The 72089-nt window shown below is 33.2% G+C and overlaps 6 protein-coding genes across 7 annotated transcripts in view; 3 read left to right on the forward strand and 3 right to left on the reverse strand.

Annotated features, from left to right (window-relative positions):
- LOC148275824 (nuclear exosome regulator NRDE2) overlaps positions 1-4273 on the reverse strand; it is an 18273-nt gene extending 14000 nt beyond the window's left edge. The window contains exons 1-4 of the mRNA XM_088235131.1: positions 4047-4273; positions 3420-3750; positions 2029-2338; positions 355-571 (exon numbers count right to left, since the gene is read on the reverse strand). Coding sequence (XP_088091257.1) covers positions 355-571; positions 2029-2338; positions 3420-3750; positions 4047-4107 — 919 coding nt within the window. The 5' untranslated portion in view covers positions 4108-4273. The remainder of the gene's footprint in view (positions 1-354; positions 572-2028; positions 2339-3419; positions 3751-4046) is intronic.
- Positions 4274-12384: 8111 nt separating this feature from the next.
- Positions 12385-26526, forward strand: Mocs1 (Molybdenum cofactor synthesis 1). Of its 2 annotated transcripts, XM_088235129.1 has the most exons (11): positions 12385-12629; positions 12705-12798; positions 15509-15676; positions 17780-17943; positions 20349-20433; positions 20903-20966; positions 21041-21179; positions 21394-21504; positions 22171-22291; positions 24218-24283; positions 25072-26526. In XM_088235129.1, the coding sequence occupies exons 1-10, from the start codon at positions 12525-12527 to the stop codon at positions 24271-24273; spliced, it is 1107 nt and encodes a 368-aa protein (XP_088091255.1). In that variant the 5' UTR covers positions 12385-12524; the 3' UTR covers positions 24274-24283; positions 25072-26526. The 2 variants fall into 2 exon arrangements, with proteins under 2 accessions (XP_088091255.1, XP_088091254.1); XM_088235128.1 differs by lacking the exon at positions 24218-24283.
- A 1778-nt stretch (positions 26527-28304) lies between these two features.
- Pfdn2 (prefoldin 2) lies at positions 28305-30446 on the reverse strand. Its single transcript, XM_088235130.1, has 2 exons — positions 30255-30446; positions 28305-30085 (listed from the first exon to the last, which is right to left on the reverse strand). Exons 1-2 carry the CDS (start codon positions 30383-30385, stop codon positions 29791-29793), a joined length of 426 nt encoding a protein of 141 aa, XP_088091256.1. The 5' UTR covers positions 30386-30446; the 3' UTR covers positions 28305-29790.
- Positions 30447-31600: 1154 nt separating this feature from the next.
- On the forward strand, positions 31601-53360 carry Sec3 (exocyst complex component Sec3). The gene is made up of 15 exons (XM_088235133.1): positions 31601-32138; positions 33069-33264; positions 34250-34413; positions 35398-35504; positions 37244-37364; positions 38355-38485; positions 39864-40116; positions 40875-41048; positions 41149-41226; positions 42080-42303; positions 43343-43559; positions 44617-44764; positions 48397-48542; positions 50331-50525; positions 51489-53360. The coding sequence occupies exons 1-15, from the start codon at positions 31887-31889 to the stop codon at positions 51639-51641; spliced, it is 2559 nt and encodes an 852-aa protein (XP_088091259.1). The 5' UTR covers positions 31601-31886; the 3' UTR covers positions 51642-53360.
- Positions 53361-58242: 4882 nt separating this feature from the next.
- Positions 58243-63140, reverse strand: COX7B (Cytochrome c oxidase subunit 7B). The gene is made up of 3 exons (XM_088235134.1): positions 62983-63140; positions 60044-60207; positions 58243-58458 (listed from the first exon to the last, which is right to left on the reverse strand). The coding sequence occupies exons 1-3, from the start codon at positions 63023-63025 to the stop codon at positions 58402-58404; spliced, it is 264 nt and encodes an 87-aa protein (XP_088091260.1). The 5' UTR covers positions 63026-63140; the 3' UTR covers positions 58243-58401.
- A 140-nt stretch (positions 63141-63280) lies between these two features.
- On the forward strand, positions 63281-68683 carry Mms19 (MMS19 nucleotide excision repair protein). Its single transcript, XM_088235140.1, has 7 exons — positions 63281-63488; positions 63565-63948; positions 65720-66069; positions 66149-67609; positions 67691-67951; positions 68038-68205; positions 68296-68683. The coding sequence occupies exons 1-7, from the start codon at positions 63398-63400 to the stop codon at positions 68500-68502; spliced, it is 2922 nt and encodes a 973-aa protein (XP_088091266.1). The 5' UTR covers positions 63281-63397; the 3' UTR covers positions 68503-68683.
- The last annotated feature ends 3406 nt before the right edge of the window (positions 68684-72089 follow it).

The raw sequence follows: 72089 nt of genomic DNA on the forward strand, positions 1-72089 counted from the left end.
TTGGGGCACAGGTGCATGTATTTTGAGGGCAGCATTTACTAAAGGAGCTAGTTATTTGGTTTGTCTTATAGGAGAGCATCCTCTTTCTCGCTTACCTTTAAAAAAAATTTATGCATGTCGTGGAGAGTTTTTTGCTTATGAAAAAAATGGGACCCAAATTTTTCGGCATAAAAAGCGGGAAAGCGTAAAATTGAGGAACGTAAAAATGAGGTTTTACCGTAGGTTGCAATTCCGTCGGAATATATGTAATAGACTATGAATCAGGGGTTCGAGGTTCTCTCCCTGCTTTACTTGAATAAACCATAAGATAAAACTATGCACATGCACAAATAATATGAATAAACGATACTTTACCAGGCATTAAAACGAGCCCCTTCAGCATTGCTAAATACTGATCATTCGGCAAACTCTGTTCTGAGAGTTTAACTTTTTTAGCCAATAAGTCCATGCTATTGTAATTCTTTTCCAGCGCTTTGTCGAGTATGGATATCTGCTTGGCGAGACATATATTCCTGGCTGCTGCCTCACTCGATACTCGGCCATTACAAATATCAAATGCCATTCTGTCTTCCTAAAAACTCAACATAGATATTAATTGCACCGGAACCTCTATTAACATAGAACCATGTTTAAAAAATTAAAATGGTGGATAGATTTACTTGTATAAAAATATTTTCGGGATTTAAAAAAAAAAAAAAAGTTATTTATTGTACTTTAATATTACAAAAAAAATATTAGATGACAACAAAACTTCGCAGTACAATAAAATGCTCCAATTTTTACCGCATTTAAGAAAACATTTTTTATATCCAATGTCTAATAGCACTGAACTAAATATGAACATTTTCATTTAGACCATTATTGCAACCTTAAGCATTACCCAAAACACTTAATTAGATTGAATTGACCAAACCGTATTAATTTTATTCCCAAATTTGCCACTCTCTAGGGGGTAGAGAAGATTCAAAATACCACCCCATAACACTTCCTAGGGATCAGGTTTTTCCAATGGTCGACAAGTAGTGCTTTCTGGGGTTGGATATATATTTTTTAATTTTATTTATTAACTTGGGATTTTTACAGGTATTTACATAAAAAAATAAGTAGAAATATACTAACAATACTAGAGCCAATTAAAAATATCCACTGTTAATCTAATAATACATTATATATAAGAAAGAGTTTATAAAATTGTATGTGTGGACGTTTGTATTTGTGTATGTGTATATGAAAGTGTGTGAATGCATGTGTGAGGATGTGTTTGTGTCGGTGCGTAAATGAAAAAAGTCATTTAAAAAGTGTATAGGAGAGAACTAGGTAAGAGGTTTGACTATAAAGAAAATAATAATAAAAATAAATAGTTTATACCTACTTTTGAAACCTTTTAAAAAATATTTTTCTTAAGTAATGTTATGTTCTGATTGTATTTTTTAAAGATTATAGTAAGTGTCAAAACCTTATTCTGAATAAAGCATTTTAATTTAAAATTTATTTAGTACATATTGAATGAATAATGTGCAACGAATCCCATATAACACGGTGGGTAAACAACCACAAAATGCATACGATGTATTGTCAACAATAAAGAATGTAGGTATGACAGTGCACGTGCGTTAGTGCAGAATGAACATGCATATTATGTGCACCTACATTGTAAATATATATATAGATAGATACAAAATATAAGATTGATAGAATTTGAATGATAAAAATCAGGTGTCACAAACAGTTGGCCCGCAGTACGGGGATTCATAATTATATTAAAATATTTTTTCACTATAAAACTTATACTTATGTAGGGATAGAGAGGAACGGGTAGGAAGAAACAGGCAATGATAATTCAGTACCTATGGCTTTTTTGATAATTTTTTAAAAACATTTTTTGCAAATATATCTATGTCGTTAAATTTCCTGTTATAAGTATCCATAATACGGTTAATTATAGAGGAGGCTGTGCTCAACTTTAATGAGTGGCCTAGCAGATACTTATTTCTTTTCGTAGTGAATTTTAGTCTCAATTTGTCTTACCTGCAGTTTAGCGTATTTGAGCCACATATCCACATCGTAGGGATTTGTGTTTAAATACTTGTTGAAGCGCGCAGTTTGTTCCACCAGATCCTCCTCCAACCGAGAGTCATTCCACGTGATGCCACTGTCCGTAATGTCGATATAGTCCTCCATTTCCTTCTTGGGTCGGCCCGGCTTCTTCGTCTTCTTGACGTCGACTTGCTTATCGGAAGATATTTCTAACTTGGTATTGTAATACCGCTTGGGTTTACTACTTTTCTTTGCAGGTCGCCTTTTTAAGAAACCGAGAATCGTACTGAGATGATCATAACTGCAATTCAAACATTGTAAATTCTTACATACGTCGCCATTCTGTTAGAAACGTCAGAAAGAAGTGGTAAAAACATAATCATCATCATTCCCTTTCCGCACCTAATGGTACATAGGGCACTGCATTGGCACACCAATCGAAGCGTATCTTGATCATTTTTGTTACATGAAGGTTAGATGATCAGTCTTACGCTTCAGGTACCAGCCCAGGGACTATGAAATATTCTAGTGTGAAAACACCTTATAAAATCAATATTTCATATCAACCATGCCAGGAATCGAACTCGAGACCTCTTGCATGGTAAGCATACGTGCTGACCATTAGACCACGAGGCCAACAAATACTACATGAATACTTGCTTCTAATACCCTCATGTAATATAACGGTTTTTAAAAAAATTGGTTTAAAAATTTAGGATTCTAGGAAAAGATGCATTCTTATTATTTGTGCTTGCAATACCAACACGAAACAAATGTCGCAGCCGAGTTGTACGTTGAGAGATACGAATTCAAACTTTATCAGGCATTTGTGGGCAATTTAAGTTGTTATTGACTATTTTGTAAGGCGGTTTCCAGTGATGGTTCTTCTTGATTGCAAGGTATTGATTTTGTGATGTACTGCAGCTTCGTCATAGTTAATAAAATGTACATTTCGTCGATGGTTGAGGTGCTTCTTCTTTTTCGTTTTTTAATGGCCTTTTCACCTCTCAACGTGGGTGTTTTGGCCAGTGTCAATTTTTTTGTTTTTTTACATATTTTCACTAATATAACATATTTACAGCTTAGCATCATTTATAACTAGATATTTATATATTTAGACATTCGCATATGGCAGGGTCCCGGACATGGATTCTGAACAGGCGAGAACCATTACAACAGTGTCCAATACGCATTCTGCATATGGAAGATGTCTCAAATTTGTTCAGAATCACTAAAAGTTTTGTTTTAATTTTTCTGATTATTAAAATATATTTGGAATATTGAGGAAACCAGGCGTGGAGCAATATTCAAGGATACCTACAGGATACATTGCCGGGAGAGGGGTAAACATTTGTAAACAAATAGATGAATATTAAACTTACTGGGGCCGTGCCGGGTTATAGAGTGTAGAAACTCTTAAATTTCCATAGTCTATTTTACTATCCACATAGTAATCCGCACCATAATCTACCACAGAGTGATAAGTATATTTTTCACAAATTTTCGGTCTCTTCTTGTCTTTCTTCCTCTTGGACCTGTGTTTCCTTTTTTTAGAACTCTTTTCATCTTTGGCACATTCCGAATCATTAGAGGAATCGTTGGATTTCACGATTGCCACCTCCTCGACAGAATCTAAGAGTTTTTCTTCCCTTTCTGGAGATATTGAACAACCATCTTCAATATCGGAGTCAATTGAAATTGGCCTTTCGAAATCTGAACAGAAATAAATGTTCTTAAAGTGAAATTTATTGACATAATACAATAAGTTAATTAACAAATATATTGCTACTACTATCGTCATTGTATCACCAAAGTGGCGAAGGGATTGCACCCAACACACACCTATATTTGCATACTATCCTGTCGTCTTCCATTCCGTTGGTTATGTAGACTTTTTACCCAATTTTTGGCCATTCCAAACACATCCATTCACTCACTTTATTTCACCACCCTCTCAAATATATTGCATTAATTTTCAATCGAAAAGAACAAATAATAATGTATGTAACCTTCTTCGGGAGATTTGCCGCCTTTCTCAGCGGTCTTTCCGTACGCCGGGAAAAGTGCCATGGTAGAGTAAATATAAGTTCACAAAACAAAATGCTTATTTCATAAAAACGACAGAACTAAACTTATTTATTTACGAAATCCAGCATTGAGGGAAAACCGAAAATGAGATAATAATTGTTTTTTGGTTATTTATTTTTCACTGACAACTATCAATAATCATCACCATAAACAAAAACAGTTCTTAATTTTGACATTTAGTGTTGTAAGTATAAGTAAATAAATAAAAAACTAGGTAAATAAAAATAATTTTGCTAGCAATACCGTTCTTCTTCTTTTTTAAAGTGCCTTTATCCTCTCTACCGGGCTGTTTTAGCCAGTGCCGAGTTTAAACTTCATATTTTTATTTTTACATTTGCACATTTGTTTGTAATATATATAAGTCAATGTGTTATTTCACATGTAATAAAACAGTTCAGTTCAGTTTAGTGCCGAAAAAATTGGCGTTTTTTATGAGTAAAGCATATAATATATAGTCATTTTATTATCTGTTTGCAAAAGAGTGAAGAAGGTAAAAAATATACAAATAAGCTTACTTAAAATATAAGCAAACATATGAGGCACTATCTATTCTCACTAGGTATAGTTTTTACCTGTTCTGAGGTAGACAGCCAATTCTTTTTTTAATATTCTTCTTCTTCTTCTTCGTTTTTTCATGGCCTTTTCACATCTCAACTTGGGTGTTCTGGCCAGTGTCGAGTAGTTTTGTTTTTTTTTTTACATATATACACATGTGTTAGTAAAATAATATGTAAAAGTTAGTATGTTAGTATTTAATATAATATATACATATAATAATAAAACATATTTACAGCTTTACACCATTTACAACTAGATATTTACATAGGATTTTAAATACACGTTTATTGGGTGGGGACAGGAGAGTTAGAATATGAATAGGGAATGGGATATTAATATCAGAGAGGTCGGATAGGAAATCAGGATAACAATCATTTATGGGGCATCCAAAAAAAATATGGTTTAAATCTTCCTCATCTAGCTGACATTCGCAAATGGCAGAGTCCCGGACATGGATTCTGAACAGGTGAGAACCATTGCAGCAGTGCCCAATGCGCATTCTGCATATGGAGGATGTCTCAAACTTGTTCAGAATCACTTTGGAAAACCAAGGCTTTTCTGTAACATTTGGTTTCAGTTGGAAAAGATGTTTACCCTTGGCTTGGGAAGAGGCTACCCAATATTCTTGCCATGCGCGAAGTTGCTTCTCCTTCGTCATAACAAGGAGATCACCTAGTGGTAGTAAATTACTATAGGCAGGATCCCTGGAGTGGACCGCCTCCTTTGCTAACGCGTCCACTTTTTCGTTACCGGGAATACCACAATGGCTAGGGATCCAGGACATAACAATACTCTTATTGGATGCCTCTGATATAGAAAGAAGAAATCGAGTTTCCACGCAGAGCTCATCCTCGGGATAAAAGGATGGAGGGGATTTGATTTTTTGTAAGGCACTCAAGGAATCCGACAGGATTAGGAACTTGCTATATTGTGAGCTTAAGGCGTATTTGACAGCTTCTCGGATTGCGATACATTCTGCGGTAAATACAGATGCATTCTTGTGCAATTTGTACAATCTTTGAAAGTTGTTGTCTTCACAATATATAGCCGCACCCGTATGGGTTGCCGAATCTGACCGAGATCCATCAGTGTAGATAATTTTCCAACCTATCCATCTTGACGACCGAATACGGTTGAATGTACACCGGGGCTGTAGGTGGCTTTCGACTCCGAATGTGAGTTCAATACTTGGGGCATAAATAGAAGTTTTAAATGGGAAACGATAAAGGGGAAGAAGGTCTTTAGGATAAATGTTAGATTTGAAAGATTTGTAAAAATGAAAACTGTTGACTAGTAAAGGGGGTGGTTTATGAAACCAAAAAGATGAGGATGTCACGCAGTCAGAGAGAAATTGTACCTTTTTGAGGAGCAGGTTGTTTTTTTGGATAGAGCATTTTAGAAGAAATCTATCCGCCAAGTATTGTCTTCTCATACCAAGTGGGGGATCACAAGCTTCTACTTGTAAAGCGTTAATTGGAGATGACTTCATGGCTCCGACGACTAGTCTCAGACTTTGGGATTGGATCCGGTCAAGTCTTTGGAGATTCTTTTTTGAACAAGGTTCTAAAAGGAACGAGGCATAATCTAGATGGCTCCGGATATACGCAGTATAAAAAAGTCTCTGTATAAAAGGGTGGCTCCCCCACCATACTCGCGAGACTGCTCTTAACGTATTCAATCCGGCTTGACACTTGTTTACTATATGATTTATGTATGAGTTCCATGTAAGATGAGTGTCCAGAATTACTCCCAGGAACTTAATCTGGGACGTAAAAGGTACTATCTCATCTCCGTGTTGAATTTTTATGGTTGGGATTTTTCGCTGTCTACAAAAGGTTATGGCATTACTTTTACCAGTCGATAGATCCAAGCCATGTTCCACTAACCAATTCCTGATGTTTCTCATACCTAAATTTAGAGTATTTTCTAGATTATTTGGGTCCTTCCCATATGTATACATGAAGAAGTCGTCCGCGTATTGAAGCAAACTTGTCTCTGAGGGAACAATTCCGCTTATGTCATGCGTATAGATATTGAAGAGAATCGGGCTCAGGACAGAACCCTGAGGTAGTCCCTTGCTCAACTCTCTCTCCACCACAGCATGACCGCGAACACTGATTTCTACCTTTCTGGAGAGAATCAAATTTGCTATAAAGGAAGTGAGTTTTCGCGGGATTCCAATTCGTAGCATTTTAGCTTCTAGAATATGGATAATAACATTGTCATATGCACCACTTATGTCCAGACAGACACCTATAAGAAATTCTTTCTTAGTAAGAGCGGCTCTGATATCAGATGTCAGAACCGACACGCTTTCAATAGTGCTCTTTCTTTTCCTGAATCCAAATTGAGACTCGGGGAGAGTTTTCGAGCTCTCCACAAACCAGTCCAAGCGTTGTCTCACCATATGTTCCGCCACTTTCAACAGTGTGGAGGAGAGGGCTATGGGGCGGTAGGAAGACCCAAAGTTTGGGTCTTTGTTGGGTTTAAGGATAGGGATAATGGATTGGGTTTTCCATGAAGGGGGGATGTTTCCTGATTCAAAGATCATGTTGATCAATGATAGGATGTAGGAGAGGGTAGGATCACTGTTATGTTGGATAAAACTATACAGTATACCGTCCATCCCTGGAGCTGAGTCTGTGAGCCGGGTCAGAATAGTCTTCAGTTCATCTAAACTGAAGCTATGATCTAACCAGCTTCTATTTGTAAACTGGTACCAATAGGGAGACTCATTCCAGTTATTTGCGGTCTGCGGGGCTAATTTGTTGGCGAACTCCTCAACCCACCCTAGGGTCTCAGGACGTCTCACTGGTGGAGTGAAAGAACCTCTAAATCGACGTATCATGCTCCAAACAGTAGATATAGGCACGTCTCGTGATAAAGAGCAACAGAAGTTTTTCCATCCTTGTCGTTTCTTGTCTCTTAAGAGGCGTTTTGTTTTAGCTTCAACCTGTTTAAAACTCAACAGGTTTTCTAGGCTCATGTTTAAGGAGTAAACTTTAGCTTGCTTTTTCCTTTTCAAAACTGCCTCCGCACATTCGCTATCCCACCATGGGGCAGGGGGGGGTTTACTTCTATTGCCTTTCTCCTTTACAGGGACATGTTTGTCTGCTGCTTCGACGATGCATGATGACAATGCTTCATAGCACTTCACTACATTCTCTTTCGTCGGGGTGGGCAGCTCGTTCACTTTAAGTTCAATGTCGTCAGAGAAGTATCTCCATTTAACTCTTTCTGTAATGTATCTCGGTCTTCGTCTTCCCCCAGGGGATAGGCCACTTTGGCAATATCTATGGCTGGATATGAGGCTGACTACTATAGGGTAATGATCACTACCAATAGTGTCATCCTTAATTGACCATTGCACAGATGGTGCCATTGCAGCGCTGGAGATGGTGAGATCCACTGCACTGGGTCGCTGATTTGGAAGCTGAAGGCGCGTCGCGGAGCCATCATTAAGGACACACATATTCAGATCATCCAAGAGATCAACAATATCTCTTCCCAACCTGTCGCATGTCGGAGCACCCCACAGGGCATGGTGAGCATTAAAGTCACCAAGGATAAGGAACGGAGGGGTCAATTTTTGGAACAAAGATAAAAGTATCGATTTTGAGGGTTTGTTGGTTGGGGAGATATACATGGAAAGGATGGTCAAGTCATTAACCTTTGCAGCTGTCACTTGGAAAGGACAGCCATCAGTCTTGACATTAATAGGGATAAAGGGAAGGGAGTTTTTGATGAGGAGGGCAGAGCCACCCTTCCCATCCTCACGATCATCTCGCAGACAGTGGAATCCCCGGAATCTAATAGTAGATCCCGGGACCATCCACGTCTCCGAAATGGCCGCAATTGAAATAGATTCTTCTTGCAATGTATGCAAGAGATCTTCTTTTTTATTAAAAATGCTATGGCTGTTCCACTGCAGAATCCTCATCTGAGGAGCCATGGTGGTGGTTAAGTAGGGAGGTTATATTTAGAAGTTGATGGGCGACGTTGGACGGTATTTGTGGATTGTTTTGAAGGATCGATACTAGAATACTCAATATGGTAGATATAATTGTATTGTTCGATGTTGGGACTGTGCTAGGAAAAGCATTCCCATTAGAACCAGATGGAAGTTGTCCATTCGGGAAATACAGAAGTGAAGGGTCATGATGAGGAACATTAGGTTTGGAAGGTAGTTTTTTTGACCTCGACTTCCTCTCTACTGATTTTTTGTAGGATATTGGCGCGGAGGGCGCGGGCATAACAACATTGACATTCGGTTTTGTCGTTTTAGAGACGATTTCTGCATAGGAAATCGTCGCTTTTCCGAACATTTTAGAAGCTTCAATATATGAAATGTTTCTGTCAGCCATCGTGTGTTTTATGTTTTGTTGCCTTTTAAGCTCAGGGCACAGCTTGCTGGTGGCAGAGTGGTTACCAGAACAATTGAGGCATTTTATATCTTCTGCCGCCACCGTGCAGGATTCCCCATTGTGTGAGGAGCCACACTTGTAACAGCGCACAAGGGATCTACAGACAGTCTTTGTATGTCCGTACTTACAGCATTTAAAACACTGAATTGTCGGAAATACGTAGAGTTCTACGGAGAGGGACACATTGAAGATGGAAATGTGGGAAGGTAGAGATTTTGAGTCGAAGGTCAAAACCACCGTGTGGGAGGGTTTCCATTCGACTACGTCACCATTACTCGATCTGTAATTCAGTCGTCGAGCCTTGATTACTTTTCCGAATCCATGAGGTACCTCGGCATTCTCCACAATGTCCTGTTCAGACCAGTGCGAAGGGATGCCTTTGGTAACACCTTGTTTAGTTACTAGGAAAGTCGGAATGAAAACGTTATAATTATCTTTTTTAGCTATTTCTGATTTTACGAACGTATTGGCTTCGTTTGCCGTCTTAAACTCCACAGAAATACGGTTACGGCCGACGGACTTGATTCCGTTCCAGGCAGTCCGAATATTGTTTCTATGAAGAAATCGACCGAAGTCAATATCGTACAAGTTGGTTTGGGTGACGCCGTCTACTTGTACTTTTGTTACATGTACGATAAATGGAGCACGATCCATTCCATTGTACATGCGGGATTGGACTTTGGTAGGTGTGGTAATAGGCGATAAAGTGTTTGTGACCTCTGGAGTACCTGGGTTTGTAGAAGCTGAGGGTCGGGGGCTAGGTGTTTTGTGTGGGAGGGGGCGTTCTGACTCAGAACTCGATTTCCTCTCCGAATTTATAAGTTTGAGTTTTTTTGATTTAGGCCTTATTGTAACAAATTCGGCGGGATCTGGAACAGTGTCCATTGTACCGCACGACGAATCTAATTGAGATCCATCCGGTGGATCCGGAGGTTTCTCTTTATCGTTCATTTATAACAAATAAAAAAAAAGAAAAGTACAAAACAAGTTGTAAAAACCAAAAAAAAAATTGGCTACACGTGTATGGAAAAAATAATTGTTACCTGGTTATTAGGTTTCGGGACAGAGAACGAAAACAAACACAAACTACTGAAAACACTTAATAATAGATAAAATTGTATGTACACCACTCTTTTTTTAACCCAATTAGTGAATTATTTCGACTTTTTAAGGAAAAAACACAATAATTATTATCTAAGACAAACAAAAACGACCGCCACCACTGTTAGTCATAGACAATCTCCTTTTTTTAATATAAAATACGGCATTATTATATATTAGAGGTGTCTCATGTAGAAAATTGAATAATATATAAAAATATGATAATCTTACAAAAATTATTGTGGAACTAAAAAAATCAAAACTGTTGAAGTATATAAAACTGAAAAAATTACATAAAATAAATTTATAACATATTAACAGCCATCGTTAATTCAAAGATATTTACCTGAAATTTTAAATACTGGTTTATTGAGTTGGGTAGGTGGTACTAGAGTAGGTGTTGGTTGGGACAAAAAAGTTAGAATATGGGTAGAGAATGGAATGTTTATACCGGAGAGGTTGGATAGGAACTCAAAATAATAGTTATTTACAGGGCATCCATATAAAATTTAAATAAAATACAAACTAGGTATAGTGTCATTATTTATTATAAAAATATTACACTCTCAAGTCTGTTAAAATCGAGTAGAAAACAAATGGCAAAACACTTGGTAGAACAACTGAAAAACTACATAAAAAATTATATAAAAATAATAATAAATCCAAAAAGAAAAAAATATTTAAAATTTATAACCTCCTTATCTAAATAATACAACTGTGTATGTTTTTCAAAGCATATGTTGACACTTGACACAGTGAATAATAATGGTAAAGTTAATTAGAAATCGCAGTTTAGAAATTGCTCACATTTATTTAACATATGTCTACATACTTATATATCGTTGAGCATTTATTCATAATGATAATTACATATAAAATATTTTTTTAATATATTTTCAATGGATTTGTTTTAAGAAGTGGTCTTATTTAAAGGTATTAATTTATTTACTTCAAATTACATTTTAAAAAAATGTTTTAGTGCGTTCGGCATTGGTTTTTTTAAAATTTCTGGATGCAATAAAATCGATGAAAGAAGGTTCAATAAGTAAAACAACAGTTATATCAAATTGATCTTATCCCCTTCGAATGTCAGTGTTATTGGATTATCGTGATCTATCGTAAAAGTTTTTTACTTGCCTTTTTATTTTGAAAACATCTCTAGAGGAGGAATTTCAAAATATTTGTTCTTATCGGATGCAATACATTAATTTTTATTATTTAATTTGCTTTCCACCTTCCTACAAACAATATATTCATATCTCCGTTGTAACCGACCCGTTACAGGGGGGGGGTGGCTTCGTCTCCCTGGTTCCGTTCAATCGGCCCACCCGGCGTAAATGGGGGGCCTGAGCCCGGCGCACCGCGAAAGCACTGACCGCTAAGTCAACCTCAGTAGCCCTGAAAATGGCTTTCCAACGCGTTCTGTTGGTGCAAAGAGGCGAGCGCAGTCAGAACAGTCACGGCGGAAGGCCGCAGCGAAGAACGAAGTCCAGCGGGAAGTGGAGGGCAGGAGCGGAGAGTAAAACGCAGTAGAACTGTCTTGAGCGAACTAACATTTATTTTCCGTTGTACACAATATAAGGCCCTCGCGGCGCACTGCCCGACGCCCGAGCGCGCGGCTGCCGCCATGTACGCGAGCCACCGTCGGGAAGTGGGGGTACGGGCGACCACTCACCCGGCCTCCCCCACTCACTCTGTTCCGACGGCCGGCCACGTAAATAGCGGCGTCCGCCCGCGCGTTGACAGTACGCCGCGTGGTGAGCAACATACAAATATGAATACACAATGAACATAATAACATTTACATTTAAATCTATCCCTTTATCATACTTGCCCTCGGTGTAGTCAAGGCTGAATCCGAAAGTGAAACTACTCGTCTTTATTGAGGATTCAGCACTTGATTTTTTCACATACACTGAGGCCCTATACTTAGTTACATAAAACTTGATACATAATACTTGATACATAATACGTGATACATATTACTTGCTAAATTTATAAATTTGCCGCTTCCGGAACATCCGTAAAAAAAACATAAACCAACGTACGTTTACGCATAAGGGACCCATTGATATTAAGATGGGATTTTATCCCTCCTTTAAATGGTATCACTATAATTGTCTATGATAAATTTTCAAATAATATTTTGTTACTTTTCTGCGTTTTCTTGTTTTCTATGGTCAAAGTCAAATTACAAAATAGAAAGTTGGAGGGCAAAGTTTTAGGCATTTAATTTTCCAGTTTTTCTGTATTACCGGTCGCCAGTTATTAGATTCCAACTAGATCGTTCAAAAGTAAAATAATTTTTCTCTTAACATGTTTTCGAAACTTTTATCTAAAGCGTGTCGAAAACAATGTTTTTCATTTTATTCGCCATATTCTTTGAAGTATCTGAGTTCTACGTCTGTACCTTCATTCAACGTAATGCTTTTTCTATAGCTGATAATATATTTTTTATAAATATTGTTTCTATTCCACTTATTTTTTGCATTTTAGTTAAACAAACTAATCACCGATCCTTTGGTTGATTCTCACGGGCGACGTCACACTTACCTTCGAATATCACTGACAGAAAAATGTAACTTGCGATGTAAGTACTCGTAAAAAATATTTGAACTCTGTATTTTATAAAAACATTTGTCCTTCTTACGCAAAACGTTCCAAATGTAATTAATTGTTCACTTTTAGTTTATTCTCCAATTTGTTAGATATGATAAATTATAATTTATTTTCTTAATTTCATTCAATTTTATTATCAAAATTATTTTTAGCATGTTTAACCCTTTGGCTGCTAAGCAGTTTTTCGAAAATCAAAAAATTCATATAAATTATATTATTATTATGGATAACTTATATAGCGCCATTTTCGTAATAAAATACCTCAAGGGCGCTTTACATAGTGATTCTATTGTTAAATTAATTTAATTGAAGCTTTTAAATTTGTAATTTAATTAAAACAATTTATTTTGTTGTCACATGCTACGGATTTATTCAAATGATTTAGAGAATAAGTGGGTTTTAAGTTTTCTCCGAAACATCACTTCACTTTCACAGCCTCGCACCTCTGCTGGGAGAGAGAAATGTTATAATTTTTATGATAATACGTTGTTTTCTAAACACACTCTTGTTTTTAAAATTTATAATTAATTCTAAGAAAAATCTTTCGTTTCATTTATCACAAGTTCACGTACAATGGAGTAAGCAAGATAGTATATATAATCAATATTAATTTATTTCAAACACTTCAATGAGGAACTTCAGCCCTACAGGAAGTTGGATACAATAATGTTTTCTTGCACCCAGTAAAAATTAAAGCATTAAATTGTAAAGCATAGTTTCTTGAAAATGTACAATTTAAAAAAAAAAAAAAACACTACTTTGAGCGATATCACTGGTTCATATGAACCGACCTATGATATGAGGGCTATGAAGGATATCCAGTTTGCTTACCATAAACAACCCAATCGGAAGAACTGACAGAGGAGAACCTCTGACGTCACACGCAGAGTTATTTCAGGAATACAAAACTTTAAAAAATCACAGCGCTGATAATATGATATATAAAAATATTTAAAAAATCATTTTTGGCTTAGTTCAATAGTCTATTTACAAATAAAAAAATACTCTGAACTTCCTCATTGCAGATTGTGTTTGTTAGAAAAATTGTGAACTTTGGGGTTCAATTATACAAATTGCAAATCTTAGTTTGTTTCAATATAATGCGAGCTGATCTCTGTCATCTTTAAATGTTGATAATATTAATACAATTGGCAGCGTCATTATTTGTTGACGAGTGTTTGCATGCTCATCAATGAATACTTATCTGAAGGCCATACTAATATTATGTTATCATGCAAAGATGATTGCATCATTAATATTATTCAAGCAAATTTGCTAGTCATTCAACAAAAAATAAATATATTTGCACATATTATTTGTCTATTATAATTATTACTTGGAGACGGGTTGTCGTCAGGAGGTCTGGGGTTCGAGTCCCGCTCTGTCACAACTTGTTTTCCATTTTCTAACACGGTTTTTACAACATAAAGACAGCTCCAAAATTGAAATCTTAGGTTAAACCATAATAAAGCAAAAATTTCTTTACCAAAAAAAATTTTGCACATCTGATAAACAAGTTTTATATTATATTTAATTGTTTCTTATGTAAAACATTTCTGCTCAACTTGTAAATTTTTTGAAATGTACCTACTCAACCTAAAAAAGAGGTTTTTTTTAATACTGCCAACAGTATAATTTTCAATCATTATCATCATCATCATCATCATTCCCTTTCCGCACCTAATTGTGCATAGGGCACTGTATTGTTACTAAAGATGGGTGTTTCGGTTATTGGAAAAAGTTAGAGTAACCGACAATTTAAAAAATTAAACTGTTTTATCTAACAGTTTTTAAACAACAGCTTAGAGCTGCATTGGTAAAAAAATCTGTTACAAGCAATTACTTACGCAACTACTTCATCATCATTCCCTTTCCGCACCTAATGGTGCATAGGGCACTGCATTGGTACACCAATCGCAACGTATCTTGATCTTTGTTTGTTACATGAAGGTAAGATGATCAGTCTTACGCTTCAGGCACCAGTCCAGGGACTATGAAATAATCAGGTGTGAAAACACCCTTTTAAATAAATATTTCATATCAACCATGTCGGGAATCGAACCCGAGACCTCTCGCATGGTAGGCAAACTCGCTGACCATTACACCACGAAGCCGACTTCTTACTTGTAACAAAAAACCAGTCAGTATATGTCATTTTTCTTTACCGTAGCAGTTAAATGTTGGTGTAAAACTGTTTTTGGAAGAATAAATATTTTATTTTTTACCACCTTTAATTGGTACATTAATTTATTTTACCAAAATAACATTACAAATAACAAAATATTTAAGGTGCTATATTGGGACAACATATCAAACCAGGAACCCTTGAGCAATGGTTCGACATTATTAAGGTATAAAACTCTCCAGTAGCGAGAGTATTTGCCAAGACATATCATCCAGCACTGAAATATAGTAAACTCAACTATATTTACTTAAAAATAGAAGTGAGGACAGTGTTCACTGTGACCATGGTCACGCTCTTACTTGAGGGTTAAAAAAAATTAATTTCAATAGGCATAGAGAACCTTTTAAGAAAGTTATACTGAAGTCTAGGTATTAACAGGCTTATGGCCCGTCACTGGCTGGTTTTAGTGACCACTTCACATGCCGTGTAACAATTCAAATCTAGCAAGGATTTACTAAGTTTTGTTAATAAACCATGCGTTTGTTGTTGATTTAAGGTACTTACTGTATGCCCGCAGAAGGAGTAAAACTGACTCCGAGAAATGATTTACTAACTACTGAAGAGTTGCTCCAGTTGGCGGAAGTGTTTGTGAAGCAAGGAGTCACCAAGATCCGTCTCACTGGTGGAGAACCCACTGTTAGGAAGGATATTGTACACATTATTAGTAAGTTAAAAGTTCTACAACATTTACTATGGCTTGACCAGCCTCACGTGGCAGTTGATTAATTTTATAACTAGATCCCTAACACCTCCCACTCTTTCGCTCCCCGCCCCTGTAATTTAGTTGCAAGCAGTCGTTTGGGATGGAATGTTGTGTGTCATTTGTATAATTAATCAAATGATATGCCGAGATCATAGCCTCATCAAACTGCCACATAAGGCTAGTCAACCTAGCGAAACAATGTTGTAATAAATCACATTTACACCTAAAAATATACTTATTCTCTATAAATCATTCCGATGAAGTATTAGTGCTGCAATATTTGATTTAAAATCATTTCTAACCTCCGACAAGTGAGTTTTTGCAAACTGTATCTAGGAAGTTTTTTTTTACAATTAATGATTATTTTTGTGTTTTTACAATTTCAACCCCTCACTGCATGACCCACGTTGAGGAGTTCTTTAACATTATTTATTTTACACTCCTACCTAGTTACATTTTTTATTATTATTTTAATTTTAAGCAAGCAGTTTAAAGCTGATCTTAAATCTATTTGAACAAAAGTTACTTGTTGGCATATTTTAACTTTCTGAAAACAAAGCTTATTTTTGAAGTTGGTGTGACTACATGCTGAGACCAGCTCTTGTGGCAGCTTATTCTAATCATCCTATTCCACAAGAAATGCTTCCGTGGGTTTAGGTTGAATCTGGTTTTCTCCAGCCTGAGACTGTGACCTCGAAGTCGAGCATCTTGTTTTAGTTTGAACATGGAATCCAAAATTAAATAGCAGGCAGCTATAGTGACTGTGTTTTATGTCTCTATCAAGTCACCCCTTTCTCGCTGTTCCAGCAGCGTTGTATTGGAATAATAGTTTAAGTAATAAATTCGACCTTCTAGTCCTATTTTAAATTCTCAACTCACTCTTTGATGCCCCTGAACCACTGAGCTCAATAAAATTAAATATCCCAACTAGAAACCTCAGACAAAACTTACTTTTTCATACTACAGAATTCTTAAATCTACCAACAAACATACCAGTCTTGATTTATTTGATAACAAGTTGTCTTCTTTTAAACAATCTTCTTCTTCTTGAGGTGCCTTGTCAGATTTCCCGACGTTGGCGATCACTACAGCGAAAGCATCTCGGTCCTGCGCTACTCCGCAGCCAGGACAACTGCTTATTGTATGTATTCGCCATAGTGATTCCTGGGAAAAGATGACCAGAGTGGTTTCCCGTTGCCTTCTCTGGTGGATTTTTCTGTCGGGGTTACCTTCCCTTTGCTGGTTGGTTCTGGTTTGCAGGCGCCAGAAACTCGCCTTTCATACTCTCGTTATCTGCTGCGATCACACCGTTATGAGTGTGATCCCATTGTCCGGGTACGCGACGTGGACGCTAACGAGTAGGACTAGTCAGTAGTGTTGCCGGTGGAAACAATCACTGAATCAAATTGAATAATAAACACCTCTTTTCCGCTTTCACTCCCACCAAGTCAACTATATACCATTGTGTCTTTCTACTTTCTTTTATAATAATTTTCTATGCATACATATGTCCCTAAAAATGCCTACTGGGGGGCGTATATATAAATAAATAAATAAAGCAAGTACAATATCAAGTAAAGTAAAATACACAATTAATAATATATTAACATATTACAACAGAGGTAAAGAACATTTTAGAGAAGCGTATATAAAAGTTTCGGCATTTACAAGGCTTATGGCTTGTCATTGAATGGTTTAAGTGGCTGCTTCACGCACTGTGTAACATTTACCATTCTGCCTATGTTCAAATATCCATTTTTTTCAATTTTTCCCTATATTGATTGCTGTGAAATTAATGAGCTGTAGAGTGAGACTCATCTGACTAGGCAATGCTTAAAAATATTTTTCAATTTTTATACTTCATGAACCAGTTTGTTTTATCCATAATATAATATGTTTTTTCTTATAATCGTTAAATAAAATAACTTTTATAAAACATTATTTAGATAAGGAAATTGGATCTCTACAGATAGATTAAATCGTGTTATTACACATTATAATACCTGTATATTATAATAATACCCATGCATGTTCAATTTTTCATAATATTTCTTGTCTTTGTAGAATCTCTAAAGAGTCTTTCCGGTCTGGAGACAGTGGCCATGACCACTAATGGACTCACTCTCACCAGGCAACTTGTGGCCTTACAGAAAGCTGGGCTGGATGTTATCAATATATCTCTGGACACCCTCAAACCAGAAAAATATGAGACAATGGCCAGGAGCAGAGTAAGACTTGAGAATATTTTGAAATATAATATTATTTTTGTAAATACATATCATCGTCATCCTTACTTGTAGGGCTCTGCATTGGCACACCAAATGATCGTGCATCTCGATCATATGTTATAATAATGCATCACATGTTATAATAATCTAGAATACATAGGTATGGAAATTAGTTCAAAAAAATATTCTATATTTTTAATACAAACTCTGTAAATGCATTAAAATGTAATCTCACTTGTCATTTTTTAGAAAAGGAATGAATTTATTTAAAAATATATTATTAAATTTAACTTTGTTTGTTTTTGGATTCGTATTTTTGTTTATTTCTTTATATATAAATTATACATTTGTGGATTTATTGCCAAATTCCAACTTCTTCCAACCAACTGATAAAATAAAGGTGTTATTAAGATTATTAAAGCTTTCACATTGATCCAAAAAACATATTATTTATAAAATCTTATTGTAGCATTATTTTTCTTTTTCATTATAACCTGCTAAATACTAGTCACTTTATGTTTATGTTAAATTATTCTCAATTTTAATTTCCTATATTTATATTTAGAACATTTTCTCACTTCAATTTGTTATCTTTTATTTGTCATCTTATATTTGTATGTTTCTTTTTTACTTTTTTGCAGTTTTAATAAAAATAATTTATTAGTTTGTTTAGTTTTAATTATTTAGTTGAATTATATAGTTATATTTCATATTATATATTACATAATGAATTGTTCACTGCTGTGATTATTTCTGTAAAACTTTTTACTGTAAATGGTTCTTTGAACCATTGATATATAAATAAATAAATACGTTACGTGTAGTTAAGGTAATCAGTACAGGGACAGTAAAATATTGCAGTGCAAAACTACCTTTTGGACAAATATTTCATGCCAGGAATTGGGTATTTTCACAAGTTGGGAGTAACGTTAAAAATATAATATAAATTTAGATCGGATTTTTACAATTCTAATGATATAACTATCTATGTATTCAAAACAAGTTTTCATTTATAATTTGCAGTTTAATTTTAATTTAAATTTCATACACAACGGCTCGCAGTTGTCATCACGCGTTATGACTGACGACCGCGCTTCTAAAAAACACTGCGTACAAGTTTGGCGCCAAAATGTCATATGTGCTGTTTGTCCCACTAATATACTTATTTTAAACCTTTGTAGAAAATTTATCCAACATCGCATGAATAAAATATTTATTCCATTAGCATCAAAATTTATTGCTTATTTAATAATTAAAAACCTCAAGCATGGTTGGCAAACAAACCACCACACTGCGAGGCGGACTTATCTCTATTGACTATGATTATTATTTTTTAATTCTCACCTGAGAGTAGCCATCAAATCACAAACACTTTCATAGAATTCTGGTTCTATTTCACACACAGAACTGTGTTCTTTATCCACTGAGATACAGAATAAATTTTATCGTGAAACGTATAATGGAAACCTGGGGTTTTTGTGAAATACACTAGTGTTTAATTTGCACAATTTTACTTTTTGCACGATCAAGTCCATCAAATACTTAAAGATGGACATGTCAAGAGTAGGAATAATCGGCGTGCGTGCATGAGAAGATGTATGAATGTATAAGAAGCGAGGTCTGTATCCAAAGATAGAGTGATATGGTGTTCTATCCTCTCTGCCTACCCCTACGGAGAAACGGCGTGATGGTTTGTTGTTGTTGTTCTATATATTATTTTTAATGTTATAAAAACAAACACTATTATGGATATTTTTTAGCAAATAAACTCTTAAATTCAAAATAAAGAAACTTCATTTCATCACGCCACCCCAAAACTAAAAATACAATAAAATGACTATTTATTGTGTATGCAGATAATTGGTAGAATTCCATATTTAATTTGGTAATGTATCCAAAATAAAACAAGTTTATTGGATTGTAATTCTACTTTATTTTTTATAAAATATACAAAGGGTATATTGTGACGCGTTTCGTCTTGTTAGGACATTTTCAAACAAACTACTATTAGTTTGAAAATGTCCTAACAAGACGAAACGCGTCACAATATACCCTTTGTATATTTTATAAAAAATAAAGTAGAATTACAATCCAATAAACTTGTTTTATTTTGGATACATTACCAAATAAAATGACTAATCTGTAAAAACGGTCAAGACATCTCGATCGAAGACTTCAACAGCTTTTGAACTTTTCTGCTTTGTATTATATACCCGATCTTATTAGCGTCAAATCCTGGAGCAGTAAGCAAAAGCTTGAAGAAATTGTATAAAAATGCAGCTTTAGAATAAGTGTCATCATTAAAATTTATTACGTTCTACAGGATTTGCGTAGAGTATGGTGATCATAATATAGATGATCCTTAATTTAATAAATAAAAATAACATATTGTTTTCATATTGCAGGGTTTTGAAAGAGCAATGGCTGGAATCGATTTAGCTCTTCAACTTGGATATAATCCTGTTAAAATCAATTGTGTTGTAATGAGAGGTACATATTTTATTTTATATTGGAACTGAAAATTTCAACTTTTTCTAATTGATTGTTATTATTTTATTTTTTATATCATGTTTCTTCATTATTATTACGTATTTGCTTAAACTTAATATTGTGATTTCCGCAGTGCGATTTTTGTGAAAATCATTAGTTCTCCATTTTAACTTATTCGCATTGATTATTTTTTCAAAGTTTTATTCAATTCGGTATACCCATCCACAACATTCCATGCGTTTTGGAATTCTGTCTATTTAATGTTATTATTGATATATATATTTTTAAAAGACTTTGAGTGAATCTATTATCTCCAGTATTGTAAGGATACTTATTTATATGTGTAATATAGACAGTAAAATGTTTGATATCTTTCATCTTATCAGTAGAACTGTAATAGTTTTATTTATTCGTAAACACATAAATAATTCAAGTTTATAAATGGTTAATAATATTTCCTCAATTCCAGATTTCAACGAAAGTGAAGTGTGCGATTTTGTAGAATTTACCAAAGACAAAAATGTCGATGTTAGGTAAGTGCTCAATATTATAAATAATCATCAATATTGTATATAAAGTTACAACTATACAATTGTACATGTTTTAGGTTTATAGAATATATGCCATTTAGTGGAAACAATTGGAATGACAATACGATGATAACTTATAAAGAAATGGTTACTAAAATCAAAACAAGATGGCCGTCCTTTACACCTTTGGAAAATGCGCCGAATGATACATCAAAGGTTAGAAATAGCTACACATAATATGTACTTCTTTAAAATTATTTCCATAAGCCTAAAATCGATAGGATTTAAAAATACAGCTAATTTTTTCGCACCTCTTAAACACAATTCTTTTTCAGCTGATACCTATGAAAACCTACGAAAAAAAAAGTCAGTCACTTCGCCTTTTTACTATAGGTTTTATTTATTATGTTCAATCGTATATATCTTCCAGGCTTGGCATGTTCCGGGTCACACCGGTCAAGTGGGCTTCATTACTTCCATGTCGGAACATTTCTGCGGCTCCTGTAACCGTATCAGGTTAACTGCTGATGGAAACTTAAAGGTATAAAAATGAATCTGTGTGGACAGTGGTATTTAGATATGTTTCCTTGCCATGATAAAATAAAGAATGATGACAGAAGCCAAAGTATGCAATTTTGTTATACAGCGCCATTTTAAAAATATGTGTTTTAAACAATTGTGCAAATTTAGCTTTATTTATGTCACTGCCTTAGTTCTTGTATGTTCAATAGACCATTTTTAGCAAAAAAAATTTATGAATGCCAATATGTTCATTATCTTATTACGCATCCATGTAGCTAAATAATCCGTTATTAACTAGTATTTTCAGAATTTTTTGAGTGCCATACTCCACCTACTGATTTAACTTTGACTTGACTTTAAAAATAAATAAAATGTCTCTTGTAAAATGGTATATTGAACATACAAGAACTAGGGCAGCGATGTGTAAGTATTAAATACCAGTCATGATTTCTTTGATGACAAGTTGTCTTCTTTTAAACGATCACTAAATAAAATACAATTATAAACACCTCTCTCCCGCTTCCACTCCCACCGAGTCTACTATATACCATTGTGTCTTTCTACTTTCCTTTATAATCATTTTCTATGCATAAATATTTCCTTAAAAATGCCCATTGGACGTATATATAAATAAAGAAATTAATAATTTAATTATAATAAAATAAAAAATGTGTAAAAATTTTAGGTTTGCCTATTTGGAAATGCAGAAGTGAGTCTACGAGATGCTATCAGAAACAGTATTAGCGAAGATGACTTGAACTGTCTCATAGGAGCTGCAATAGGTAGAAAAAAGAAGCAACATGCAGGCAAGTGTACTCGTCAAACTTAATTCATTTTTACGCCTAGTATTCTTAGCAATGTCTGCCTAACAATCTGTGATGGGAAGTTTCCTATATAAAGCTTTATCTGCAACTCTTCAATGCTGGCCAGTCTCCTTTATGAATAATTGTAGAAGTTAAAATATTTATCAATCTGATTTATTTGCTTTACTCATTAGTATTGTGTTACTAACTTAATTTCATTTCTCCAATATTATTTTTGTCTCTAAAGGTAGTTGTTCAGATCTAAGGGGCGCTAGCACCCTGTCACTCAATGAAATGGGACAGGAATATACACGTTTGAAAATTATTATGAGCTTATTTTTCTCCTTTCTTCTCTTGTAAGCAAGTGTCTGGTTCTCTGTGCCAACTGAACCAATGTTTATAAAGATTTTAGAAATATATAATACTGGATAGTGAAAGAACAAAATTACAATTTTTCAAACAAATTAGCACAGCAAGTTTGAAAATGAACGCCATAGACTAAAGAAGGTGCCTATTTTATCCAGCATTTGTATAAATACCATACTGTTTTACTACTTTTTTAAAAGACTGTTTATCCTACATTGGTTTTTATAGAAAAAAAAAGCACAGTTTTGTGATGCAGTCTTTTTAGTTATCACTTTAAGAATGTCGTGTTGTAATCTTATATAGACGTTATTGCAGAGTCGAAAGCACGTAAATATATAGTTTATGTAGAGGCCAACCAAGAATTGCAATCCGTCTGCGATTATGTTCCATTTTCACATAAAAGCACAATTTCAAAAAAGGGCTAAAAATTAGCGCAGGCAAAATGCTTGGCAGTTGGAGTACATTTAGCGTCCCGCTAGTTTGACATTAGAGTGCAACTTTGAACTTTAAATTTTGATTGTTTACTACGCATAAAAAAACAATGCCGATTTTTTATATGTATGTCTGTATCCTGACTGATGAAAAATACAGTTCCGTGTGTGAAATAGAACCATAATCTATGATATCAAATATATGAATATCCTGGACGAGTGCTTTTGACTTGATGGCTAATCAGGTAATCCTGAAAAAGGAAATCAAGTGGAGAAAAGTCCGCCTCGTATTGTAGTGGTTGGCATGTTCGCCTATCATGCTTGAGGTCCTGTGTTTGATCCCCGGGAGGATTGAGATGAAATATTTGTTTATATGGTGGTTTTACACTGAAATGTAAATGGACTGATACCTGAGGCTGATTGATCACCCGTAACAGACGATTGAAATACGCTGCATTTACTTAACAAATACCTACCCACCATCAGGTGTGGAAAGGGTCTGATTATGATGCAATCAATGTTAGGATTTTTTTATTCAAATTTTTTGAAAACGGGATCCAAAATTACATTTGTTAAGCAAAAAAAGGGCAGATTTAACATAAGAGAACAGTTGAATGAAAAGGGACAATCAACTTTATTTTTTTGTTTCTCTTTTAGTTTATAAGTTGTGATACATAACATATTTCTCAATTGATTTAAATAAATGAGGAACTTCAGCCCTACGGAAAATTGGATACGATAAATGTTTTCTTGTGCGCAGTAAAAATTGGAGCATTATATTGTATGGCAAAGTTTCTTGAAAATGTACAAAAAAAAAATTAAAACTACTTTGAATGACGTCACTGGTTCATACGGATCAACCTATGATATGAGAGTTATGGAAGACTTCCGGTTTGCCTGCTGTGAATGGACCGATGGGAATAACTGATAGAGAATAACCGGAAAAGAACCTCTGACGTCACACGCCGAGTTATTTCAGAAATACAAAACTTTACAAAATGGTCACGCTGATAATATGATATATAAAAATTGAAAAAAACCAGTGAACTTCCTCATTGCCTTTAAAGTTGTTTACACATAACACACAAGCACTTTACAAAATTATAGTTGTATCTGAAGTATGTATTTTTAGGCATGCTGAATCTATCACAAATGGAGAATAGACCAATGATTCTTATTGGTGGATAGCACACCTAATGTACGTACAACTATAGTTTATGCACTGCACAATCTCATCTTATTATATGGACAATCACCTAGTCTCTAGTCCCAGTCACCGCATCGCACCTTCACTATTATTTGTTTGCTTGGGCTCATGCAATGATTTTTTGTGCTAAAATGATTTAACCAATATCAAATACCATTGCTTTCCTTGGAGATTACTCAATTATTGATTGTAATTGAACTACAATATTTTAAAATAGTTTTAAGCCTATCAATAATTCTAAATATTTTAATTTGTGCCACATTTCTATCCACATAAAATTTTGTTAAATGTTTGACAATAATAAAATACTTGAACCATAACACTATGTTTCTACTTAGTACTGTAGAAAAAAAATAATAGTGCAAGTTGCCTGTCTTATCCATGCAAAAGCTTTTTGCTGTTTTTATTTATATATTGATATTTTATATTCCCATCTTTATAATTTAACTTTTTGTGAAAATACTAAAAACTGAAGCTTAATTTGTTAATTTCTTTTTAATTTTTATCATGTTTTGTAACAAATCCGAGTGCCTAATTCAAATGAAAAAAAAACTCCATAATTTAACATGTATAATTGTTATTTTGAAATTTCACCAGCCTGTCTTTCAACTTTCTCTATAATGCGTAATTAATAATTGTTGACTGGACTGGAAAATAAATAAATATTCCGTATTTGTTTCACCAAATCCCGTAAAGAATTCACTAATCATTTCACATTAAATTTCATTCACAACTATTGTACTGTTGTCAGCACATTAAACCGATTATTTTTTTTACAGAATTAATAAAATATACCCAGTCACATCTGACACGGAACAAAATAAACCGAACCAAATATCACATTCCATCGCAGAATGTATTACTGAATAATTGGACTACTCCATCTTCACCCACACTCGCACGCTGTTACTGCACGGGTAAAACAGAGAAAGGCAGCAAACTCAGTCACGTGGATGAAGGCGGCAGAGCTAACATGGTGGACGTCGGCGATAAAACCCCCTCCAAACGCATGGCTCGCGCGACAGGGTGCGTACGGGTCGGCAGACGACTTATCAAACTGATTACCGAAAACAACGTAAAGAAAGGAGACGTTTTAACAGTTGCGCAGATCGCCGGTGTGATGGCCGCCAAGCGCACTTCGGAAATCATTCCACTCTGTCACAATATTCCTCTTTCCAGTGTCAACATCAAGCTCGGGCTGAACGACACGGATGTCTTAATATCGGCAGAGGCTCACTGTACCGGGACAACAGGAGTTGAAATGGAAGCGTTAACGGCCGTCACTGTCGCCGCATTAACTATCTATGACATGTGCAAGTCCGTGTCCCATAATATCTCCATCCAACATATTTCTTTGGTTGAAAAAGAGGGTGGGAAGTCACACTATGTAAAATACAACACGGAACCTATCACTGTGACTTAACCATTCTACCCTACATATGTTTGAATGTATAACTTTCTTGTGATATTTCCTTTTTCTTTTGGCGTACATTAATGTAATGATTATTTTTAATCATATTCTCTAACATTATTGTAGGCTTTAATTTTCGCAGTGATCACATTCAGCTTATATTTTGATTATACTATTGCAATTTAATAGGGTATAAGAATATTATATTTACTAATTTTATCTCTACAGCTCTATGAACACATAAGTAAATACAGCCTAAAAGATTAGTTACATAATGTTTAACATTATTTTATGGTTGTAATCTGATAATGATCAGAAATTTAATGAGAATAATGTGCCTTGATGTTTTGAACAAATTTATAAAACTATGTGTAGGAAATAGTCTAGAAAATTTATATTAGTTTTAGAACAAAAAAAATCAATGTTCCTGGGAAAAAGCAATATTTTTTTAATTAAACTATTTTTTGGCTTAATTATATGTATTTATAAATTATAGAAAACCAAGAAAACATAATCGTAAAAGACTGATTTATTCGTTTGTACTGTAAATAATATTGAAAAAAGGCAGTAAAATTCTTTGAAGTCATACTTTAATAATTGTGTTTATTTTGGAGGTTAAAAATAAGTTTTAAATAGTCAACTATTTTAGATTTAAAATACCAAAGGTTTTGTGTTAAAAGTCAGATGAAATTACATTTAGGACTCAAGTTATAATATATATGCATGCAGTGCAGTCAGAAATATATTTTTATTGGAGAAATGTTCTATATTTATATGCCATTTATATTTTTTTCACAATAAATAATGTTTTTAAAATAAAAAATTCTGTAATTTATTTTATTTTATTTATTTCGAATACAAACAGTACAGGTTAAATGAATATTTAAAAAAAAAAACTATATAAAATGTATACATAGTAGGGCCTGCCATCCAATTATATGTATTCACTAAATAATACTGTAATAAAGCGACGACGGCTTGAAGTTTAAACGATATAAATAATAAATATAACTATATATTAAAATAAGATAAATATGGACAAAACAAGGAGATAGTGGAAAGGAAAAGAAGGAAATTGATAAGGAGTGGTAAAGGATGATTGAAGGAAAGTGAGATAATAAGTAAGTAATACTTACTCCATTATTTTTACACCTTTTGTAACAATTGCAGAAAGATGTTATGTAGTAGATTTACATAACTTTCTTACAGATCTAACCTACCTATATATATATTAGTATAGATTTAATACGTAAAATTAAGAAATAGTTAGACTCAAGGGGTATATTATTACAAAAATACTAAAATTATGGTCACCCTATCTATGAAATTAGGGACATGTTCGCTGAGACAGCTTTATGGTCAAAGGAAATAATAACTCACAATGAAATATAGCTGCCAGATGTTCAAATGTACAAGAGTTTACCATAGTGAGGATCTGTTCCTTTTTGCATTCCGCCAACATCAGTCACCTCACAGGAGTTCCACGAATTATGCACACAAATAAAGGAAGTGGGCGTGACCATAACACAACATATTTTAAAATGGACCGCAAATAGATCTTATTGGCTTACTTAGGGGTAGAATCTTAGCGGCCATTTTAAGTATGTATTATCTTGTCTCTCATTGGACATTTAATGTTACACTAAGACAGTTACAGGTCTAGCTCTTGCTATTGGCCACTCATACTGTCAAGCGTAATATGTTATTAATTAAATGCTATAAAAGCCAAAACTTTAATTTTAGAAGCATACTTCTAGATCATGTTAAATCATTCTGCATCATTCCAAGTGATTCTAAGTCGTTCTAAAGCATTCTAAGGCATTCTAAGTCCTTTTACTTCGGTTTGTGTTAGTAGTTTAATCTTGTCGGATCGCGGACTTATTCCCGCTGAATAGTTCGGATTCCATCATTTTGAAGATGGACAAAATCTTATTCCTCCAAATAATTGCTAAGGGCGGAATGAATTAATTAAATATTATTTTCTCAGCCAGCAATTCTTTGCCGTCGATTCCGTCGCCTAGAGACGGGAGTCAGGGATCTTAGTTATCGCTGTTTAAATAAGAACCCGATCGGTAAATTAATTGTATGGATAATTACCGGCGCGTAATTGTGCAATAAATCCATCAAAAAGTTACGAGTGGAAGAGCCAGTGCCCAGCCGTTCCCAGACCATGGAGACTGCATAATCGACCTGGAGCCCCACTCCAGTTCTAGCCAGGAAAACTACAGTCCGCTGTGAGTCCTTTTTGTCTTCCAAACAATTTCTTATCAGGGCAATATGATTTGATAGTTTAGATTAGCTGTGGCAATTATTTGGCTCGCAGGGATTGACCTCCCCGGCATGTATTCGTATTTTTTCATTATAACAGCTGATTACTTAAGCCTAATTTTAGTTGGTTGCCTAAATATACATGCTCCACCAGAGCTTATCTTAAATTGAATTTTTATTTCTTATTTACCACCTAATTGTTATACCTCGGACACGTGAAATCAAACCTGTGGGAAAGCAAGGCAGAATATGATGAAGGGGTCAAAAGCCACGCCCGGAGATTTATCCGACGGAGCCTAAAGCCGAGGTCCACCTCAACAAAGAAAACTCTGATAAAATTTGATAAATGTATTTCTCATTAATAATGTGATCTTAGATTAACTTTTAGTAAAAAATAGGTAAAATAATGCCACAATAAATACATTTTTGAGATTATAAAACAGCGTTTGTTCGTAAGCAAAAATATTCAAAATGCTGTGTCTCGAAGCGAAACAAATTTGAATCCGAGGTAAATAATATTAAACAATGAAAAAATAAATAAAATATGTAGCTTGAAATATTTAGCGCATTCATTTTTAACTTTTAAAAGTTTATGGATGAATTGTTAGATAATAATTATTATCCGGGGGAAGGTTAACTGTTAACTTGCCATTTTATTGTAATTAGGTATTTGGCAAATCCGTTTTGCCAAAAAGAAAGCATGTCTAGCATGACAATAGTAAATATCCAAAATTCGTTTCCTCATATTTGACAGACAATTTATTTATGTTACAAACAATTTCAAATCGTAATGAGATGTATTGTAATACTCTTTTAATGTTTCATAAATATTTCTAGGAATCATTTCCAATCAAATTTCTTTTCAGTAACTGCTATAAATAAATGATGATACCGTCGAACTTGGTTATAACACTCATTTTATATTGCAAAGCCACAACAAACATGACAGTAGTAAAATAATCTTTACCTCTCAACAAAAAGGTTGTGAATATTTAATATACAGGGTGTTTGGCGCATTGTTTGCCAAATTGAATTGGCTGAAAGGAGAGGTAATTTGTTATTTCATCAGCCCCAGAAAAAAATTCTAGGCCATGTATTTTTAAATATATTTTTTTATTTTTATTAAAAATCCGAAAATTGATCGTTACAATTAAAAAAAAGTTTTGGGTATAGGCTACAAGTTTTATTTTCAATTTAATGTGCACTCTTGTACGGTTCTACGAATACAAAATTACGTGCCAGTAATGTCTAGTTTTTTTTTTTATTACTTTCAAAGTTTTTGGATGTGGTAAAAATAAACTTACAACTCAAATTTCATTTGCAATTTTAAAAAAAACTAGAAGTGATAATGATCTTCGAATTCTTTTTAAAAGTTCTGTAGTTTATCCTCTTTGCAACGGTGTGCAATATACTATTAAAACATTTTAATAACTTCACTAATTAGCTAAAATCATGTAACGGGACACATCTGTCCGATATTCGATATTAGGAGCTCGCCTTTTGGCCAATTCGATTTGGCAAACTATGCACCAAACACCCTGTATAGTCCAGTTACATTTTATTTGGTATTCCTAAAATAAAAATTCTGGATATTTTGCTTTTAAATAAATACGCGAGTCAATGAAGATGTATTAATGTTTTTTTATGAAAATATTATTTTAAATTTTGTTTAAACCAAGTTCGGCCATACGAGTGAAATTTTCAATTTTCAGAATCCACATGTTGCAGTAGAAAATGAAGAGCACACAACGAATAACCTAGATAACATGTGAGACGTTAGTTTATTATAAAATAGTTCAATTCACTTCATCACATAGCTTCAGTTGTTGGAAACGAGGACATTGCTTTTCGTTGGCGCTGAATCCTTTTGTTCCTGCTGTGGAATCTCGTCCTGCCCCCGAATCCTTATATTGTGAGTTTCTTTATACTCGTTTATTTCCGTACCCTTCTTGGTTAATTGCTCGGTGAGCGTTGCGATCACTTTGGTTAATTGGTCCCGGTTTGATGTCAGTACAGGCATCACTTCCTTGACCGTCCTCTCGCACAGCACACCCCCGATCATTCGGAAGCACTTTCTATCTTCGTTGACCAGCTTGAGAGTTTCAATCACTATCCTGGAAGAAAAAAATCGTGGAATATACATATTCAGCACAAACATAACGTTATACGCATTGCTTAATGCAATTTATATCACTTTAACTATGACGTATTAATATTAATACCATTATTCACAAAAATAACGATATATTTGCAGAAATTGTCGGCATGTGCTTTAAAACTTACTTGTGTTCATTCAAGTCCATTTCTAATTCCGAAAGTTTGTTTACTAGACTTCGTTGCTCATTGCGAAGAGACTGAAAACCAGCAAATATCTCTTCATTTGTTTTAGGTTGTTTAGTTGATTTCGAAGCCATTTCAATTTGGGTTTTCAGAGTCAAATTTCTGAACACTCCTAACCTTAGCTGTCACTGCTGCAGATTTGGTCAGGTTATTCTAAGGTTTATACAAAATCTATAGACAAAAAATATTCAAAGACAACAGAACCTGTCAGAAATACCTACCTAGAAACAAAATAATAATTATTTTTTATGTACCGAAAAAATCTTCATGCTTTATTGAATCATGAATGTGAAAAAAAAGAGAGATCTTTTTCTTAAATTTCGCTATTTAATTCATCCAATTTAATCAAATTATTTCGAAACTGCTAAAGTTTCTTGAAAACAAAATATCACCATTTTTCGTAGAGACGATTTCCGAAACAAAAAAGCGAAGCCGTAACAAATCTTATGTGGGTGCAAATCCTGAAACAGTACTTAAACTTTAAACACCAAACGCCTGAGTTTTGAGAGCGTGTTTGAAGAGAATATTAGTGTTTAATTTCATAACTATAAATAATGTTCAAAAGTGGACTCAGCAGCCTCTTATAACGGTGTTTTGAAGGTACGGGGGGTAGATTTGGCTTAGACGTGTGATGCGGATGCCTCAAACCTTGACCCATGTTGCCTTTTTCTAGCACTTATGGGCTCCCACCCTCCTGGGAGACAACTAATGACGATCTTTCATCTTTATTTGGCGGAACTAAGGGACTCGGTAATTACGTGTGAAAAAGCGAAAGTGCTGGCTAGCGATAGGATCTCCTGGAGGTGTCTGGTGATGTCCAACATGCTCCACTTAGGAGTGGATGTAAAAAAAATGTAGCTGGAATGAAGGTTTTTTTAATAAATAAATATTTTTGTTTTCATGATTTATGCAAATAAAAATATTACAATTTCGGGACCATTTTCTTTTAGACCATAAACATGTTCTAAACTGGAAAAAAATTGTGACAGTCTGTGGTTTGAACCTCGAACCTCCTTATCCAAAGTCAACACTACATACGAGATCGCAACCCTTTACTTAAATACTTTCTACTAAAGAAATATGCTTCTTCATATTCCTATTCTTTTATGTCTTAGGATGAGTTTTTACGAAAACGATATTGTGCAAATTATCCATTGTTATTATTGTTATAATTATATCAAAAAAAAAATCAAGCAAATTATATGGCTAGGTAGTGTTCTTTTGAGAGCCCATCTGTAGAAACATTTTTTTCTTTTTGAAATGACTTAGATATGTCTGACTTTAATCTATGACATCATATTTGACAATTCGGCGATTGACTTTTGTCACTTTTTATTTTTACGTATTTTCTCTAATATAAAATAAATATTTTCAAAGCTCTATCTATGAAGCCGAAATTTCAACCATATTTATAAAATGTTCAGAATTTAAAAATAAATTTATTTATCTGACATGTTACTTAATATTACTTTCTTTAATTGTTGCTAGTCGCCGAATCCAGTGGGAGTATACATTTATTCATGACTTAATATAATTTGTTTTCAATATAAACAGTATCTTAATATATATATAACTATGGCCGCCATACGCCACAGTCTTCAGAAGGAAGTGTTTGAATCCAGTGCAGAGAGACTTCTTGTTGTGTGTGAAGTTGCAAAACTATTAAAAAAGAAAAAGACTTGTTACTTATGCATTGTGAATAACCCCGATTTACCGACGTCTGTATCAGTTTGTCAAGTTAAAAAGATAGATAAAAATACCTTCAAAAAGAAACGAACTTGGTTGCTGAGTGAAATTAAGAGTATTGATGGAGGTGCTGATCCATCTGTAGGTTTACTTTCTTATAATTGTTCAATTTATAATTTGTTTTTAAAAATCTATTTTTCTAGCTTAAACTGTCAGTTCTGCGGTGGTTGACTAAATAAGAATTGCTTGATAAGTTGGAACAAGTGCAGATTGTTTGTACACGTTATATCTTTGGTATTCGCAAATTCGACCACATAACCGAATATCGCACGCAACTACACTGGCTCAGTATCAGGCATAGAAGAAACATTCACATTCTATCACTTCTTCACAATATTTTAAATAATCCCACTTCACCTGTTTATCTGAGAGAGCTCTTCCAACCTCTATCACAGCATGGGCTATCTCTTCGTTCTCATAACAAGAAAAAAGGAAAGGTTTCCAACACCCATTCACCACTCTAATTTTTTAGCTCCTCTTTCGCAATAGTAACCGCTCAATTACGGAACAATCTACCCACTAATGTCAGAGACTCCTCTTCTTTATTTACATTCAAATGTCACTTCCTGAATATTTCAGTTTTTCCTTTCTCCTCCATCTTTCCTTCGCTCTTTACCCCCTCCTCTCTTCATAGTACAGTATAGATATTTAGTCATTTTTTAAATATATATATGTTTATCAATATTTTGTTTTATAGTAAAAATGTTATTGTATTTCTCAAATTGAACGGTTTGGGTAGGTAGGAAGAAATTGCTTTAAGGCAATACACCCTTATGCATATGTACGTAAGCTGTGTATGTATATAAAGTGTTTAAATAAATAATATTGGGGCATAATGTTGGGCATCACTGAGCATTTGGGCATCAGTCAAGTGTCATCATTTTAGAGGGCTCGGGGCGTGTCTATGTGTATTAATAAGTGGATATTTTTAATGTAATATGTGTAAAAGAGCCTTATTAAGTTTCTTTTTTTAGATAATTTTAAAAGCACCATTTGTTGTATTTCTTGCAGTCTTTAACATTAGATATCACAGCCGAGAAGTTATACAGATGGGTTGCACTAAGCGAACATGACAGACAGCATTTTGTCACAGCCTTACATCAAATGGTTGTCCACAGCAAAGCCAAAATTGAGTTTTCACAATTTCCTGAGAAATGGCTCGGATCCCAATCTCTGCAAAGTCCTGACAGCCCACTCATCATGCCCAGTAAATATTACATTTAATATTTATTTATACAAAATTTATTTATTTTTATTTATTTATTATCATTATATTACATACACAAAATTATAATTTTAAAGTTGCTTTGACTGCCTAACTAGGGTTATTTACCCCGACAAAAAAATATAAAAAACAGTAATCAATATATAGGAACAGTTATAAAGATAGAGGTCAAAGTGAAAAACAAAGCGAAAAATGGAGTAAAAACATGGTAAAAAATGTAGTGAAAACATAGTAAAAATGTAGTAAAAACATAGTAAAAATGTAGTAAAAACATGTAGTAAAAACAAATGATCAATATGTGATCTAACCATCTGAAAGAATAGAACACTACATCACTCTATCCCTTCGTATGGGCTTAGCTTCCTTTATATTAATTTATACATCTCATGTACAAACCTCGATTGACAAGAAACTTGAAAGTTTTGACATGTCCGCCTTACAGTTGCGAGTGGTGATTTTTTTAATAAGTAAACTACAAAAAATGATCAGTAATTTGTACCTACATATAAGTACATAATATATAAGTAGTAGGCTGTTTTTTCTGTGGTTCTGTGATAATCAACTCAAACAACAATTATTATTATCTTCGCAATATAAGTAGCTTTATTTTACACTATTTTAATACAGCACTTGTATAAAAGTTTATACCACAATGAGCAGATATTTCCATCATGATTGAAATGTCAACACTGAACACTGGCCGATTCCTTTTAATATGAATAATGCTAAAATTGGCTATTTCGAACGCCACATGTCCTGTGTGATACACGATATGAAAACATTATCCTATCAAAGAAAAATAGTCCTTCAGAAATAATGTCTGTTTTTCAGCCTATAAGGCCATAATCTTTAAGCATAATACAGGAAAGATGGAATATCCCTAACAGATGTTCACATTGTTATTTAAAGTAGTTATTATGCCCATTGGTCTTAGACTTTTTCATCTAAGTAAAATTTCTGTTTTCAGACCAGACTATGGATTCGGAGCCAGGGTATGAGTACCAGGCTTTGTCCGGAGACTTGGATGACGTAAAGCACCTAATGTCCTTGTTAGGAAACTGTGACTTGGCTATTTCCAATGCAGAGCAGTTCATGGCGCAATTAGGAGATAAATTGTCCATTTTGGATGGGGTAATGATAGTTTTGTCTGTATATCAGCAAATAAATAACACAGTTCTGCATGTCGAATAGAGCCAGCATCTTGGATTAACAGTTTTAACTTGCTAGCTATTAGGCAAAAATCCTGAAAAACAAAATCAAGTGATGAGTGGTCCACTTCGTAGTGTAGCGGTTGGTGTGTAAACCTGCCATGCTTGAGATTCTGGGTTCGATTCCTAACAGGATCAATGTGAAATATTGTTTTTGAGGGTGATTTTGCCCCGTAGTATTTAATTGTCCCTGGACGGAGCGTGAAGCTGAAGCGATCAAGATATGCTGCATTTAGTGAACCATGCCATGCACCACTGGGATATGGAAATTATGATGATAATTAATATTTTTATAATCGTGCTCTGTTTATATTTGTTATTATTATTATTTTGAATCTTGAAATAGGGCACACATATATACATTTTTGAAAGAGGATTATGGAAGTCTAAGCATTTACATGTCTTATTTTATTTTATTTATTTAGAATACAAACAGATGTACAGGTTAAATAATTATAAATAAAAACTATAACAAATGTATACACAGTAGGGCCTCCCATCCAAAAATATGTATTCACTAAATTATACTACAATAAAGCGACGACGGTTTAAACTATATAAAGAATAGATATACCAAGAAATATGGACAAAATAAGGAGATAGTGGGAAGGAAAAAAAGAAAATTGATAAGAAGTGGTGAAGGATAATTGAAGAAAAATAGGAGTGGCAAAATGCATTTGATTTGACCTGCCATTGGCTGGTTTAAGTACCAACAACAGGTCATAAGCCCTGTAAATGCCTAGACTTCCATAACACCTTTTTAAAATGTTTTACCACTCTATTTCAATAAACTTAGAAGTTATAACTCCCTAGGGAGTGAAATCTAGCTAGTATCCAAACATTTGGACATACTGAAAACATTGTTTACATAAATAATATTCATAATTAAGCATGTGTACTGTTGTAGGAAAATATCGAAAGTATGCTGGCTTCCGAGGCACAAGTACAATCCCTCATGAACAAATTAGAAGAAGCCATTTCTCATGCTGAAACTGTTGAATCCAGATTAGACAGGTAATTTAGTTGAATGTAGAAATATAACAGTCGATGTAGCAACCTCTGGTGACAACTGTCATCAAGCTAATGTACTACAGACGCCTATTTCAGCCTTAATCACCTTAAACATTCAAAAACTGACCGAACGAACACAAAAATTTAATTATAATAATATTTTATTCCAGTTCGATTGGACGGTTAGTGTAATACCCAATCAACCATACGTAAAATAGTGTGATTAAGAAGAGCATTCTTCTCATAAAAATTAAACAAATGAAAATTTGTACAACCAACTAATTTTGATACAAAAAAAAGCAGTATTTAAAGATAATAGAACTAAAAAGTAATGTAGAATAATCTTTAGTTCTTCTTGGTCATCCACAAATCTTCTGATCATCCATTATCCCATAAACATTCAGCTTTCCACTCTATGTTACGTCGTCTTATTTCAATACCGCTAAATAAAAATAATTTTGACTTAGAATTAAACACCACAAAAAACATTGCTTTCAATAACGGCTATGAATCAGATTTAATTGATAATATTTTTAATAAAAAAAACTTAAAATCAACCATACAAATAAATAATTATGTTGTTCTCAAAAGTCTTTTAATAATTTTTTTTTTTTTTTACAACATTATTTTAGGTACGTGTATTTTGTACATACACACACAAATCTGGATTTCTCCCAAGGGGGAGTAGGTATATATATATATATTTTATTTTTTTTCTCATTTAATAACATATATACAAAAATCAAAAAAATGTTACTTGTGTCGATATTCGCTAATAAGCGGAATGGGGAATGTTGTAAAACGTAAAGTGGCCACTTAACCCAGCCAATGACAGGTCATAAGCCCTGTAAACGCTCGAATATCCATAATCCTGAATTTGAAAAAATTCTACCTCATCTCTGTAGGGATATTGATAAAAAAATCTTTTAATAATAATGATAATTGGCAAAGAATAGCACTGACCCCCATCTCTAAGAATAAGAATAACATAAATAGCAACGTGAGTGATTCTAAGTTAATAAGATAAATAAAGTAACTTTATTTTTAACCGATTATTTTTTATTTTTTCTACTAACCAGTTTTAAAGCTATAAAAGCTTCTTTATCAAGGTGTACTTAGCTAATGAATTAATTCCTATTTTATCCTATCAATATTGTGCTTCATATGGAACTAATAAATCAAGTCTCTTTGTCTTATTAGGTTAGGAAGCAGAATTTGAGATTTGATTTAAACAACTTGGAAATCTTAGAAATAAAAAAAGCGATTCATAATAAGAAAAAATAATAAATAACCAAAAAAACAATATTTACTTAAGTCCACTCCTGTTTAGTTTTGAGTGTATCCATCTCAAATTACGCTTCCCATCCTTATAAGATAAAGAGACTTGATTTATTAGTTCCATATGAAGCACAATATTGTTAGAATAAAATAGGATAAAATTGATTTGTTAAGTATACCTTGATAAAGAAGCTTATATAGCTATGAAACCGGTGGGTAGAAAAAAAAGTGGTTAAAAACAAAGTTGTTTTATTTAATTTATAATTCTAAGTTAGTTTAAGTCCTGATGATGAGGAAGTAACCTCTTAACCAGTCGACGTATAACTCTATAGTTAAAGTGGTTTATACAAATTTATAAATAAATAAGTGTAGGTACCACAAAATTGAAAATGTTTTTGATATTATAAATATAGGATAATGTAAATGAAAACATATGTCACTTGCCTTAATTATAAATATTTCAGGTATGATGAGATGCTCTGCCACATACGAGATACGATGGACAAGATGGAAGAAAAGAACGGAATGATAGAAACAGCCAATAGAAATAGTCAGCGGTTATTGCACCAATTAGAAAGTATTATTGTGAGTTGTATAATATAATCTTATTTTATTTTTATGCCTATAACTTACTTCAATGGTTACAATTTTCTTATGAAAAATCAAACACTGATTTGAGTCTACTAATTTCATTTATTTTATTTTTTAAATAACATAAAATAGGAGGAAAATTGCTTTGCCTTATTAGGGTATTTTTATAATAATAATAATAATTTGTTAGGTCATGCTTGGCATGTACATAAATTATAATTATGGATTCAACCAATTGGCATCTACCACATATATTTTGAATGGAAGAAAAAAAATAATTAAGAAAATAATATTTGAAAAAAAAAAATCTTCAAGTAACATCATCATCCCCTTTCCGCACCTAATGGTGCATAGGGCACTGCATTGGTACACCAATCTCAACGTATCTTGATCATTTTTGTTACATTATTTTAATTTTTTAAACTTTTTATGTACTTTTAACTGTATATTGTGAGAGCCCTCTGGCCGTTAATGAAATAAATATGAATCGGATTGTAGTACCGCGGCTAGTGTTGCGGACTCACGGATCAGAGGTCCGAGGTTCGAACCCCACTCTACTCCAACTTGATTTCCATTTCCTAATAGTGAGTTATTTACAACTCATTGAAAATGGCCACCAAAATTGAATTAGTTGAGTAAATTATAAGAAGGCTAATATTTATTTTTATTTAAATATAATAATTACGGGATGGCTAATATTTATTTTTATTTAAAAATAAATCTTCAAGGATGATAAATTAGCGATCTTCATGTTCGTGAAGCAAGCATTCTTTCATTTATAAAAAAACAATAAAATTGATTGAAAAGTTTTACCTTACAGTTTTTTTGTTGGATTAATCTAAAATAAACAAATTCATGTATACCCTTCTACGTGGGCACAATTCAATTGTTGGCAATCTTTTTCTCGATCAATTGCTTTGTACAAACTACCAACTTTTATCAATAATATGTAAAATTTGAAACTAATGATCTTTTAAATTGAAGGTCTGGTTAGATGTAACAGGAGCGTCCATGGATATAGTTCTAACTACAGCGGAGGGAAGAGAGGCAGCCCTGAATGCTGGAAACATTCTTCGTAATGCTCTGACCACGCCACAACCGCCATTTGTTCAGAGGTTTGTATATTGTGCAACCCATCGTAACTTATTTTAATATTTTTTTGTTATTAGTTGTAAAGTTTTTGTGGCAGTTCAATTGAAATTAAGGGGATGTAAGATGATGGTACAAAATTTCCAATAACTAGTGATGATTTTACTATTGTTTTGTTAGAAAATAATTTTATTTTGAGCACTGTAACTTTAAAAAATAAAGTAATTTTTTATCATTCAATTTCAAGAGACCATCTTATGGTTTTATTTTTTTATTTATTTATTCATATAAAGATACATATTACAAAAACAATAATAACGTATCCCTAACTCTATGAGGCCATGAGCCCTGTGTTGAGTTGGAATACGACATAATATCTATCCAAAGAAAATTGCTTCGGACTCTTACATTCGAGATGGTTTGAGTGACACCTTACATATATACAATTGTAAGTTAAAACATTTCCATTTAATTAGTTTATCCAACCAGCGTAAATTATCAGACATACTTTACCTTCATAAAATAATTCATTCATCCGTAGACGCACCAAACTTAGCTTAATTATTTTTTCTGCACCAAGTAGAAGAACACAACATCACGAAACATTTTTTTGCCAATCTTTAAATCAAATATTGGTTACCACTCACCCCTACCAAGAATTCAACGAACGTTAAATCATTTATTCCAAGTGGATGGATGGTTGGATTGTTAACAATTTATTTTTTAATGGTTGGTCATTAAAAAATAAATTGTTAACGGTCATTATGGATTAATTTGTGCTTGTTGCCAACTTGACTATATTGCTATACTACGTATAAATACCTAGTCTTCTGTATTGGAAACTTGTGGGTTTTATGCCTGTTTTCCCGATCATGCAGGAAAAAAAAACAATAGAAAGTGGTAGCATACATATTTATTACATAAAAATAAATTTTAATAAAAATCTGAACAACACGCTCAATAGTAATATATAAATCTATGCTGTCTCACAGCAGCCTCCAGTAATGGTCTCTTCTCTTCCCTAAGACAAAATCCAAACTTGTACACTTCTCCCGAAAATGGCTTTCGTTTAGAACATTTAACACTCTTAGGGACACAAATTAATATATTATTATTTATGTTAGATCACATTTGTTATTTATATCCCGATTTCTTATTTCAATTGTAGACACAGATTATATTTTATATTATCATGCCCTTATCTGCACCTAATAATGTGCCGTCCACTTTACTAGGAGGCGGGCATATCTCCGCTCGATTTCCTCATTTGAGAATTTTTTTTATGGTAGCTATCAAGTCGAAAACACTCATCCAGAGTTCCGATTCTATATAAAATCCTAATTTAATTTTTTTTATTTCAAACTTCAGTCACAACATCACACACTTTATTCCTTATCCTTCCAGATTGGCTTCCTCCCAAGAGCAACTCCGTAAAGTTAATAAATACAAAGAGAAGTTCTCCCAGGCCCTCACTCGGCACCTGAACAACCTGCTCATCCACTTGGGGAACGACGCCAGCCAGGAGTACCCGATGCTGGGAGCCGACGGGCTGTCCCTCCCCTCCCGGGAACACATCCACAAGGAGCTGATGGACTACGCTCCCCTCATGCACTGGACCAAACAAATGGACCCCAAGGCGTACAGTGCACTTACAAAGGTAATCGATCACACTTATTAAACGTCTTATCAATCCAGTATTTATCACAATATTTGAGTTTGTCCAAATATTTGCAGACAAAAGACTGGATTTCACCCCCTCGGGAGTCATTAAGATTAACAAATTACAACAGGGATGGAGAATACCTTAGAAATACCTAGACTTCCATACTCCCTTTTCTAAGGTATTCTCTATCCCTGTTCTAATTTGTTAACCAGTATTTATCAATAAACATTATTAGAACATTTAAGTTTGTTATTAAAAATTCTTAGATATAAATGCCTTTTATTACTAAAGTAAATTAAAGCAAAGCCTCTTTCTTACATTCCTCAATTTTATGTTTTTTCGCTTTTTATGCCGAAATGTTCGGGTCTCATTTTTCTCCATACATATTCAAATATTACCCCCAATTAAGTTTTTTTACATTTATTATCTACCCTGGTTTTATGTTGAAAAATTTTCGCAATTCATTGAATGTGTCAAAAGAAGCCAACATAAGGTCGACATAAATATGCGCGCGCCGTCGCATGTGCCCTAACTGAAAAATAAAAGCAGGTTAACAGACTAATAAAGGGTAAATTATCGTCTCAAACTAAATTCAAAGTAGGTGCAGTGTAATTTACCTTTTTGTTTAAGTGTCTAATTTGCATTGAATTTTGATACATTTTTCTCCCGTGAAAAATGTAAAAAGGGTGTATTACTGTATTATTAGGACATACTTAAAATATGATTAAAAATCCTAAAATATTTCTCCTCAGGTTTACACATCCTCGTTGAGTAAATTGTATGACAGAGATATTAAACAGTTCTTCGAGCACGCTCGGCAACTTGTAGGTGGTTCAATCAGTGGGAACAAGGACAAGAAAAATATAAAAGAAGATGCTTCTAATCATTCTTCCGCTTCCCACTCATTCGACGCTATTCTTGAAACTGTAAGTAGTATACTGAATTAAAATTTGAGCAAATGTGCCATACTATTGAAGCAATAAAAATATTGGTTATGTTTTGATGTTTTGAATATTTTTTCTACAGGTGCTAACACAGTTGGAGCCGGTGTGCTTAAATGAGCAGCAGTTCTGTGTAGCTTTCTTCCAACTTGACGGGCCTAAGGTAATTTATAATACATCATATTCAGTAGAGCCTAAAACGGCTTCCATATGTGGAGAGACTCGAAACTCTCGGTCTCACGACGCTGCAGGAATGGCGAAAAGGGGGTACCCTGATAGAGACATACAAGATACTCAACAGTCACTATAGCTGCCCAAATTTGGATCCCACGTTCAAGCTTAAACATGATGCTCTCTTCGAGGCCACTGTCTCAGGCTGGAGAAAACGAAATTCAATCTCAATCCACGGAAGTATTTCCTGAGCAATAGGGTTGTTGATGGTTGGAATAAGCTGCCACAAGAGCTGATCTCAATGTGTAGTCTTAATGAGTTCAAAAATGGACTAGATTTGTTTCGGAAAAGTTAAAGTGCGCCAACAGCTAACTTTCGTTAAAATAGATTTAAGCATATCAGCTTTCAGCTGCTCGCTTAAAATGAATATATTAATAATATTGTGGAGAGAATTACAAGTAACTTCAAAATCATCATTTTTGTGTTAACTACTTAAAATATATTTTTATAACCTTTTTAGTCTTGCATTAAAATAATAATAATATGAAGTTTATATTTGAGCACTAACTTTGTGGTTATTCATTATAATAAAATTATAATATGATTAACAAATTACAACAGGAATGAAGAATACCTTGAATAAGGGAATATGGAAGTCAAGGCATTTACAGGGCTTATGACCTGTCATTGACTGGTTACACAGTGTGTAAAGTGGCCACTTAAACCAGCCAATGACAGGTCATAAGCCCTGTAAATGCCTTTATTTTAGGTTGTCGAGCAGAATCATTTATTAATAATTATTATTATGTGTCAATTGAATTGATATCTAATTGGTTACATTTTAGAGTGGTCAGCAGTCCATGGACGGGTCTTTCACGGGTGATACATCGGCCGTGTCTCCTTCCAGCGAGGAGTTGAGCGGGCGGGACCTGTCCCCGGAGCTGGCCAGCAGGTCGCGCCAGGAGAAGATCTTCAGCGAGGACGTGCGGAAGGTCATGGCCGAGCTGTTCCCCTGTCTGGAGCAGGAGTTGCCCGGCTTCATCGCGCACTTGGTTAAAGTGGACACTTAGTGAGTGCACGATAACAATTACATCAGATTATTTTATATATTCTTCTAGATTTATAGAAAACATAAAAAAAAGAACGGTTTTTACAAAGCGTGTAAACAAATTTAAGTCCACTTTTTTTGTTTATAAATTTGTATAAAAAAGTTTTGTTAACATACTCGTATGATAAAAAAATACACAGAATTTGTATATGTATTTTTAAAAATCTTTATTTATTTCTCAATAGGAATTTTGTCTCCTTTAAAGTAATCACCGTCAGATATAATACACTTATGCTAGTGTTTTTTCCAATCCTCGAAATATTTCTGGAACGCATTTTTTGGCATGGCCTCCAGGTTCATCAGTGATTCGGTCTTTATGACAGTTGTCAGCAAAAGTGACAGTTGTCAGCAAAAGTGACGACATAACTTTGTAGTGACATCTAAGAAGTGATTCACACGAAAAATCATTCGTATCTGGCAGGTTAATTTATTTTTTTAATACAATGCTTTAAATCAACATAAATATATAAAATCAGCTTTAAAACAACAACAAAAAACCAAAATAAACCTAATTATTAACGATGTTCTATCAAGGTTACATCATTTTGCAAAAACGTTAGAGATGGAACAAATTGATCAATGTAAATTGATTGAATAAAAAAATTATTCATTTGATGTTGTTCATCAATAAACAGATAAAATTTATTTGATCGGTAAATGATCAGTGATCAGTAATTTCTCATCACTATTGACATTAATTTGGCAGCTGTCATTTTAATCAAGTTAAATTTTAAGGACTATAGTTTGTTTTTCAAAAACCAACGACACATCCGAAATTGACAAAAATTAACAGATAAATTATTGTAAACATGCGTACTAATTCAAGAAAAAAAATACACTCTTACAATTACGTATTTCAATTAAAATATTCCTTGTATTTTTTTTTTGAACTTCGTAAGTCAGCCGGTTTCAGATTTGTTGTTGGATAAAAATAATATGGCCACCAAAATGTTGGAGAATAAAATAAAATAGATTGTCTCAAATGTTCCTTTCAATTCAGTGGCTGTATGCAGACGCTGGTAGTGGTGGGAACGCACGTCCTGGCGGCCAGGGACGCCGGAAGCCTGCTGTCCGTGTCCCTGGGGAGCTGCCTGGTGCAGGCCAAGCGCGCGTGTGACGCAGCCCTGCGCAGGAGACTGACTGCACTGGCGGAGCCCTGTAAGGCGGTGATCAAGAGGCACAAGTGCGCCGTGCTGCCCTTTGTGGAGTCTCTAGAGGTGTCAATATAATTATTATTTCAGTCAGAGGCCGTTCTGGGCCATTTGTCATATTTGTTGCAAACGAATAATGCAAAAGGTCAATTTTTTGTATGATCTTCCAGTACAAAATTTATCCGCTTATTCAAGGCTAATTCTAGTAATCACAGTAATTTAACCCCCATAAGCTAAAACTGTAAGAACGGATAGTCTAATAAACACTAAAACAAAAAGTTTTAAACTTGAATACAATATTTCGAAAGATATGTTGACCCTTTTTACTTATTACCCCATGTTGCGTGTTCAATGCAGCTAGAGATAAATAATATTTAATATCAGATAATTATCTCTATTGGTATTGTTACAATATTTGCCTCAATTTATTGGACTTGGACGTTTTTAGCACATAAAGATATCGTAGTATGCTATCGAAACTGGCATTACTCATTTTTTAGCATTTTGGGAGTTGGACGCTTTCTTCATAACTACGTCCAATTGTAATTCAGAAATATTTTTATCTGCTGACAAAATTTAAATGATTCCAAAAATGTTTTTATAAATGCCAATTAACTAAATTATTTTGAAATTAATTTGGTTATTAGTTTCCCTTAACCCATTCAGCCTGAGTGTTCATTAAAATATATACTAAATTTTAGATTTATTTACTCGCACACCTACTGCAGTAAAAAAGATGGCAGTTTATTTTTAATTACTGGAATCCCTAAGTAGGTCTCTATTTTTTTCTGCTTATGTTTCTGCTGAAAACTTCATTTTTTAGTTTCACAACTAGCTTCTAGCTGGTTTATTTGACAAACTAATTTCTGTTGTCTTAAATTACATTTAAGGTATGTTTTTAAATATATTTCACTAAAATTAAACTAATTCAATTGAATAAGTATATTATACTGTACGATGATAACACATGTTTCATGAATTTTGTCGAATAAATATCAGTTTAAGATATTTTTTACACATCATAATTCACTTTGCTCTTTTTTTAATAATCTTTTCACTTCTCTGTCATTGTGATTGAGTACACGGTCTTATTAATGAACTGGATGATTGATGCCTTTTGTAGGAGTTCTGTAAAACATCGGAGAGTATATTCAGCAAGTCCAACAGGAGGGCCGACCTGGACAAGTGGTATGTGCAGCTTGTGTCGGCCATCATCCTCGCCATACAGCGCCAGGATCACCCGCGCACCCCTCACCAGGTCATCAAGATGGGTGAGTTGCAGGCACATGGCCTTATACAGGATTAAGAACAATGACGAGGTTCAGTGCTACGAATAAATTCAAGCATTTGATTGTATGGCCAAGTTTCTTAACTCTTAAAAGACTGTGCTGAATAATCCCTTTGCAGCCGGTGGTGTAACACAATGTGACCACAAGCATAAGTCGAGATATTTTGAAATGTAAGCTAAAATACCAAATTATCTACAATGGTATGTGTTAAAAATGATCTTTATTCAAAGATGTTACATAAAAAATATAAAATTAAAGCATATTTATGCAAAATAAAGTTAGTAATTGTGTTCATTCCTTTTAAAATCCCGCCAGCAAGCGCTGCCGCCCGCGTCTGGTTGTCGACTGAATTCCGAATTACACTTACGACTGAATTTAGCGGAAATAGATCAACCGGGAGACTAGAAAGTATGCTATGCTAATACAACTCTTATTTGAATGCAAAAAAGAATATCAAATTTTTATTGCAAATAAATACTAGATTTTATTAGAATAAATAAAAACGCTGTTAAAACATATTCTTAGAATAATATTGAAATAAAACCTAAAAAAATAGCAAAAAAAACTTGTAAGAAATAAAATAATAGTACGTAATACGTGATATAATCAAATCATAATTAAACATACACAAAAATGACAACGTAAACACGTTTTTTAAAACTAGTTACGAAGAAATTTTTTGAACACTTTAAATGAAATAATTTTCACACTTCCTTGGGTACACTTCCACTTATTTGTTTGACCAATTAGCGCTTTCATCCTCTAATGGACATCTTCAGACTGGCGAATATTATACAATGTAAGGATGATTTATAGAAATCAAAATTGGAAGTGTACCAAGTATTTTTGATTAATAACTTATATGTAAATGTATGTAAATATTACATCATTACAATGAAATTCCATCAAGAATTGTCAAAAAATAGTTTAAATCAGATAAATTGTGAATAAATTGTAGAAACATTTCGGGAACACGGTGTGTTAAATACAGCGTCAGCTCAGTATACTACAAAAAACTTCACGCGACTGATGTGTTCTCTGTCCCACAAGTGGTATAATTCTGTATCGTGCTCTTTCGGTATTGTTTTCTCGGTCACTCAAGCTCCGCCCCTAACGAATAGTGTCTTTGTCGGTCTTCTGATATGCTATATTCTCGTGCTCTTTCTTATAAAATTTAATAAACCACTTATAATATTGGCATCTCTTTCGTTTGTTTTAATTTATTTTACAAAATGAAGAAATTGTTTTTTATAGAAAAAGCCCGTGCATTTTTTATAAAAATGTTTCCTTATTTTGGTGTAAAAAAGTCCATATAAGGATTACAAAAAATATGAGTTGGTTATTTAAAAAAATAAGAGAGTTATTAAATGTTTTTTACCTGAGGTAGACATCCGTTACCGCATAGCCACACATGAGTTAAAAATGTATGAAATAATAAAAAAATACTACGTTACAAGTTCTAAAGAATCAACCACTAGTAATAGTATTGTGATAGATTTCCAGTTTACAGCAAGCCAACTCACCAATCAGCAGAACTCAAATAGATAGACAATTAACAAATATAAAATATGAGAAGCTCTAGAATGGTTATTAAAAAAACCATCAGAGAGGTGGGTTATTGCAGAAATATTATCAGATTGTTGTTCGGGCGTTCAAGCTATAACTGATACTCGGTCGGTAAAGCCATTAATTGTAGATATTCAGAGTAAAATTAAGCATCTAAAAATAAGAGGGATGAACATTCAAATATGCTGGATAAGAGGACATGCTGGTATCGTAGGAAATGAGAGAGCGGATGAACGAGCAAGAGCCACAACTTGTAAAAGAACGGCACCTTTCTTCTCAGAATTTCCCCTTAGCTTTGCTAAACGTTGTATAAAACAAAATACGCAGCAGCGTTAGGAGGATCATTACCGCGCTTCTTCTACAGGTAAAATCACTAAAATGTTTTTCCCAACGCTGGCTGATGCAGCAAACTTCCGCCGTCATCACCAAAGTACTTTCGAAACGACCCAAATTTTTACCGGACACGGAGTTAGGAGAAGTTACCTATATAGGTTTAAATTAAGGAATGATGACTATTGTCCATGCGATGATATTTCTTTACAGAGTATTGAACATCTGTTATTTCAGTGCCCATTTTTGTTTACAACGCCATAATCTTGAAGCAGAATGCAGGAAAGATGGAATATCCTTAACAGATATCCACACTGTAGTTAAAAGTAGTTATCACGCGCCATTGTTCTTGAACTTTGCAACAATGGTGATTGGACTCATAAAAGTAATAAACCAAAATCAGTGATCGAACATCCCATTTCCAAGACAAACAAAACGATTTTTTCCGAGTACCTTAGCCTTGTACATGACACCTAGGGCTACTAAATACAGGGGTCCAAATATATATAAAAAAACAAAAACAAAAAATCTAATATAATAAAACCACTTAACTTCCTCTTTAAATTACTTAATATTGTCTAGCGGGCGAAAGCTGTGCTCAGTAGGGATGCTGACAAAAAAATCTCATCTTTAATAGGTACCTAAGGTAAAACCTCTATATAGGGGTAATAACGAAAATAAAAAACAATTTTTCTCATAAGAAATAACTGAAATTCAATTAAAATCTGTTCCTAAAACAGGCACAAAAATATTGTATAACTCTTGTGCGTGGCTGTGATGTCACATGTCTACATACTTATGTGTTTATTTATTTAATAAACGCCCAGAGGGCTCTTACAATATACAGTTAAAAGTACATGTAAGATAAAATAAATAAACTCTAAAAGTGAAGATGAATAAAGAAACACATTAAATTGGGGAGAATTGGGGGATGGCCATTCGATGGATAGGATAGCTAATTTGATAGCAGCAGGAGTGGAGTGGAGCAAGTCCAACAGCTCAGCATAATTATTAGCAGTTCTGTGGATGCTCACTAGGGGAGGTGAGAATGGTGGATGAAGTTTGTCCTATTGTACCCACACTGGAACATGTGTTGGAGTCTGGTGGTCCTTGTGGGTACACGAAAGTTTATCAGAGACAGTAATTTTGGGCAATCTATTATGGTGCATATCACTTTGTGCAATAGAGTGAGGTCAGCAATTGTCCTTCTGGTGGAGAGCGATGGTAACCTCAACTCAGACATCAAAGTTTGGCAGCAAATTTCATTTATAGGTTTACCCTTTTTGAACTGCATGCAGCATAAAAACTTCCGCTGAACTCTTTCCAAGTTAAAAGAGTTGCAGTTGTACAAAAGGCTCCAGACTGATGATGCATATTTCAATTGTGATCTGACCAGAGCACAATACAGAGATTTCATAGATACAAGACTTGATATATCTCTCTTTTTTTTTAAATGATGAAGTTGTATTTTTTGTAATCTCCAAATGAACATTTTCTCACCAGATATGGAAAGTAAAATTTGTATAACTATGCAGTATCTGAATACTAACAATATTTATCCTTGCTATACGAAGAATGAATACAGCAATAAATATTTATAAGAGAGAGCACAAAGATAGAACTCATAACATGGAAGACAGAGGCGCTGTTCTGTGGCTGATGTTTGTGTAAAAGTGATGCAATCGTGTAACTGACCTCTGATCAATTTTTTCTTACAGAAAACTTCCACCACCTCTACGCGCTGCTCTGCCAGCTGAAGATCCCGGCTCTGGACGGCCTGAGGAAAGAAGCTAAAGCCAAATACAACGAAGCGCAGAGGGCTTATGTTACTCTGTATTTTGGGAGACCTCTCGAGAAGCTAAACGTAGGATATACCATTTTGAAATTCCTCATAGAATTAAACTAGAATGCTCTAATGTGTTAAGGCAGATAGCCTCAAGTTTAAAATAGTCATTTTACGATAAACGCATATATATTTTTGTTTTGTTTTCTGCTGTTTTTTTCGTAATTTAAATAAGTTTTCTAATAAAAAGTAGGTTTCAAAGGCAAGAAATGAATTCATAGATATGATTTGATCATGTTATTGACATAAAACTACAGTAAGTTTCGTTTTTGCACGGGTTCGGTACGCAGTTAATAGCAGCAACTTAAATTGATGCTCTTTGGCAAAACAAATATCAAAATATTATCATGTTGCGGCTTTTTGGCTAGTGAATATCTCAATAAAGGAAAGAGATAGAGCAAAATGAGTGATGGAATACGATAGAGGCCACTTATAGAATTGCATCGAGTTCTGTTACGCTAAATGGCCTCAACTTATGTTGCGGCTATTTGCCTTTTCACATTAGTGCTGACATTACTATATCAGGGCTTCCTCGTATTACAATGGGAAGTTATCTTATATTAAAACATTTAAGTTTGTAAGTGAAAATTCTTGATGGAGGTTCGTTGTAAGTTATTATAGAAACAAAAGACGAGTGATACTTTAATTCACAAATTTGGAATATCCAGTGACCGGTTTCATTGCTTTCGCGACATCTTCGAGACTGGTATCTTTATTAAGGAGTTCAATGTATTTATACAAAACAGAGGTAAGGATAGATAATTCAAAATTATTTGAAAGTAAATTAAATAAAGTTATTTTTATCTCAAGAATCATTAACAAAATTTTTTCGGGTTAACTAATGAGTTGATATAATGCTATTTTAATGAGTTTAAGTATTTTATTTTTGGTGCCCCATTCTTCGTGAGTGTGATTTTTGTCAATTATAACAAAGGGTAAAAAGTCATTAGTAAAAATATATTACAATGGGTAAAGTAATGGAGAATGTTATCTGTTCATTATTTAATTAAACTTACCTCTGTTTTGTATGAATACATTGAACTCCTTAATAATAATAATATCCTGTTCATATCAAGCGCCTTGAATCAGTTCAACATCGTTTTATAAGAAAAATTGCATGGAAGATGGGATTGGAAAGAGGAGACTATTCATATTCTGATATGGAGAGGTTTTTAAGCATATCAAGTCTTGAAAAACGCAGATGCATTGCAGATATAATCTGCATGTATAAAATTATGAACTGTCTCATTGATGCCCCTGAAATTTTGCAAAAGATTCTTTTTAACGTTCCCACCCGTAGACTAAGAAATAATGAAATGCTTTTCCTCGGTCACTACAGGACCAATTATGGTGCACAGTCGCCTTTGCCCAGAATGATCAGGCGGGTGAACGATCATCAAGATCTTGATTATTATGGTGTAAGGATGTCTTTCTTTACAAATCAGCTAAAGAATCTGTATAGTTAGCCTATGCTTTTTACTTAATCTAAAAAATCTATCATCTGTCTTTGCTGCTTATTTCTGTTCCTTATATTTTTTTATTCCTTTGTAAAAATTTCTTTTAATTGTAATGTTTATAATGGACTTTGTCCGTAAATAAATAAATAAATAAATAAATAAATAAAGATACCAATCTCGAAGATGTTGCGAAAGCGATGAAACCGGTCACTGGATATTCCAAATTTGTGGATTAAAGTATCATTCGTCTTTTATTTCCATAATAAATTATCTTATATTGGCTATAAATTCTTATCAATTTTTTTTTTTGCTAAAATATGTTCCGTTTCATTTGAATGATTCTCTTTTTCAGCTCTTCTTTGAAGGTGTGGAGAGTAGAGTCAGTCAAGGAGTAAACAAGTCGGAAATATCGTATCAGATGGCCTTCAGTAAGCAGGAACTCAGGAAAGTTATAGCGCTCTACCCGCACAGGGAAGTAAAGAAGGGCTTGGATAGTTTATACAAGAAAGTGGAGAAGCACTTGTGTGAAGAAGAAAATCTCTTGCAGGTTATATTAATATATATTTTTTTATTATAAAATTTTACGTAAGAAATACATGTTTACGCAAAAAGTACAAAATAAAAAAATTAACAAAATACCACACCCAAAACAAGGCAACCTCTTGCGCTTGGTGTGGGGTATTTAAATATGTTTTTATTACTTTGCCGATAGGTTTCCATATAAATTGATTAAAATTGATAATCGCAAAGTTACGAACATCCACATTTCCTCAACTCTTCCATGTGTTGACTTTTGTGAAGTAAAAGAGCTGAAACCTTTATCATGTGGGTGAGATTCATCCCGCTGAACTAAATCACCTACTAGGCAACACTTGAAAACAATTTTCCAATTTAAATTTTCCCCTGTAAATGACTTCCATATTCCCTTCTCAAAAATGTTTTCCTTCTCTGTTGAAATAAATTTAAATATGAATGACTCCCTAGGGAGGAAATCCAGCCAGTCTGCAAGCATTTGGACATACTCAAACATTGTTGAATTAACTACCTGGTAAAAGAAGAAGTATAAAAATCAGAAAATTGTTTTCAAGAGTTGCCTAGTAGGTGATTTGGTTCAGCCGGATAAAGTGATAAAGGTTTCAGCTCTTTTACTTTACAAAAGTCAACAGATGGAAGAGTTGAGGAAATGTGGATGTTCAAACATGGGCAGAATGGTGAATGTTACACAGTGTGTAAAGTGGCCACCTAAACCAGCCAATGACAGGTCATAAGCCCTGTAAATGCTTAGACTTCCATATTCCCTTCTCAAAAATGATTTCCCACTCTGTTCAAATAAATTTAATTATATGATTAATATATAACCACTTACTGACTTTTTGATCCTCCCGAAGATGCCTTTTGTTTAGTTTCATTCATAGTTTGAATAACTTAATATGTTCATCCCTCTTTCAACGCTCTCTGCGCCGCAAAAGGAAAATTTATCTGCATCTTTTAAATCTTTATTATATTGTAGGTGGTATGGAGAGCAATGCAGGAAGAATTTATAACGCAGTACAAATATCTGGAGGAACATATCCAACAGTGTTACCCGGGTTCCATGATCGCCCTGGACTTCACAATAAAAGATATTCTAGAGACATTCTCCGAAATAGCACGATCGCACTAGACTGATCTATACGTAGTAGTATTTTTATTTACCCAATTAGGTACAAATTGTGTATAAATAATTATTTTTAGTAACCTTATTCCATTGATTGCTTTATTGACTGTAATTTTAGAGTTCTAGCCATCTAAGTGGCAGTTGCACCAAAAAAATTAAGGTTGAATGATTGTTGCATCTTTGTTAAAATAGACAAAATAGGTTACATGAAAAAAGTAAGATAAAACAACCCGTTATAATGCAACTACGTATTTATTTAGTATAAAACCACTAAATTAAAAATTATTCACTATCATCATTTAAAAAACTTCCTTTCCAGCAGGGTAGTTTCAGACTGGAATAAATTGCCAAGCCTAGTTATCCATTTCACTTCGGTCAACCGTTTCAAAAACCATTTGGATGTTTTTTGAAAAAAGAAGAATGCAGACAAAAAGCAGTAGACGAGATTTAGGCGCATCAGCAAAGGCTGCCTGCCTTTGACAAATAATAGTAATAATCATCAGTGGCGCTACAGCCCGTTGCAGGCCCCGGTCTCCTCCAGAATATGTCTCCATTTCTCCCTGCGCCCTGCGGCTCTTCTCCAGTTCGTCAGGCCAGTTGCTTTCATGTCACTTTCCATATCACCCAGTCATCTTAATTTTAGTCTGCCTTCCAGAGTGGTATTAAGAATTGTATTCCATTTAAATTAATTTACCATAACAGTTTTAATTTAGTAATCTTACGCAAATTAAATATGTTGGAATATGAGTGTCAATGTTTTAAGACATATTTTAACAAAAATGCAACAGTTAACCATAATCTTTTTTCAACTTAGATAAATTTAACTACCAGTTTATTTATTTAGTGTAAAATAACTATAATAAATTCAATATGCCAACCATTTCAGAACACAACTTACTATGAAAAATTAGAAATTCAAAAGGCTGTTAATAATTATTATCTTATAATTAGTAGTACACTTCGAAACACAAAAAAAGAACCATAATGTGATTATAAAAATAAATAACGAAACTCTAAAAGATCTAGAACTTGTGACCTACCTAGGACTTACCATGGACAGACAATTAAAATGGACGAAACACATAGACGGATTCACCAAAGTAATGTTATTATTACATTCAATTTCAATTCAATTTTTTTTTTTTACCCGCTAAGCCTCTATTTTGAGGCTTTTCAGCAGGTGGGATAAAGGGGATATGGAAGGAGGTAATGAAAAATACACCACAACACCCAGACCAATTGAGAAAAAAGTCTTTCTTGGATTTTTTCCAACTGGCGGGAATCGAACCCGCGACGCCAGTTTCACAGTTGGCCGTCTAACCAACTTCACCACGGCGCCTGTCAATTAGTTTATTTAAATATAACATATACATTACAAACATACATTCAATACGTACACATTATAAAAAAGAAAAAAAATACATGAAAGAGATTCATGTCAAAGTAGTAGGAGAATCCTGCTCCGGAAAACCCCTTCGGATACATAGAACAGATTAATATCCAGAGTGATGTTGTTCAGCATAGCGGTAGCTCTTCCAACAGACATAACCTGTCTTAGGTAATTATCAGGAACATACAAACCAATGCTCATCATAATCTCAGGATTATCGACAATACCGCTCAACAATCGATAAAAATGTGTAGTCAAATACACATTCCTTCTAGTCTCTAAACTGCATAGCCTCTTCTACAAAATTAAAGACCTCATAACAAAAATGGAAAAAATCATGATGTGCCAGAAGCTTATGTTGAAAGCAAATTGAGCTACGTGATCGCCTTCTAAGAAACCGGTAACTAGCAGACATAACAAGGATACAAAGACAACAAAATACAAAACTTATGCTAACATACAACTTACCCTACCTGACCCCTATGACTGAACTGTATGAAAAAACACACCAATTTGACATAAAAGACAATGACATAACAAAACTACCATGTTAAAAAAAACAAAGACAAAAGTAGGACAGTCAAAAATACTATACAATGGGTTTAAAAAACTTACTTGACTTACCTTACTACTTAAAAAATTACACTGGAGACAAATTTAAAATCAACCAGAAAAATCACACGATGACACACACTTACCAGACGAGAAATAAGATGACTAGACCTTCTAATATTCATTATATAAACCTAATGGGTTTTTTAAAATAATAAATAAATAATTTAAAAAATAAAAATATTTAAATAACAGTCCCTTATTTAAAAAAATTTCTTGACAGTCCCTTATTCCTTTTTTGAGTTTGTAGTCTGGATGTGAAACACTGAACACACATTAATGGATGCATTTTAAGTTCTTGGAATTTGGTGTAAAGCTTTAGTAAGATTAAATATATTTACTTTATTTTTAAACCTTGACAAAGGAGCAGTCGTGTTCCGAAAACCAATTGGCATAGTTATTTTACACAGAGCAAATATGAAGTTAATTATTTACCATGGAAAATCACAAAGTTAATAAATTATTTTTTTAAATTATTACTATGTTTCTGACCCAATATAATATTTGTGGTGATATACTTGTACGTCTGCGTCAACTAATTACTCGTCCCAACTCAACACAGGACTTTCGGTCCCATGGAGTTGGGACTTGTCTAAAAAAATGTGTAATAAACTAAATAAATAAATAATTAAAAGTGCTTCAAATATTAATTTTAACATGACTTTATGGTGCAACTCACTCTAAGGAATATAATTTTGTATATGAAATGTGTATTATATTATGTATTTAAAATGACTGAAATATTGTTCTTTGATATAAAGAGTTGTTAACATCAGTAAAAACTAAATGATTCTGTCAATATTCGAAGATTCAAAACTTTTAATTAAAATTGTGTAGCCGGGCAAAAATAGGTATCAGTCTAAATATTATTGGCCAATTTGTTTCAAGGACCTTTTGGTGTATTCATTTTTAATAATACCAATAAGGTAGTTCAGTGTTTTTTTTTTATTTGTTAATAGACTATCAAATAAAAAAATGTAACTTATTATCAGCGCTATGATTTTTAAAGTATTTTAATTTTGAAATTACTCTGTGTGTTACGTCACAAGTTCTCTTGGGTAAGTTCCGCTGATCGGTAAATTGTCTCTCCGTAAACTGGAAATCTATCACAACACTCTATCATTGGTTGATTTGGAAGAACTGGTGACATCATTTAAAATTGTAAATTGTTTGATTTTATTAATTTTTTTTTTTTTCATGCATTTTAGAGAAACTTCACACTACAATTTAAAGCTCTAATTTTTAACGCGCATAAAAAACATTTTAATATCCAATTTCCCGTAGCACTGAACTTCCTCATTCCCGTGTAAATGTGGCAATAGTGAAATAATATTATATTACAATTTTATACTCATAAATCTGTTTTAAAATTCCCAGGAATTCTAGAAAATGCTATTTTTTATTTAAATTATTGTTTTTATTTCTTACAGAGATTTAAATATTACAAATTAATATTCATGCAAGTAAAATATACAATGGACATGTACATATCTGAAAATAGCCACAGATTGCGCAGCAATAATCCCACCAATCTGTTAGTAGTATAATTACTTAAGGAAAAGTTTTCTATTTTATCATATCTTATTTATTTTTCAAGCCAATTGACTAACCATGACAAACTCAAGTTAATAAGAGCTATATTTCTATATTAATGTGATTTCACGATGAGCATTATAATTAGAAACATCGAATCAATATTTGGTTTACATGTATACATAATATTATATAACTTACGTAATGTGTACAGTTAAATTACTTGTAAAAAGTACAAATGGTTTGTCAAAAAAATAGAAAATATAACTACAAATTGTTTTCACGCTGACAACCGAAATAAGGTGGCCTGTTTTGAAATTGGTTATGACAAGGTCGCGACTTTCTATTTCAGTACTACTGTTTTTTTTTGTTTTACCATATGAACACCGGCGTACTCTATTGTTTTCTGCTTTTTTTGGCAGGCTGTACATTTTTTTAAATTTTTAACCCTCCCCTTACTGTGCCAAAAAAATCCACTGCTGAGTACTGAGTGAGTCAATACACATGCAAAAATGAGTCATTTAAAATCTCAAAAATTTTATATTCAATCAACTATGTTTAAAATCAAGTGATAATATTTTTAATGTAATCGCTAAAAATCTGAAAAAACCATTGGCTGACGCTCACAATGCGAGCGAGTGGATCACTCCTAACGAAGCCCCGAGAGCTATTGCCAATAATACAGGCTACTGTTTAAATTGTCTCGCTCGCAAATATACCTATAGTATCGAGTGTGAGACATAAAGAGCTTGTGAGACAATCATATTTTCAGTACTTTTTTACTTCTGCACTGCAACAATGCTATTGACAATTGGTAAACTTTCGAGTGTAATGGTGATATATTTCAGATTTCTAAAAAAAAGGTTTTTTCTTGCGCCCAATATGTATGAATTATTTAATAATAAATTATTTCAATTGATACGTAAACATGTAATGGAGATATACCGATAATCTCAACCCAATACTATTTGTTATATTCATAGAGATATTAAAGTTATTAGATGCAATGCGCACTAGCTACACATCACCGGAAAGGGAGGGTTGATGTCATCAACACATCTGCAGGTTTCTTTTTAAAATGTCAGTCTGTTATTTTATATGTACCACAAATTAATTTTTTCTCTAACCTTTCAAAAGCAAAGAAAATTAGACTTAAATATGTATCTTGCATCAAAGATTCCTCTTATCTTCATTGGCTCGATTGGTCTTTTGGTACTTGTCATAACCAATATTAATTATATTTAATATATAAGGGCTGTTTAGAGAATGCTTTAATTAGAATGTAACTCCGAATCATGTTTTGTAATACCCAGCAATATATTTCAATTTGTATTTCCCAGGAATGTGACGAACACGCCTAGATTAGCCGATTTTGTAACCCCGAAGAAACACAACTCTGCATACTGTAAAATTTACTGTTATTGTTGTTATAATATTATATATGTTTTATTTACAGAACACTTCATTCTCAAATCTAAAAGTTTGTTCAAATTGTTTAAAAACAAATCTTTATGTATTTTTAAATCATACCAGTATATTTTTAATTAATAAGTTAAAACAAAACAAATATTATGTAGTTTACAATAATACAAATATAATTTGATTCAAACGTTACTTTATAATATATTATAGTGCCTTCAAAAGTTAAAACAAACTCTTTATTTTATTTCTCTTCCGATACAAAAACACAATAATATCCCATATTTTCGAACTCCCTCGAGGCGATAGTTCATAATCCATGCTGTATAGAAAATGTCGGTCTAGACAAATCAACGAGCTATCCCACAGACGTAATCAATGTTTAGTTCTCTATTTTGTGGTTTGGCCACTTAGATTGTTTTAAGTGGCCAAACCACTTGTAAATATATACGTACGGATCCAAGATACAACCCAATGACTTTAGCACAGCAGCTGTATTAATCCCGGAATATTCTATCGAGTTGACATTCAAACTACCTAGTCCCTCCTCGCAGAATGTCTAGAGAAGCTCTTTATTACTCTCTTATCGCTATCCGATCCCCGTATAATTATTTTCACAGATTCTTTGAGCGCAATTAATTCTCTAACAACCTGTCCAAATCTCATCAAAGCGAACTGTTATGTTCTATTAGATCTATTTTATGGAGACTGAGACTCCAATAGAGACGTGAATATAGCTTGGATTCCAGCCCACTCGGGTATCAGGGGAAACGAGCGAGTCGACGAACTGGCAAGAGAGGCTTTGACAAGTGGATTACCTCCTTCTTTCTTCTATTCGCAGATTTCAGACTAGTCCCTTCTATTCATGAACCAGGCTAGACATCATTGGGATGTCCAATGGATTAAAAGCAGCAAAACTAAGGGTTCCTGCTATAGAAGCTTGCAAAATCATATCCCTTCTCAACCCTGGTTTAAGTCTGCAAAATTGCCTAAAAGATTGGTATCCAACATTTGCAGGTTAAGAATTGGAGACTGCTGCGCTAACAGTCACTTGTTTAAAATTAACGTAGTTCCGAGTCCATCGTGTGAACTTACAAACATAAATTTTGCCATAAATGATGCTTGTTTCCTATCCTCACTTACCCCCGAAGTGATTCATCACATAGGAAGATTTCTGAGTGAGAATGGTGTGAACTTTTGGGAGGCTTCTATTTAATTTTTTTATTTATCCTTTTGTACATAATGTTAATAGTACATTAAAATCCCCAGTCTACATCAAATTATTTACATGGCAGAAATCATCCTTCATAGGATGAATTGCCAAAAAAAAAATATATTTCTCAGTTTGAAAAGCCTTTTTAATTAGAAAATTTCCAGAAAAAATATTATTCATCTCAATAAGGTTCATGATGCTGGAAAGGAAAAAGTTACCAAGCGACATGTCGCAATTCTACGGAAGAGCAAATTAAAGTTTTCTTTTTTTATTAATGAAGAATCTCGTATTTATCTCGTACATATGAATCACGCCAAAATTGTAAGTATGTATGTATGAGATTTAATACAAAAAACTTTAAATGGCTCTTCTGTAAAGATGCTACATGTCGCTTGGTAACTTTTTCCTCTCCAGTATTGGTGTGTAGCAAAAAAATCACATAATTTAAAGTTATATTTATTAAGTTAATTATTTCAGATACATTTTATAACCTGAAAATAATTATGTAAGTGTATTTCACTAATGGGGTAAAGCACAACATATTTGGTTGGTAAAATGCTTTGAAATTTTTCTACAGATGAAGATGTAGTCGACTGGACTTAATCGATGGACTGTGGAGGAGTGAAGTTGAAGTAGAACAAGCCGGATGTCTTACCCTAAAATTAACAAAAAAATATTTAATTACCCGCTTTGATAAACAAACTCAACACTTTAAAAAAATTCAAATATTTGCATTCTTATAATTTACCCAAATATTTCAAATTTTTTTTCAGCGGGTTGTAAATAACTAGCTTTTCAAAAATGAAAATCAAGTTGGGGCAGAGTGGGGTTTGTACCTCCAACCTTTGATCGGTGAGTCCGCGACACTAGCCACGAGACCACAACCCGATTCAAATCCTTTCTTAGCCGACAATTTTTTGATGGAGGAGTTGAGGAAATATATATGTTTAAACATGGGCATATTGATGAATGTTACACAGTATGTAAAGTGGCCACAACCAGCCGATGACAGGTCATAATAAGCCCTGTAAATGCCTAGACTTTCATATTTCCTTCTCAAAAATATTCTCCCTCTCTGTTTCAATAAATTTTCTTATCCATTTAAAACGCTTGATTTATTTTACTTAGTTTCGAATCAGTTGCTTATAACAATGATGCCACAAGGTTTCTGGACATGATTTACAGAGTTCCTCTGTCAAGCAGTAAAATAACCTTTTATTTTATCGTAATAGTTTTTTTTGTATTTGTAACTTATTGTAAAATGCAAAGAAAAAAATATAATAAACAAAAAATATAATAAAATACCTTTGCCAAGGAACAATAAAGTTGTGTTTTATTGGTCAGCATGGTCGTTAAAAACGAATTTGAAGTGATTAAATTAATGAGGAAGTTCAGTGCTACAGGAAATTGTGTGATGCTTTGCATCATAAAAGGAGCCTCATCCTCGGGGGACCACTGGTTAAACCTGAGGATATTAAAGAGCTCGCCCCCTACCTAATAGCCTGATACTTTACTTACCTGGGCTTGGGGGGGGGAGATTTATCAAAATGTAAACTCTCACTTTCCAGACAGTAGGCTCTTTATAGACCTGGGCTTAGGGGGGAGATTCAGCAAAATGTAAACTCTTTTTATTTAATATATCGTATATTATTTATTAATAAACTGGGTTGTGGTCCAGTGGCTAGTGTTGCGGACTCAAGGATCAGAGCTCCGAGGTTCAAACTCCACTCTACCCCAACTTGATTTCCATTTTCTAATAGTGAGTTATTTACAACTCGTAAATTATAAGAACGCTCATATTTCTTTATTTAAAAAAAAAAAGTACATATATATTTATTAAATTATTAGTTAAATTGGGACAGAGTTCATAATACTGTGTATCCTATTCATTTTCGTGAGTTTATTTACACTATGAAATTATTCAATTTAGTCTACTAGGTTTTTCATAACAATCCCATAATAAAAACAAATGATAGGTTTTGATGCTTTTCATTTTTTAGCAGATCTTTTACTTCTACTTTTGAAATATGAAAAATTTAGTAGCTAGCACATTTTTTGGCTGATATTATTCCCAACATGAACGACATTTAAAAATATTTTGGAAAGATGTTTATGTTTCACAGTCCCTTAAATATAAAGTCTAAGACTGATCATCTTACTTTCATGTAATAAATATTTGCTTATGATTATTGGAGTTGTAAAGGATCCCCGTTTGTTAAATTATCGCATCAATATACTTACAACTAAAACAGAGAAGGCGAAAAAGCTGATTCCAAAAACCAAAGTAGCGTTATAGGTCCTCTGCTTCGCGTTGTACGCTTCCTTCCAGGATCCACAAGGAACGGGAAGTTCGTTCATGCTAGGAGAAACATGCGTAGACTTGCCGTGACCGTGATATTGGCGCACTAGAAATAAATATTTTATTTGAAAAGAAATTAGTTTTTGTTCTTCATTAAGCAAAAAATACTCTTCGACTGTTTTAGTGAAAGAACAATTGATTTATTTTATAAAAGACCACAACCCATCTCAGTTACACTTAATATTTGCACATGCCCGAACTCCAAATATTTACTATTGAAATTTTGAACTTTTTTATTTACTTTATAAAAAAGATAACATTCCATTTCCGTGAACTTAAAAATTCAAATTCTGAAATAATAGTGTTGGATATAGACAACTAAATTTGTTTTTATGATTTATTTTTAAAAAGAAGCTCAATAAGTATTTCGGGTATATTTTCTTTTTTACAAACATATTTAATTAATGAAAACTGAGTGGTGTTTTTATTTTATTTATTTATTATGCTTTTTTAAGTTAGTTCATAATTTCTTGAAAACTAATATAAACTTTGATTGATGTTACAATTTTTTATCGAAATTGCTCAAGAGCATATTTTTTCAAGTTAATTTTCAATATTTCAATGCCCTCTATTTCCTTTATTTATTACGGTAACTCAGTGTACAGCTTCAATACCTTGGATTTTTTTTTTTAAGGAATTACCCGCTAAGCCTCTATTTTGAGGCTTGTCAGCAGGCAGGATAGAGGGGATATGGAAGAAAGTAATGATAAATACACCACAACACCCAGACCAATTGAGAAAAAAGTCTTTCTTGAATTTTTTTTCGCAACTGGCGGGAATCGAACCCGCGACGCCAGTTTCACGGTTGGCCATCTAACCAACTGCGCCACGGCGCCTGTCGATGAGTTTTGAGACTCTGTAGTTTCTCTGTCTCCCTAGTTTCATATGTATGGCATTGTTGGTTAAATATTATTATATTTTTTATTTTATTTACCCCCTTAATTTTTTTATGTTTAAAAATGGCTACATTATATTTTATTTGTAGCGTTACTGTGAGCAAGACAATTTCTCTGTTTATTCTTTCTACATTGGAAACATGTTTTTTTTGTAATGAGAACTTATTAAGTGTAATCCTCATCGCCTTATTTTGAAGAATTTGTATATTTTAAATTTCCCTTGCATTACATAAAAAAAGAATGAAAGAACATAGATTGAATATGTTTTCCATAAAGATAATGTTTTCATAAATAATGAAAAAAGAATATGAGTATGTCTTTTATACGCTGATGATGCCGTGATTCTTGTCAGCAACAAAGAGGACCTGCAATTCTCAGTAACAATAGACTACGACGTATGCAAGGGGAGCGATTTGCTGAATGTTGGTAAGTCAAATACGGTGGTTTTTGAAAGAAATGAAAGTATGACGAAATGTGAGATCACTGTGAACGAGGTGGGTTATCTTGATACAGGTAGATGAATTTGAGTATCTGGGAAGTATGTTCACTAGGGATAAAAATACTGAGAAAGATATTGAAAGAAGGGTAAATGCCGGGATTAGTGCAAACGGTGCACTAAAATCAACTTTGGAAAATAAATGTTTGTCGCAGGAGGCGAAATTAGCCGTTTAATATGGAATCTTGATTCCAATACTTATGGAATTGTAAAAACAAGGATGAAAGTAGGCTGAATGCTGTCAAAATGCAATCTCTCGGGCGAAAATAAAAATTGATTGAATTATTTCACATACTAGGCAACACCCGAAAACAATTTTCAAATGTTTAAGCTTCTTGGACCAGTTGGTTTTATTACAATATTTTGAGATTGTCCAAATGTTGTTTCAATTATATGCAAAATGGTGAATGTTACACAGTGTGTAAAGTGGCCACTTAAACCAGCCAACGACAGGTCATAAGATAAGCCCTGTAAATGCCTAGACTTACATATTTCTTTCTCTAAAATGTTCTGAATCTTAATTGTAATTTTTTTTATTTATTATTAATTGTGCAATGAGCATTTTAATGACTTCTTAGGGGATGAAATCCAGTCTTTTGTCAACAAAAATTTGGATAATCTCAAAATATTATAATGAAATAAATGAATTGATAACTTAAAAGTGATTATAATTTTTCTTTACCACTATACCAGAGTGAATCTGACGTTTAGTAACCAATCAATTTGTAAAACAAGAATCTTTTCAACATTTCAACCCGCTAAGCCTCCATTTTAGAGGTTTGTTTGGCTAGTTTCACAGTTAGCCGTCTAACAAACTGCACCACAGTGCCTGCAATCATCGCAAACTGATGATCTTTTGAAATAATAAATAGAAAAATTGTGCAAAATTGTCGGATTGATATTAACATGGGTATAAGAATACTTTTTACAGTTTTCTGTTAACGCTACCGACACCAACAAAATATTACTTAAGTATTTTTTTAATTATTTTAATAGCATGCCCATTCAGTAATTTTCTCAGATAATTACTAATAAATATTGTAGTCTTTACAATAAATATGTCATATATTTATGATTAATTTTTAGTCGACGAAACAATAATGGTAATTTTCAATGCGTTGGTTTTACTTTCCTCGCTAAAATTGACAAAACCAAAGAGTTTTTGTAAGGTTATGTAAGTTACATAATACAAACATCTAAACAAAATATACATTTTGGAGATTTTCAAAAATACATATCGCAAATCGATGTTAAAAAAGGAAATAAATAACATATAATGAATGCCATTGATTATAAGAATCTACATATTTTTTAAAAAAGAAAATTATTTTCGTGATTTGAATGACGTTTTCATTCAATCCGTAATAAACGGTAACGCGAATGATAGAAGAAAATGATCAAGGAAACGTTTGAAATAAAATGAATTTACCATTTCTGGCGAGACAATTCACAATCGGACGCACGGACTGCATTTTAATTTGTTCTTATTCAGAAAATGAAATACGAGACAGCGACAGCGATGGAAAATCGAAGTCTTCCAAGAGGTGTGATAAGAAGATAAAGTGATGGAATTCTATGAAATAAACCTTGTTTCGACATGCTACTTCGAATTTCGCTCTTATGTACGTTACATTAGAGCACATATTAGTAATTATTAAGTAAGGTGGAACCCTACACACAATTTTGGTTGGGTAATTTTTTCCAAGTAATGGTATCATTAAAACTCCATAGACGACTTAGCGGTCACCGTTTTTGACGTTTATGATTTCATGTTTTCGGTCCCTAGTTTCTGTCAAATTCTACTGTCAGATTACTAAGTTTGATAATTTGGTCTTGATCGAAGCATGTCATCTTCTGTCTGGTTAACTGACGAGTTATCCGCTGAAATCAAACAAAATGACAATTTTCACGAAAATGCAGAGCTCGCTGTCAAAGGTTTGATTAATTTTGTGTTTTAACTCCCGTGAGGTATTAAATAAATCAAACGCATTTATTGAGGTTATGTTTTCAGATGTTTTTAATGGAAAATTGGATATTACAGTTCTGGTGGAACGTTTATCGGGTGTCCTAACCGACATTAACCCCGAATTCAGAGCCAGAGGAATGCAGTTTTTTTCAAAGATTTTAGCTTTTTTACCGATCGAACAACTCTCTGAGGCGCAACTCAATTTTATTGCCGCGTTTTACGTAGACAGATTGAAGGATAATCACAGGGTGATACCGCCGGTTTTAGAAGGAGTGGTGGCTCTATCTAAAATGAAGAATTTACCGAAAGACACACCGAGTCAATTTCTAATGGCTATATACAACAATGTCCCTTGTCAACAACAAGTTCGAGTTGATAGAAACAACATTTACTCTATCATCAGCACATTCCTGCAACGGTATCCAGAAGGTACGTATTGTTTAAATATATTACATAAGTCGATTTTGTCACTCATATGATTACAATACTCTGTATCTTTACGCCAAATATCATTGTTATACTGATGAAACCTTCTAAATGACAATATTTGAGAAAGTCAAAAATACAGTTAAGTTTATTTTAGTTTCAAAGTTAGCATCTATTTATGCATCTACCATCTCCCAGGAAGCAAGCAACTGTGAATCAAATGTTTTTTCAGTTATGTACTAGTAAAAGGACAATGGACCCTGAATACCTAAAACACCCACCCTTTGATTATCAACCGCCACTTTCGTCATCTTGTTAACAAAAAAAGTGTTAAGGAATGCTATCTTTGTGTAGTTTTTTACCGTTTACTTTTTCTGCTGTTGCATGTTTACTAAACTTGCCAAACTTACTAGTTCTTTGCTCGATGTATTATCATTGTATTTTTTTTGTAAACTTTTTAAAATCATTTTTGTGTTGCTGGAATTCCACTCGTCGATGCTCATTGTAGCTGCAAGACTTTTTGTGAGGTTAGCTTTCATATTATATCTAAATTAAACTTCAACTGTAAATGGGGTCTATATTTATAACCGCCCATGCGCTCTGTAGCTGCAGAACATGTAATCTAAATTCTATTTGTAAACGATTTGGCTTTGATAATTTTTTTTCCAAAATACTGTTTTTTTTAAAAGTAATAATATTATACACAAATATCATGGTATTGTAATATTTCTTAACATTTCTATTGTAATTGTGTATAGCTATTTCCGTTACTATCTTTGTCGTCTTGTGAAGAAATTGTGAAAGGTGTATCGTAACTTATTCATTTGTATTATTTTACCTTAATGAATGTATTCCTGTCGAATGACCAAATTAAACAAAAATGTTACCTACTTTCATGTTTTTCTTTTAACACCATTTTCAACGAGTTGTAAATAGATCACTATTAGAAAATAGGAATCAGGTTGTGGTAGACTGAGGTTTCTGAGTGAGAACTTCAGTTGCCAGTTTCAAAACTTGCTCTTTTTGTATACATATTTCATTTAAAAAGCCACTCTTGCTAGGAATTATACCCGGAACCTGCTCGGTCGTCAACTTCTAGATATTATGATAATTTATCAGATAGTCAAATTCAATGTACAAAATTATTAAAGGAATAGTGCTAAGATATTTCCAAAATAAACTATAAAATAATGAGTTTCTTCTTAACTATGCAATAAAAGGATCTGAAATTATAAGACTGGAAAAGAAATCCAAAACCATGTCCCAGAATTGCCTTATGTTCGATGAAATAAAGTTTTTTAAAGAAATGCCAGAAGATATACATAAATATTTTTTTTTTAATAATTACATAATTAGTCCGCCTAATTACTTATTCTTTGTACTTTAAGATTGAAACAAATGTATTTAAAATAAAATGTAAAGAGTTTGTATTATGTAAAAAATACTAGGTTAGATGGAAAATAGGTAGTGAATATACATAAATTATTGATCGAAGTATATATATATAAAACAACAGTGTAAAGATTATAAATTAGGACAATAGTGAATGTCAGAATAAGCAGGTACATATAAATGTAAATATTGTGTTGTATAGTATTAGATAATGATTATTATCATAAAACTAAATAAATAAAATAATAATTGTGTTAACCGCGTATTCTACAAAATGGACGTAACTGTTTATAATTAAATCCAATTTTTATTTAAAATTTGAATTATATTCACTCGGCAGAGTAAACTAGGATCTATTTTATTATGTATTGTCCTGTTGCAGAACTTAAATCCATGGGGTCTGATCTCGTGTATGGAGTAATATCCGCTATGGATGGTGAGAGGGATCCTCGGAACTTACTATTTCTATTTTCTATTCTTCCCTCATTTCTCCGAATTATCCCTCTCGGACATTTGGCTGAAGAAATGTTCGAAGTAATCGCCTGTTACTACCCAGTAGACTTCAATTCTCCAGTCGGGGACCCTAATGCCATCACGCGAAATGATTTAGCTGAAAAATTGTGCCTTTGTCTCTGCGCCACTCCGAGCTTCGCCGAATTTTGCCTCACACTGTTGTTGGAAAAGTTAGATTCTCAACTGAGACTTGCCAAGTTGGATTCCCTTAAACTTCTTGTAAGTGTTACCACAATTTAGCCTACTGAATGTATTCAAAATTGTATTTTGTCATTTAATCAATGATTTATTTTTTCAGAAACAATGTTGTTGTGTATTTTCATCCACTCACTTGGACCCACATCTCCAAAAAATTTGGTCAATATTAAGCGTTGAATTATCAAATAAGGGCGATGATGAGATGACTCAAAGTGCGCATGACGCGTTGCAAGCAATTGTTAATAATTTGTGTTCAGATGATTCACAACCAAATATAAGTGACTCGTTTTTAAAACAAATTCTTCTCTCAATGAAGCTTTTATTAGCAGACGCTAAAACCAAAACTGCTTTAGAGTTCCCTCTGAAAGTTTTTCTCACAATGGCTAATGCGTCTGAAAAATCTTGCCTATTTATTACTGAAAACGTTGTTCCCCTCTTAATTGTACATTACCATTTAAATTTGGATGAAACTCTACAAAGTTCTTCTCTCAAATGGTTTGCCCTTGCGTTTGCAACCTGCAAAAACTGGAATTTAATCCCTCAAATTTCTAACCACTTTGAACAAATTGCAAACATGTGCATAAATGCACTGAATGGCTCTAATGTAGACTTGAAAATTTGCAGCCTGAATACAATTGCCGCGATTGCTGAAATTATTCGACCCGATGATGTGAAAACACTTTGTCAAATCCTCGATCGAAATATCCACAATGATTTAAACTCGTCAGTATCGGATTATAGCAAGAAATGTTTATTGAAATTAGCATCGAAAGATACCAAGATGTATTCTGATTACATTGCGGACAAACTAAATTTAGAAGAAATAATTGACGATAACATATTATTAGAGAAAAGATTGGACCTTTTATGTTGTTTATCCAGTGTAAATACATTTACAGACTGTGTCTTAAATAAATTCATCGATATGTTTTCGACTCATGATTCCAAGGCTTACATTATTATTGCTGTGCTATTGAAAAACTTCGAAGATGACTCTCTATTTAATGACGATGCTATATGCGAGAGGCATACAAAATATAATATTCTGAAATGCTCTCTGCAGTGGTCTGAGCAAAATATGAATTTGAACAACACAGAAGTCTTAGACAACGTATCAAAATTAATTATCAAAATAGTGAAAACATTAGGATGTGAACTTCAATCTGATATCTTCAATTTGTATTTGCCAGGTTATGTCAATCAACTACTTTTGAATAACAAATTGATTATACTTATAGAGGCGTTGTTAAATTCTTCGCGACAAGAAGTTGAAATTGTAGAAATCCAAGATATATTGTCACACGCTACAAATTTGGCTGTGAATGAGAATAATTGTTTTATCCGCCGCAAGTCATGTCTATTGATGGCAAATATTTTAAATAAGCATTGCAAAAAAGAAAAGTTTTCTAAGCATTATATAAAAATAAAAGAAAATTTAAACAAATTAATGGAGATCAACATGAAAGAAGAACAATATCCAAACATTATTGTTTTATACTCCTGGTTAGTGAAAAGTCTTTTTCTAAATGGGCATACTGATGCGCCGTATTGGCTTGGAAAGGTAATCATTTTAATATTAATGAGAATACTAAAGATGTATATTTCTTTTTTTATTGTAACAATAAATTCTTCTTTTTTCTAGTTGACTGAACTTTTGGGTAGTGAAAAATGGTGCCTCCATGCAGCTAAAAGCTTTAAATTAATCATGGCTGACAGTTCAGAGGTTCTGAATACTAATTGCTATTGCATCATCGGTTTACTGTATCGTCAGAAAGTTTTCCAGTTGTTCATGGCGCATACGGATAAATTAGAGAAAGGTGTAAATCGAGAACCCTATCTCTTAGCTTGGGCGTACATTATTCAATCTGTATCTAAAACGGTACTTCAAATGGAATCTTTAAAGGTTAAACAAATAATAACTACATTCATATCATTGTTTTGTGTTTATATAATTCTATAAATATTTGTAAATGCTGTATTGAATTCCAGGTATCTTCAATCTTGATAGATTCTTTAGACTTTGTCGAAAAGGAGCTTCTTCTTACTACATTGGAAACATTATCATTTCTGATTCAGATGAAAAATCCGAATATAGGCAGCAGTTTGCAGTCTCTAATTCCCCGTCTAATCAAACTCACTACACTTGAAGGAGTTATGGTCTGTCACAAATGAAGTACTTTAAATATGTATGTCAAATAAATTACTTAAATTGAGTAATTTTAATGTGGTATTTTTTTTGTGTTCTAGAATGTTCGCATGAGCAGTTTGCAATGTTTGTATGACATTGGCAACTCCTACCCCACAGTCCTTCTACTTCCATATAAAGAAGATGTGATATCCCAACTCTCCGTAACTTTAGATGACCGCAAAAGGTTAGTTCGCCGTGTCGCTGTGAAGGCGAGAACTAGATGGTTTCTTGTTGGATCGCCCGGAGAGGACAAAATCAAATCTTAATAAATATCGGAATATTATCAACCTAATTTGGTCATTCTGAACAATTGACACAAAGCATTTTATTTAAAATTTCTCTAATACATTCTTCACAGCTAGACAAATTGAGCTTGTCATCTTAGGAAAAAATACCATTTTTTACATTATGTTATCTGAAAAATTGTTACAATTTAGTGCGAGAAAAGTATTTTTTTAGGTTTTACCAAAGTTGTACATTGAACAACAGTTTATTAATATTTTATAAGCGGCATTTACTATATTATAAATATTATCCTTTGACATGGTCATCCTCGTGACTATCAAAGCATTTGTCAATATGTCGTATATGTTATATGTCAATATTTTTTATTGAAAAAATTATTACATATAAATATAAAATAAAATAGTAATATCCTTGATCGTTTAAAACTGTAATGTATCATCCAAATATTATTAACATAACCTACACAAGTACTGTGTTTGTGTTTCCTGTAATATTTCCATATTTGGGACAATAACTTGGGTAGATTTTTATAAATATTTTCAGGAAATTCTTATTCAATGTTAAATCTTAAACCAAAGATACCAAATGCATTCAGTTCCCTAAATTATACTGGAAATTTTTCACAAGTTTCCCTTTGTAAAATAAAATATTGTGATTTGGACAAATAATGATGTTAACATGTATTGGTATAAAAATATTTATGGGAGATGTTAAAAAAACTAATATGAATAGTGGGTAATGTGTTGTCTTTAGATTATTGTATCGAATACTATGTAGTTATAAGTATTGTCAATGTGGAGCTAAAGGGAATATAAAATTAACCAGTTTTATATTATTTAATGGTTATATGTAATTATGGTGCATGGAACATGTTATGTACGTATGTTATGCCTATAAAACTGGCGATGTTTGAACAAAAGGCAGAAAAAGTAATATCACAATGTCCTCGTCTAGTTATAAAAGTTTGATTTATAAAATTTTAATAATAAAATTTAATAACCTGATAGTTGTTGCATGTATATTTTATTATATATGAAGCTGTCTGGTATAAATAATATTTGTCATTTAGTCTTGTTGACAATTTGAATCGTACAATTTTTTTAATAACCAAACATAATGTCATTATGTTATATTATAATAATCAAAACCATACAAAACAACATTGTCACAGTCATGGCAAATTTATGAACAAGCAAGTCGAGCTATTTAAAACACCATTTGAAAAATAAATATATTTTTTAATAGTGTGATTGATATTTATTCAATTAATTTTTTTTTCATTATAAAAACACAAATAGCAATGCGAATTTGGCAAACTGAGAAAACTAATAATCTTATTGGAACAATAAAATATTATGAAATTAGGCAGTTTACTTTGTAAATTCTGCACATTACTTTATAAAACTCTCGCATGTGTTATGTACATTAAGAATAAGATGCATTTTTTCATATCACATTTTTATTTACTGATATGCTAACTATACCTATCTTAAGTGTAAAAAAATCCCGCCTTCATGAACAGATTTTTAATGCTGTTAAAGTTTCGATTTATAATTCTGAGACAATAAATGTAACTTGTGTATTTTTCATTGTTTGTGGATAAACTTTTTTGGGGGCCTGATGTCTTTTTTCTCTCTCCGTAGTTGCCTGAAAACAATTGTTACGAAAATACCTAATTTACTATATTTAATAATGTAAAGCCATCCTTTTTAGCTCTCAAACTTTTGAGCATTTTTATAATTTGTTGAATGTTCCTGCTACTACTACTACCATCACGCCATTTCTCCGTAGGGGTAGGCAGAGAGAATGGACCGCCACACACGTCTATCCTGGCATACACTCCTAGCCTCTTCCACATTCATACATCTTGTCATACATGCCCTTTGGTTCTGTCTGCTTTTGACATGACCAGACTTAAGATTTAGGTTTATCTGATCATGCCACGTCTTCCTTGGTCGTCCTCGTCTAACGTTGCCGTTCATTTTTGCCATATATACTTGTTTTACCATTCTCTCGTCGTCCATTCGTTCTACGTGACCAAACCATCTCAGAGACCCTTTCTTAATCTTATCAATGTTCCTGCATAAATTTTTTGTTACTCTGCATGTCCACATTTTAAATGATGCATTACTTTTACCTCGGCAGATTCCATTTACATATCTATTCCGAATAAGATATCACATTATTTGTAAAATTTTAACAAATTAAATTTGATAGGCATATTTTACAAAATTTGAATTTTTGTCCTTTTAATTTTATATGGGTTATGAGCTTATCATCATTATTAGCTGTTATTTGATTTGCATAAGGTTTTGACTTAAAAAAATATATTTTTGGATCAAACAAACTATCATGCCATTTTTGCATACAGATCTCACTTCCTCTATATTCATACATTTTCTCACGCATGCATTATTCTGACTTGGACATGTCCATCTCCAAGTATTTGTTGAATTCTGCCATGCCATGTCTTTCTTGTTATTTGCACCCATCAACATTCGCATCGTAAATCCTTTTAGCCATTATTTTACTGTCCATTTGCTTTACATGTCCAAACCAATGCAGCACTTCTTAATTTTATCAGTAATGGTTGTCTCAGCCTTGCAAAATGCACAGAGCTAAACATTTGTCCACCTACTATGCATAGTTTTACGATACATTTGCCTTAGAGACCGCATTTCTTTTCAGATCAAATTTATGATCACGTTTCTTAATTAAATTTTTCTTTCGACACATTATAAACATATTTTGCAAAATACATACATACCTTTAAATGAGATTTATTTGATCAATTTTCGACCCCTCCGCATGAGAAAGCTAGTAACTGATTAATAATATACTTTGATTACAATTTTTTTATGTAAAATTCAAAATTCTAATGATCAGTTATAAATCAATAAATTGATTATTAAATTAATTAAGTCAATAAATCTACATACTAGTAAACATAAACAGAATAGGAGAAATCTCATAAAGATAATTTGTGGGTTATAATGACATACGCGGAATGGGGTTCATATTTTTCATGACTTAATTAAAATTGTGTTATTTTTAAATTAAGTTATTATTAGGTAAAAACATGTACCATGATTGTTAATTGAATACCAATTAAAATATTTTTTATATGTTGGGTTAATTTATTGTTATTATTATTCATTTTAATTTCCTCTTTTTCTTTGCTATGTGGACATCTGGTGATGTCTGGTGACGCTTCCGAAGACTGTTTCTAGCCACTTGCCTTTTATCATGTTTATATTGTTAATTCTGCATCTTCAAATTGAAGGTGTCCCTTCACAAAACTCTACCTTTACTGAAGATTCAGAAATATAAGGAATAAAATTCAAACAATAATTCTGTGGCATCGATCTATAAGGGCCAATGTCGGATTGAATTTTTTTCTTTCCAACATTTTGAAGAGAGTATGTCAATTAAAAAATATACGTATTGAACTACTTGTATTGAACTACTACTTATGTGATAATATTTTTTTTACTAATATTAGTTTCAAACAGTTCATTGTAATGCCACAAAATTGACAACAAATTACTCTCCTGTATTATTGCAATTTATAAAATGGGTCCTTTTAGATCCGAGCCGCAGAATTATC

This window comes from Micrasema longulum, unplaced genomic scaffold (genome assembly GCF_059751315.1).
Source record: "Micrasema longulum isolate JH-2025_06_02 unplaced genomic scaffold, ASM5975131v1 h1tg001338l, whole genome shotgun sequence".
Taxonomy (NCBI): domain Eukaryota; kingdom Metazoa; phylum Arthropoda; class Insecta; order Trichoptera; family Brachycentridae; genus Micrasema; species Micrasema longulum.

What these genes read in the sequence shown, in the direction of transcription:
- Pfdn2 (XM_088235130.1), bottom strand. Translation starts at nt 30,385, where the DNA reads ATGGCTTCGAAATCAACTAAACAACCTAAAACAAATGAAGAGATATTT. An exon ending in ATGGACTTGAATGAACACAA is followed by an intron (nt 30,086 to 30,254) that starts GTAAGTTTTAAA and finishes TTTTTCTTCCAG; the next exon opens with GATAGTGATTGAAACTCTCA.
- Sec3 (XM_088235133.1), top strand. Translation starts at nt 31,887, where the DNA reads ATGGCCGCCATACGCCACAGTCTTCAGAAGGAAGTGTTTGAATCCAGT. An exon ending in ACCAATTAGAAAGTATTATT is followed by an intron (nt 37,365 to 38,354) that starts GTGAGTTGTATA and finishes TTTAAATTGAAG; the next exon opens with GTCTGGTTAGATGTAACAGG. An exon ending in TCGACGCTATTCTTGAAACT is followed by an intron (nt 41,049 to 41,148) that starts GTAAGTAGTATA and finishes TTTTTTCTACAG; the next exon opens with GTGCTAACACAGTTGGAGCC.
- Mocs1 (XM_088235128.1), top strand. Translation starts at nt 12,525, where the DNA reads ATGTTTTCGAAACTTTTATCTAAAGCGTGTCGAAAACAATGTTTTTCA. An exon ending in AGAAAAATGTAACTTGCGAT is followed by an intron (nt 12,799 to 15,508) that starts GTAAGTACTCGT and finishes TGTTGATTTAAG; the next exon opens with GTACTTACTGTATGCCCGCA. An exon ending in AAAAAAGAAGCAACATGCAG is followed by an intron (nt 22,292 to 25,071) that starts GCAAGTGTACTC and finishes TTTTTTTTACAG; the next exon opens with AATTAATAAAATATACCCAG.
- COX7B (XM_088235134.1), bottom strand. Translation starts at nt 63,025, where the DNA reads ATGCAGTCCGTGCGTCCGATTGTGAATTGTCTCGCCAGAAATG. An exon ending in GAATTGTCTCGCCAGAAATG is followed by an intron (nt 60,208 to 62,982) that starts GTAAATTCATTT and finishes ATTTATTTCTAG; the next exon opens with TGCGCCAATATCACGGTCAC. An exon ending in TCGCCTTCTCTGTTTTAGTT is followed by an intron (nt 58,459 to 60,043) that starts GTAAGTATATTG and finishes TGTTAATTTTAG; the next exon opens with GGTAAGACATCCGGCTTGTT.
- Mms19 (XM_088235140.1), top strand. Translation starts at nt 63,398, where the DNA reads ATGTCATCTTCTGTCTGGTTAACTGACGAGTTATCCGCTGAAATCAAA. An exon ending in TTCAAATGGAATCTTTAAAG is followed by an intron (nt 67,952 to 68,037) that starts GTTAAACAAATA and finishes ATTGAATTCCAG; the next exon opens with GTATCTTCAATCTTGATAGA. An exon ending in CTACACTTGAAGGAGTTATG is followed by an intron (nt 68,206 to 68,295) that starts GTCTGTCACAAA and finishes TTTGTGTTCTAG; the next exon opens with AATGTTCGCATGAGCAGTTT.